General features: G+C 49.1%; 2 protein-coding genes across 3 annotated transcripts; both read right to left on the reverse strand.

The window, feature by feature from the left end:
- Window positions 1-245: 245 nt before the first annotated feature.
- Window positions 246-24,881, reverse strand: CDA (cytidine deaminase). 2 transcript variants are annotated; one of them, XM_046000706.1, is made up of 5 exons: window positions 24,671-24,881; window positions 19,751-19,801; window positions 12,645-12,756; window positions 3,985-4,042; window positions 246-746 (listed from the first exon to the last, which is right to left on the reverse strand). In XM_046000706.1, exons 1-5 carry the CDS (start codon window positions 24,822-24,824, stop codon window positions 630-632), a joined length of 492 nt encoding a protein of 163 aa, XP_045856662.1. In that variant the 5' UTR covers window positions 24,825-24,881; the 3' UTR covers window positions 246-629. The 2 variants fall into 2 exon arrangements, with proteins under 2 accessions (XP_045856662.1, XP_045856733.1); XM_046000777.1 differs by lacking the exon at window positions 19,751-19,801.
- A 36,436-nt stretch (window positions 24,882-61,317) lies between these two features.
- Window positions 61,318-64,210, reverse strand: FAM43B (family with sequence similarity 43 member B). Its single transcript, XM_046013727.1, has one exon. The coding sequence runs from the start codon at window positions 63,381-63,383 to the stop codon at window positions 62,409-62,411; it is 975 nt and encodes a 324-aa protein (XP_045869683.1). The 5' UTR covers window positions 63,384-64,210; the 3' UTR covers window positions 61,318-62,408.
- Window positions 64,211-70,771: the final 6,561 nt, after the last annotated feature.

Raw genomic sequence — 70,771 nt, forward strand, 5'->3', positions numbered from 1 at the left:
GCATCCAGAGGTGCTCAGGTCTACCCTGAGTCCAAAACAGACTCTAGAAATGGCCATTGGCAGTTTGGCCCAGGCCAGTGGGGCCTCCCATCCGGAGGAGCAAGTTGCCTAAAAACCCAGCTCTCCACAGCGAAGGGTACACGATCCCACTTTCCCCTAGCAGAAAGTGTCCAGGTCTTTTTAGAAAAACAAATCACTCTGTCACCCTTACAGTTGTGAACAATGATAGAGACGGAGCAAAACACTCACTCTGTGAGGTCTATAATTAGAAAAGTCGCTCAGAATAGTATAGAACCTTAGGAAGGCTGATGGGGAAGCAGTCCAGACTTGGCTGGAATTTTAAAGATGGCCCTTGGGAAGGAAAGGAAGGGATGGGTGCTCCTGTCCCAGGAAGGACTAGGTGGGTTGCCAGGAGGGATGCTGGCCCAGGATGGAACGAAACCCTTTACTGCTTCAGTGAAGAACTCCGCACTCAAGTGTCATTTGGAAAAGCCATCTCTGCCCAGCCCTGTCCACTTGGCAGATGTCTCCAGGTCTGTACGAACATCTTCGTGAAGTTCTCTGGGCAGCTGTCCCCTTAAGCACACGTGGAAACCCAGGCTCTTCCGGGCAGTGGGCATTTTCCGAACTCACTGGATCTTTTGCCAGCCTGTGGACCCGAAGGGGGAAGGCAGCAGCTCCAGGACCGTCCTGACAACATAGGTGCCATCTGGCTTGGTCATGTAGACAGCCCAGTTGGTGCCAAACTGGAAAAGAAGCAAAGCCATCATGAGGGAGGTAGTGTGCCCGAGGGGTTAGGACTGACCTGGATTTGAGTCTGACTCTAGCTGCAGAATGGTCCTCTCTGTGCCTCCGTTTTCTCATCTGTAAAGTGGGGATGCCAGTAATCATACCTGGCCCAGAGAGCCTGAGGACAGAGCCAATGCAAGAATGCCCACTGAGCAATTAAAACAGTGCTCAGCACTTTGTTAAGGGGCAGTAAGCGCTCTGTTCTGTGATGAGACTTGCCCGGGGCTTTACAGGAACAGCAACCCCCAGGGCCAGACCTCCTCCTGCCAGGATATTCGACATCTAAAACCCCGCTTCCCTCCAGCACGTCCTCCATTCCTCCCAAGCACGAGCAGGTGCATGCCCGGCTCACTACACACCAGATACTGCCCATGCATGATTTTACTCTCTGCTCTTGTGGTACGTGCTATCATACCCCCACTTTATGCTTAAGAGGGTAAAGCCAGCAAAGAAGAAATTTTAGCTCAGATCTGTCTCCCCATCTTTCTCTTCCACTCGCAGGAGCTAAAACTTGCTTGATGTTTGATCTTGGGGAAATGATCCGATTCTCTGGGGCTCAGCATCTTGATGTGTGAAATGACTTTAAGAACAGGAGAAAGTGGGGCGCCTGGGTGGCTCAGTTGGTTGGGCAGCTGCCTTTGGCGTGGGTCATGATCCCAGGGTCCTGGGATCGAGTCCTGCATCAGGTTCCCTGCTGAGCGGAGCCTGCTTCTCCCTCTCCCTCTGCCTGCCTCTCTGCCTACTTGTGCTCTCTCTCTCTCTAGCTCTCTGTCAAATAAATAAATAAAAATCTTAAAAAAAGAATAAAAAAGAACAGAAGAAAGTACTGGGCAGGAATACAGCTGTGCACGATGCATGGCCCCAGAGCTGGAGTCAGCAAAGTGGCGCTCCGCCCGGCCGTGCGTTGTGAGACATATGACGGACAGAAGGCACTGGACATAGTAGGTGCTCAGTTAATGGAAGTCGTTCTTACTGACTGGTGTTGAGTAGCCTAATGGCCTTCCACGCTTCTGTCTGAATCACATTATTATGCTTCTGTCTGAATCACATTATTACGGGGCATGATCAGTCTCTGGATTTTTTTTTTTTTTAAGATTTTATTTATTTATTTGACAGACGGAGATCACAAGTAGGCAGAGAGGCAGGCAGAGAGAGAGCAGGAAGCAGGCTCCCCGCCGAGCAGAGAGCCCGATGTGGGACTCCATCCCAGGACCCTGGGATCATGACCTGAGCCGAAGGCAGAGGCATTAACCCACTGAGCCACCCAGGTACCTGGAATTTTTTTTTTTTTTTTTAATTAATGCTTTAAGGAAGGAGATTTTTCTGCTTGGCAGGCTCTGCCTGAGGGTATGGATGAAACCTGAGTGGTGGTGAGTCCCCGGCCCCCAAGCTTCATCTCTTGTTATTTACATTTTTGGTTTCAGTTCTGCCTCTCCCTCCTTCAGCTTTTTCATTCACCTTCTCTCATTTGCCAACATCTAATCTGTTTGGGGAAAACAGCAATGAGCAGTTGGCCTAAGCCCAGGCCTGGGGAGCCAGGGAGCTGGCACCCTGATGTGGTTTCCTCACATGGTCTTGGACACGACAAGGTGCTGGGCAGCCATTTCTGCCCCTCAAACGTGAGATGAGTCCATATTGTGGATTCAATGCCTTTATGGCGGCATTTGCATCTGAATTGGGGAGCCAGGAGCTGCTAACTGTGTCTGGTTTGCAGGCCTGGCAAGAAGCAGAAAAACAATGGAGCTGTCTGCAGGATGGGCAATGCTTTGAAACCCCAGGGCACAAAAGCAAATGGAAGGAAACAACCCCCTCTCTCCCAAGATGTAAACAACTCTAAAAGCAGAAATCTCCAAGGCACCAGGAGCTCCTGTTCTCCTAGTCTGCAAAGCACCGTTATATATCTCCTCCAGGGCCCATGGGAATTGGTCTTGTTGACAGACCCACAAAGGCAAGGGAGACAGCTGTGAGGAGCAGTGAGCCTGAACTTGACCATGAATGCCAGCTCACCACTATCTGGCTGCATGTCCTTCGGCAGGCCATTTTACTTCTCTGGAAGTGGGGGTAACGGTCCCCCCACTTCCCTGATAGGCTGGGGTCAAGATGAAATGAGATGCTGTGTTTAGAAGGGCTGATGACATCACTTGGAAGTTCAAGGGCCTGTGGGATTCCCCAGGCCAGTGGCTTTAACCTTTTGGGGACTCTGGAGGACACAGACCTCTTGGGGAACCTGGGAAAGCTACTCACATTCCCCAAATGTACATATACGCACAAAAAAAACTTACCACTGAGTCCAGATTAAGAAGTCATCGAATCTGTTTTTCACCATTTCTAAGGGCACAATTCAGTTCCCTTTCTTTTTGGAAGCCAGTGTACCCTCTGTCCCATGGCCTGTAAGGCCCTCAGTCCCACATTTCTCCTTTTTATTCACTGTGTTCTAGCCTCTTTGGCCCTCTCACGACTTAATCAAACTCACCAAGTGTATGGGCACTAAACATGCTGCTTCCTTTGCCTGGAAATCTTCTCTAGACCTTTGTCTGCCTCCTTTTTTTATTATTTATATCTGCACCGATGTCATCCTCCAAGACAGGCCCTTCCTGGCTATCTAAAGAAGCAGCGGGCAAACTATTGTTCTGTAATGGGCCAGACAGGAACTATTTTAGACTCTGCAGGCCACAGGGCTTCGTTGTAACTGTCCAGCTGTGCTGTCGTAAGGCCAAAGCGGCTACAGACGAAACATACAGGAGTGGGCAGGGCTGTGTGCCAATAAAACTTTATTTACAAAAGTAAGGGGACGGGGCTGGATTTGCCCTGGACCAATGTTTGTTGACCTTGGATTCCTTTTTCTGCACTCTTTTCTCCATAACCCTTGTCATTCTTAGAAACTGTTTATTTTGCTCCTTGTTTGCTATCTGTCTCTTGCACTAGACTGTGAACTATGAGGATAAGGCCTGGCTTATCTGGTCACTGCTGTCTCCCCAGCCCTAGCTCAGTGCTCAGCACACAGCAGACACTCCAGTGGTTGTCATATGAACGAATAATTTCCAGTGATTCATGCACGCTTGGGCAAGCTTGTTGGCCAACAGGGCACACAGGATGGTAGCTATGTGTCCTGGCTGGCAGCCTGGCTTTGCTTCCATAGCCTGGGATGCCAGGGACGTACCTGGTGTATCTTTTCCAGAAAGACAAGGTGCTTACCTCTCTCATGACTTGCCTGCAGGCTCCGCAGGGTGAGATAAAGTCATCTTGTAGGTCACTGTGGGGACAGAGAATCAAACCTAGATCAGTCTCTCCTGAGGCATGAGGACAGCTGCCGAGATCGGGCCCCGAGGCTCTGCCCAGCTCTGGATGAAGTCACACCTCACCCCACCAGGCAGTTTCTGACCAGAAGGCGTATTGTTTTCACCAGTGCCTTCAGGAAACGTTGAGTGAGCACTTACCATCACCCACACTCTAGGGACACAAAACACTTCCTATCACCCACACTCCAGGGACACAAAGGTTAAGAGGAATATGTCTCTGGCCTTCAGGAGTCTGCTCATCCCAGTGAACAAGCAGACACGTCGATGAATTATCATTTTAAACAAAATGCGATAAGAACATACTCTAAGAGGAGACAATCCCTGACAGAAGAACAATAGAGAATATTTTGTGGAGGAGGTGGGATTTATTCCAGGGCTGCAAGGTTGGTTCGACATCCGCAAATCAATCAATGTGATACAACACATTAATAAAAGAAAGAACAAGAACCATATGATACTCTCAATAGATGCTGAAAAAGCATTTGACAAAGTACAGCATCCCTTCCTGATCCAAACTCTTCCAAGTGTAGGGATAGAGGGCGCATACCTCAGTATTATCAAAGCCATCTATGGAAAACCCACCGCAAATATCATTCTCAATGGAGAAAAACTGAAAGCTTTTCCGTTAAGGTCAGGAACATGGCAGGGATGTCCATTATCACCACTGTTATTCAACATAGTACTAGAAGTCCTAGCCTCAGCAATCCGACAACAAAAGGAAATTAAAGGCATCCAAATTGGCAAAGAAGAAGTCAAACTATCACTCTTTGCAGATGATATGATACTATATGTGGAAAACCCAAAAGACTCCACTCCAAAACTGCTAGAACTTGTACAGGAATTCAGTAAAGTGTCAGGATATAAAATCAATGCATAGAAATCAGTTGCATTTCTCTACACCAACAACAAGACAGAAGAAAGAGAAATTAAGGAGTCATTCCCATTTACAATTGCACCAAAAACTATAAGATACCTAGGAATAAACCTAACCAAAGAGGCTAAGAATCTATATGTGGAAAACTATAAAGTACTCTGAAAGAAATTGAGGAAGACACAAAGAAATGGAAAAATGTTCCATGCTCCTGGATTGGAAGAATAAATATTGTGAAAATGTCTATGCTACCTAAAGCAATCTACACATTTAATGCAATCCTATCAAAATACCATCCATTTTTTTCAAAGAAATGGAACAAATAATCCTAAAATTTATATGGAACCAGAAAAGACCTCGAATAGCCAAAGGAATATTGAAAAAGAAAGCCAAAGTTGGTGGCATCACAATTCCGGACTTCAAGCTCCATTACAAAGCTGTCATCATCAAGACAGCATGGTACTGGCACAAAAACAGACACATAGATCAATGGAACAGAATAGAGAGCCCAGAAATAGACCCTCAACTCTATGGTCAACTCATCTTCGACAAAGCAGGAAAGAATGTCCAATGGAACAAAGACAGCCTCTTCAATAAATGGTGCTGGGAAAATTGTACAGCCACATGCAGAAAAATGAAATTGGACCACTTCCTTACATCACACATGAAAACAAACTCAAAATGGATGAAGGACCTCAATGTGAGAAAGGAATCCATCAAAATCCTTGAGGAGAATGCAGGCAGCAACCTCTTCGATCTCAGCCTCAGTCGCCAAAGGCAAGGGAAGCAAGGGCAAAAATGAACTATTGGGATTTCATCAAGATCAAAAGCTTTTGCACAGCAAAGGAAACAGTTAACAAAACCAAAAGTCAACTGACAGAATGGGACAAGATATTTGCAAACGACATATCAGATAAAGGGCTAGTATCCAAAATCTATAAGGAACTTAGCAAACTCAATACCCAAAGAACAAACAATCCAATCAAGAAATGGGCAGAGGACATGAACAGACATTTCTGCAAAGAAGACATCCAGATGGCCAACAGACGCATGAAAAAGTGCTCCACATCACTCGGCATCAGGGAAATACAAATCAAAACCACAATGAGATATCACCTCACACCAGTCAGAAAGGCTAAAATTAACAAGTCAGGAAATGACAGATGTTGGTGAGGATGCAGAGAAAGGGGAACCCTCCTACACTGTTGGTGGGAATGCAAGCTGGTGCAACCACTCTGGAAAACAGCATGGAGGTTCCTCAAAATGTTGAAAATAGAACTACCCTATGACCCAGCAATTGCACTACTGGGTATTTACCCTAAAGATACAAACATAGTGATCTGAAGGGGCACGTGCACCTGAATGTTTATAGCAGGAATGTCTACAATAGCCAAACTATGGAAAGAACCTAGATGTCCATCAGCAGATGAATGGATAAAGATGTGGTACATATATACAATGGAGTACTATCGAGATATCAAAAGAAATGAAATCTTGCCATTTGCGACGACGTGGATGGAACTAGAGGGTATCATGCTTAGTGAAATAAGTCAATCGGAGAAAGACAACTATCATATGCTCTCCCTGATATGAGGACGTGGAGATGCAGCATGGGGGGTTAGGGGGATAGGAGAAGAATAAATGAAACAAGATGGGATCGGGAGGGAGACAAACCATAAGTGACTCTTAATCTCACAGAACAAACTGAGGGTTGCTGGGGGGAGGGGAGGTTGGGAGAGGGGGAGTGGGGTTATGGACATTGGGGAGGGTATGTGCTATGGTGAGTGCTGTGAAGTGTGTAAACCTGGCGATTCACAGACCTGTACCCCTGGGGATAAAAATACATTACATGTTTATAAAAAAAAATAAGAACTAAACAGTAGGGACCGCCAAGCCTGCCAGAGCACCAGCGGTTGTGTCCGCTACCACCATCGTCCTTGCTCTTCTAGACCCACAGCTCTGAGAGACCTCTGCAAGAACTCAGGACTTCAGTTTTGGCTTTTGGTCGGCTCCTCCTTTCGCTAACCATGTGTGACTTTAACCAAGTCATTTTAACCCATTCGATGTGCATTTCTTTGCCTGTAACATGTAGGGAATCACGGCACCTACTTTGCAGGAATGCTGGAAGACAAAATGAGATAAAGTGTGCCAAGGGCTTTGTAAACCTTAGAGTGCCTACACGTATCACTACTGCCTATACTACTAGGCACTCATTCCTTTGCACGTATTAGCTCTGTCTTCATTTTAGTACCTTCTCATACAGATTTATTATATATAACTTACATATAATTTAAAATTAACTTATCATATATATATTGGCAATGATTACCATATTATTTAATATGTGCCTAGAGGGTTCCAGGCAGCCTGCAAAGCACTTAAATGAATTATCTCATTTTAACTGACAAATGTTTATTAGTGCATTGTGCCAGGCACTGTTGGTGCTGGGGATACAGCAATGAGCAAAACAGACAAAACTCATTGCACTCAGGAGTCAGGACTAGTGAGCGAAGCCAGATAATCGACTAACGAACCAACCAACGATGTGTGAGGTGGAGATAGACACAGATGGTAGGGATTGCATAAAGCAGCTAAGGGAAGAGGCAGTGATAATGTGTTATTTCATCAAATCCTTGTAAGTCCCTTTCATATGTGGGTTTCCAAAGAAAGGTTCTGCTGCACGGAAAGGTTAGTCCTTCCTGAGCAGGCTCCCAGCTTCAGAACAAAAGCCCACGGGGATGTGAGAGGGTGGGGACCGGTGACCCAGGATGCACACTGAGCCAAATGAACCCTTATGATTACCAGGTGATGCGTGTTGCTGCCAGAGCCTTCCAGAAGCTCTTTGGAGGCTGGATACTGTGTTATTTTTTACTTTTTCCCATACATGTTGACCATACCAGGCAGGCACGGGAAAGGAGCAACAAAGACCAATTGGAGAATCTCTATCTTCAGGGATCTTACTGTCTGGAAGGGGAGATAAAGTCTGCATGTTAATACTTCCAAACAGGCAGGGTGTGGTTAAGACCATGGGAGAGGACAGGGCCCCTGGGGGGCTTGGTTGGTTGAGCCTCTGACTCTTGATTTCGGCACGGGTCATGATCTGGGAGTTGTGGGATCGAGCCCCACGTCAGGTTCCACACTCAGCGGGTAGTCTGCTCCAGATTCTCTCCCTCTCCATCTCCCTCTCTCTCTGTCATCGCCCCTAAAATAAATGAAACTTAAAAAAAAAAAAAAAGACCATGGTAGAGGAGTTCTGATTGAAATTCAGCTTCCCTTCCATGCCTTGTAAGGCCCTGTATAGTCTGGCCTCTGCCAAGCTCACCATTCCCTTTCTCAGTCTTGTGATATGCATGGCCAGCTGTCCAAAGGACAGTTCCCTGGACAAGGTGACTGGCATTAGGGTCTTCAAGGGGGTGGCGTGAACATGCATTCAAACAGGAAGTTGGACTTGGCTTTTGCTTCAAAGGTCAGAAGAAATCACTTCCAGGCAATATAGCTCTTAGGCTGAGAGAGAGCCTGGTAAGAGTACTGGCTTCCCCTTACGTTGCACTTCTCTGTGCCAGGCTCCCGTGCTAAGGACTTCAGGGACACGAACTCATTTAATCTCCTAACAACCCCATAAGGTAGGGGCTATGTAGGTAGTCTTATCACCCTCATGTTATAGGTCGCGGAAGATGACATGACCCGCCCAAGGTCACAGAGCTAGCAGGACCAAGATCTGAATCCAGGATTTGTGGGCTCTGGCTTTGGGAGTTTTGCAGCTTGCAAAAGTCATAGGGATAAAGTTAAAACAATAGTTGTAATTTGTTGCATACTCTGTGCCGGAACCTGTACAGAAATCACTTCCTGCCGCGTGGTGACAACCCAGGGGGTGTGTGTTAATCTCCTCCATGCTAGGGACGAAAAGCAGTGGAACAGGGTTATCCAGGTCTCACTAACCCCGGAGGCAGGGTTTTTAACCATAACTCAATCTTCTTCTTTTTTTTTTTTTTAAAGATTTTATTTTTATTTATTTGACAGAGAGAGAGATCACAGGTAGGCAAAGAGGCAGGCAGAGAGAGAGAGGAGGAAGCAGGCTCCCTGCGGAGCAGAGCCCGATGCGGGGCTCGATCTCAGGACCCTGGGATCATGACCTGAGCCGAAGGCAGTGGCTTAATCCACTGAGCCACCCAGGCACCCCATATAACTCAATCTTCTTGTCAAGAGTAAGAATCCAAAGCTTGGGAGAAGACACGCCCCGAAATACGGTTGGTGCAGTGGGACATCTATCTCTCCCGTCTTGTGCTGGGATCGACAGTTTCTGTATTTGTGCTGATTCTGCTCACATGCTGGGACCATCCTCATCAGACGCGACGGGCTGGAAACTGATTGCCTTTGATGCCTACACTGGGGCCCCCCGTCCGGGACAAGTTTAGCTTCCAGTTAGCTCCACACTCTGGAGCTCCACACATCCTGGAGCTCTCAAAGGGGCTCTCTGAAACCGTTCACACCCATCAGTGTTAACAAGGGAGCTGGCACTTTCCACCCATTCTGCAAACCCACGCTCCCAATTTACCAAGTCATTAGTGCAATAATGGTTGCATTGCTGGCTCAGGGACGCTGGTGCAGGCTGGATCCCTGGAACAGAGTAGTTGGGTGCTAGAAAAATGCAGGTTTTATGTAAATAAGGACATTTGCTAATCATCGCTAGCAATACCCACTCCTTTTAAAAAATTTTTAAATTTAAATTTTAATTATTTTTTAAAGATTTTATTTATTTGTCACAAAGAGAGAGAGCGAGGGCGCGCACAAGCAAGGGGAGAGGCAGGCAGAGCAGGAAGAGAGAGAAGCAGGCTCCCTTCTGAGCAAGGAGCCCAATGTGGGACTCAATTCCAGAACCCTGGGATCATGAGCCAAGCCGAAGACAGACGCCCAACTGACTGAGCCACCCAGGCGTCCCTACCCAGTCCTTTTTAAAAGTAGATAATGACCAGGAGAAAAAGCCTTTCATTTAGAACATTCTAAACAGGCAAACTCCCGTGCCATTATCCTCTTTTGTTGACTTTGGCCTCTTTTTCACCTAGAATATCATTATTTCCTTGGATCAGCTTTGTATGAGCTATTTCCCCACACTCTGCTTTTAAATTAAGTGTAATCCACATCCTGAGCTCTGCTCATCTGCACAAAATATTCCCAGCACAGCCCCATTTATTCCTCCTTAAGCTGAAGGGGAGCCAGGACAGACCTTGGTGACAGGAGAAGGCTCTGGGAAGTTGGGCCCTTCTCTGTCAGCGCCCCTTGGCTCCAGTCGCTCAGGAAAGTAGACTTCAATAGCCTGGTCCACTCTGGGGCCAGACTGAGTCAAAGTTTAGGATCCTATAAAGAAACAGGGGTTTGGGGGCGCCTGGGTGGCTCAGTGGGTTAAAGCCTCTGCCTTCGGCTCAGGTTATGATCCCAGCGTCCTGGGATCAAGCCCTGCATCGGGCTCTCTGCTCAGCGGGGAGCTTGCTTCCTCCTCCTCTCTCTCTCTCTCTCTGCCTGCCTCTCTGCCTATTTGTGATCTCTGTCTGTCGAATAAATAGGTAAAACCTTTAAAAAAAAAAAGAAAGAAACGGGGGCTTGTTTCTACCATGTGGCCCCTGCAGGGCATTGTGCTAAGTCCCTGCATTTCTGCCCACAAGGCCCTGCAGGGCCACCACGAGGGAGGGGTAGTACACTCCTCGTCTGTGACCCAGACACCCGGAGGTCCTGAAAGACCAACGTCTGGTCAGCCTCGCAGTCACTCTCCGGGTAGATTAAACATTTCCCATGGCATCTCCCCTGCACCATGACTCTGCTGAGAAAACTATCTTGGGGGCACCTGGGTGGCTCTGTGGATTAAGCCTCCTGGCCTCTTGATTGGGGCTCAGGTCATGATCTCAGGGTCATGGCATTGAGCCCTGCGTGGGGTTTCACGCTCGACAGGGAGTCTGCTGGAGATTCTCCCTCCCCCAACTCGCACTCCTCCCAAATACATAAATAAATAAATAAATAAAATCTTGAAGAAAAAAAAAGAGTAATAAAAGAGAACTCGTCCTCAGACAATGCAAAGGTGCACACAAGAGCAATTCACCATCAAACCGGAAGGGGAACAGGGTCCGAGGGAGTGAAAGAGCCCATTCGTGCTCAAATCCTGACACCACCTTGTCTAGGTCGGGGGCCAACAGAGCTACCCTATGACCTATGACAAGAACTCAGTGAACATCCTGTGAGGGTCCACATGTGGGAACCTTGATATTTATTTATTTATTATTAAATTAACATACAATGTGTTATTTGTTTCAGGGGTAGGTCTGTGATTCATCAGTCTTACACAATTTGCAGCGCTCACCATGGCACAGACCCTCCCCAATGTCCATCACCCAGCACCCCCCTTCCCTCCCATCCCCCTCCACTCCAGCAACCCTCAGTTTGTTTCCTGAGACCAAGAGTCTCTTAAGATTTGTTTCCCTCTCTGGCTTCACCTTGCTTCATTTCTCCCTCCCTTCCTCTATGATCCTCTGTCTTGTTTCTCAAATTCTTCAAATTGGTGAGATCATATGATAAATGTCTTTCTCTGATTGATTTATTTTACTTAGCATTAATACCCTCTAGTTCTAGCCATGTCATTGGAAATGGCAAGATTTCATTCTGAGTTTTTTTGATGGCTGCATAGTATTCCACTATGTGTATGTATGTATGTATGTATGTATGTATGTATGTATGTATGTATATATACCAGATCTTCTTTATCCATTCATCTGTTGATGGACATCTAGGTTCTTTCCGTAGTTTGGCTATTGTGGACATTGCTGCTATAAACATTGGGGTGCATGTGCCCCTTCGGATCACTACATTTGCGTCTTTGGGGTAAGTACCCAGTAGTGCGACTGCTGGGTCATAGGGTAGCTCTATTTTCAACTTTTGGAGGAACCTCCATGCTGTTTTCTGGAGTGGCTGCAGGAACCTTGTTATTATGTTGGAGCATGTACAGAGAGTTGATTAATGCTTTCATTCAGTCAGGACCAGAATGGAATCTGATTAGTGTGAACTGTAACCTGGGTTGACCTGTAAAGTGGGGTCGTGGCCAGAGAGTTTATATTAGGTGATTCTTAGGTCCCTCCAGCTTTAGGTCTCTATGCTGCCTTTCTGTTGTGGCTTGTAGGCATCGTGCTGTAGTCTGCATTGTTACTAGAACAAAAACCACACCTACCCTTCAGCTAAAGATGCCTTGGTTGTTTATCTGCTCTGGGCTCACTGAGGGCAGAGTCCATTTCTTTCTTTCTTTCTTTTTTTTTTTTAAAGGTTTTATTTATTTATTTGTGGGAGGGAGGGAGAGAGAGAGAGAGAGAGAGAATGCACAAGCAGGGGAAGTGGAAGGCAGAGGGAGAAGTAGGCTCCCCACTGAGCAAGGAGCCCGATGCAGGACTTGATTCCAAGACCCTGAGATCATGACCTGAGCTGAAGGCAGTAGCCTAACTGACTGAACCACCCCAGGCATCCCAGGCAGAGTCCATTTCTGATTTTTCGCTTTAGTCTCAGCACTCAGCCAATCCTGACAGTGCCTGGCACATAGAAGTACAGAATAAATGTGTTAGATGAATGAACGTATGGATAACACGTGTGTGGTGAGCGTTGGCCAAACAGATGGATGCATACGGCTGCAACCTGCCTTTCCCACCCCTTACCTGGAGATAGCGATGGCCCTGAACTCTCTGTGTCCTTCTGAGATGGCCTTCTGGATTGCCGTCCGCTCCGCACAGACGCCCAGCGGGTAGCAGATGTTTTCTACGTTGCATCCTGAGAAGAGAGGAAAACCCAGTAGCATTTCCAGTAGAACCCTTCCCGTGGCAGGTGTTGCGGAAGAGGCTTGCCCCATTCCAGCGCAGGCAGAGAACACTATTCCTCAGAGAGGACAGCTTGACAGGAAGCACTGGGAGACTCGGTGACCCCCCCACTACTGCTATGGCCCTTCCCAGCCTTGTCACTCACCCAGTACCTCCATCCTGAAGCATAGCCTGCGAGCAGGGGCAGCACAGCCCCACCTCCCCAGCAAAGGTCAAGGTCAAGGTCAAGGGAGATGCTGTGGCTTAAGAGGCTGAGCAGAGCACCCCCACCCCTGGATCTAAGAGACAGAAGGTTCAACGATTGGGCCTGGACAAAATTTTGGTGGTTTTACCAGCTCTCAGAGTTCAAGTGAACTCTATTTGAGTTGTGTTGCAAAACAAACTGTCAAAAGCAACACACTAACAAACAAGGAACTCCCAAGCTTTGCAAAAGGTGTCTGGGATTGCACAAGCAATCCCAGCCCTCCAATGGGTGGCCGGCTGCTTGGTGGCAGAGCCCACTGTCAGGGAGTCCTCCCCAGTGTCCCTCCCAGGAGCATCCCTGGGGGACCATGGGCAAAGCCTGTTCCCAGGACACAAAACACTGGCATAGCCAGACTGACTGACTAACAAACTCCCCGTTTTCATGGAGATAATTGCCGCGGAAAGTGGGCTTCCCCCGACTGTGGGGATGTGGTCTGTGTCACTCATCAGGGCTTGCCTTTCTCTCCGAGGCAGAGATTATCAATTGCTCCCCAGGATTTATTTTCTTCTTCTTCCTTTTCTTTAAAAAAATATTTTATTTATTTATTAGCGAGACAGAGCACGGATAGGTGTGAGTCACCCACGTACAAGTGGAAGGAGATGGGGGAGGGGGAGAGGGAGAAGCACTGAGTAGGGGGCCTGATGTGGGGCTCGATCTCAGAACCCTGAAATCACGATGTGACCATGCCAGACCCAAAGATCATGACCCAAAGCAGAGCCTTAACCGTCACCCAGGTGCCCTTCTCCTTCTTGCTTTAAGTAATACAAGTGACCTCTATTCCAATATGGCTGCTCACATGGCCGCTCAGCTAGAGACTGTATTTGCTGGATTCCTCGGCAGCATAGTACAACCATGCAGCAAAGTTTTGGTCAGTGGGATGTGGCCCAAAATGAGATGGAAAACTTCAGGATCACATTTTTGGTAAAGAGATGGATAGCTTTTTACTCCTTTCTTTTATGTTCGCCAGGCTGGGGGAAGGTGGGACAGTGTTGGCCGTGTCCTTTATGGTCATAGGGATGGAGAAGCAACAGGATAGAAGGCACTCGGGACCCTGGTCCAACTCATACAGCAGAGTCGAATCACCTGTTTGCCTTGGCACAACTCTCTACTCTGAGCTGTTATGTGGGAATAAAAGAGAATCCTGTCATGTTGGAGTCATTGTGTTTGGGAATTTTTGTTACAGCAGCTTTAACCTACACCTAACTAATAGAGAAATTGGTAATGAGAGTGAAATGCAGCTTTGAAAAAACAAACATCTAAAATACATAGTCTTGGGACATCTGGGTGGCTCAGTCAGTTGTGCCTGCCTTCTGCGCAGGTCATGATCCCAGGGTTCTAGGATCAAGTCCCACATCAGGTGCCTGACTTTTTAGGAGCCTGTTTCTCCCTCTCCCTACTTCTCCCTTGACCTGCTGCTCCCCTGGCTTGTGCTCTCTAACAAAAGAAATAAAACCTTAAGAAAAAAAAAATACATGGCCTTGGCTTAGCAGTTGGGTGACGTGAATGGGAAAACAGACATGGCCCTGTGGAAAGCTGATGGCCCTTGTTACTCTGTGACAGGTTATTTGGTAAAGCCCCATCCTTTAATAACCTGGGAAGCAGACAGTTCTACATACCATTAGGATTTACTACTTGACAATGGGAATCAGCCCCATGGCAAAGATCTGATGAAGGGTGACACCTTCTTACCCAATCTATTGTTTTGGGGCCTCAAGGGGGCCATCATCAAAATGACGCAGCAGGGATGGGCCAAACAGGGAAGCCAGTTCCTAAAAAAGGGGAGTTGGTAGGCTTAAGAACTATGCCCAGAAAGGATCTTTGAGTATGGTACTCCTGTATGGGAGACTGGAAGCAAATAAACCAGGAGGTTTCTAAGATTTTCACAAAACTGGTTAGCCCAGAGAAGCCAAAAGTCTGCTCTGTAAAATCCTGTGATTGTTTAATCCCAAAAGAAACCCTTGGGTCCCCAAAACCCCACCGTCAGAAGTGAGCTGAGAGAGTTGTATGCCCCCAAGGTTGGGGAGGATTCTCCCCAAAACCCTGATGTGTGGTGTAAGCCTCTCCTTCAGATGTGTGGCTGAGTTTAGGATAGTCAAGGAAGCAGCTCCCAGAGGGCAAAGCCTGGGGCCACTGTAGAGAGTGGACAGTTACCCTCAGGGCAGAAAGGTAAGAGAGTGTGTACCAGGGCAGGGAGCCTTCACTCTTCTTGCCCAGTAGGACCAATAACTGCATGGACTGGTGGCCACTGTGTGCTTCCTGTTCTTCCCTTTTCCGATCAGAAGATTTGATAGTGGTTATTCTTTCCTACTCTTTCCTGCTCCTTCTCTGCACTGAATATTGTGGGAGTGAGTGGGAACTGGGGTGTGATTACTTTTAGATTTCAGGCCACTAGGCCAACAGGACGACATCCACATCTCAGGAAGGAGACTGAACAGCTTTGGGATTCCACTCTCGGAGCTGGATGCCGTGACTGGGTGGGGACTTTGTGTTGCCTCTCTCTCTCTCTCTTTTTTTAAAAGATTTTATTTACTTATTTGACAGAGAGAGAGAGAGATCACAAGTAGGCAAAGAGGCAGGCAGAGAGAGGGGGAAGCAGGCTCCCCACTGAGCAGAGAGCCCGATGTGGGGCTCGATCCTAGGACCCTGAGATTGTGACCTGAGCCGAAGGCAGAGGCTTAACCCACTGAGCCACCCAGGCGCCCCTTGGTCGCCTCTCTTAAGAAGGTGGTAAGTGGGTCCTACACGTGGAAAGAAGGATGTATACAGATACTTACAGGCCACAGGTAGTCCTGTGGCAAAGACTAATTGTTCCCAGGGTTCACTGTCCCAACAGAAGCCACCGGAGTTGAGTGGGACATGTGACTATCCAGCCAAGAGACCACATTTCCCAGCCGCACTGGAAGGTTTCCTATAGTCTTGTCGTTTTAATCAATTAAGATACAAGCAAAAGTGGTGGGTGCAACTTCCAGGTGACATCTTTATGGGGCCATTGTTTGCTCCCCCACCTCATCTTTCCCTTTCCCGGGGGCTGGAACATGGACGTGATGACGTGTACTGGTTTGGAACACGTGGCTGTGGACGCCACTCTAGGGACGGCAGGACATCAAGAAAAAAGGAATCTGAATTGAACAGCCTCGTAGAACACAGCAGAGCAGAACAGTCCATATGCCCAAGACTCCAGCCCATTCCTGGTCTGTTAGATGAGAGAAGCAAGCAGCCATCTTGTGCGAATCACTATGTTTCTATTTGTCTCATCACCTGAGACTGTTCCTTACCTAAGTCACTCTTTTTTTTTTTTTTTTTTAACGTGATTATGCAGGATTTGGTTCCTACTGTAGTCAACTTTGGAAATTGGTCATAATTTCCTCATGTATTTTCCCCACAGAATTTTCTGTCAGTGCATTATTTACATGGACGCTTTAGGAGGGGTTCAGTTAATCATTTGATCCACTAATCATCATCATGGTTCTCAAGATCACAGGCATTCATGTCCAACAGATGGAGAGGAATGAATGTCACCAGACATCCTGCAACAACCCCCCAACAAGCAGTTCAAATGGGAGCCTCCATCTTGTCTCACATGACCCTTTTATAGATCGAAGCACTATTGCCAGGAGGACCCACACTGGGCCAATCAGAGTTGAGCACCTAACTCCCTGGGCCAATCAGAGCCAGGCACCTTACCCAGACCTAGCCAATCACAGTTCTCTACACAGGAACTTCAGTTCCTCTAGGAGACTGAGCGTTTGGGCTTCATTATGGAGGAGACCGCTGGGGAAATGGACACTCAGAACGGATGGGAGCTGAGATGAGAAATGGCCAGAGAAGAGTCTGGGCTGGTGCAGTTACCCCTGAGGCCCGGCTACACGCCATCTCTTCCCACAGTTTTAGGAGCCAACACGCCCTCCTTTTGTCTAATAGTGCGGACGGGCGTCTGTCGTTTACGGCCACCCAGAAGCCAGCCGGTGCAGTTGGGTTCCGGGACAAGGAGTGACCAGGGACTTCCAACCCTGAAAGCAATGGTTGACATTTACTGAACGCCAAGTGTTTCTGACTTTGGCCAAGCATTTGTCTGCATTGTCATGTGAGTCACTACAGCCGGGTAACTGGCCCTCTCTTGAGGGCAATAAAAGTTAAATGAATGAATGAATGCAGCTCGCTCCCCACCTAGTCTCCCCAGCCAAGTTCCTGGTGCCTGCCTGAAATGACTTCCTCTAAACAAGCCCTGGCCTGCCTGCATTTGACTTCTGCCTCTCCCAGTGTAAGATCTTTGCTCGCCTTATTCCCCCCACATTCTTCCCTGTCAGGCGACCGCCCCAGCCCTGCCTCCTCCCTGACTCAGGGGCACTCTCCCTGTTAAACGTGATTCACAGAAATCTTGGGTCTGGCGGAAGGTTCCTTCCTCAGGACGATTGCCTGTGTCTGCACTTGAAGGTCAGAATGGCCTCCTATGGAGAAATCTTCCTTACTGTGCCTAAAAATTTAAAAGGGCCAGTGAAGGAAGAGAGACTGTTTTATTTTCATTCATTCATTCATTCTTTATTTATTTATGAGATTGTTTTCGAAGAGAGCCCACGGCTGAATCAGGGCTTTGCAGAAAGAGTCCCGAGGTTCCGTTCTGCCCTGGGACCCTTGGCCCTACTGGCTCTGAGAGTTTGGGAAAGACACTAAAACTTTCTTGAGGGTCAGTTTCATCATGTATGAAGTGAAAGCCATAGCACCTCCCTCGGAGGACTCTGGTGAGAACGAGTCGAGATCACACACGTAGAGCCACGAGCACAGCACTGTGGGTCCGCAGTGGCCAGCTGCTGTTACCAACTGCACTAAAGTCAATTTTGGAATTGGTGGAAATGAAGTAAGATGAAACTAGAGAGGGAGACAAGAGAGTTTCCTAACTCTAGGGGAAAAAACAGAGGGTTGCTGGAGGGGTGGTGGGTGGGGGATGGGCATGACGGAGGGCACGTGGTGGCATGAGCTCTGGGTGTTCTATGCAACTGATGAATCACTAAACTCTACTTCTGAAATTCACACTACATGCTAATTAATTGAAATAAAATTTAACGATTATAAAGGCAAGGGTTTGGTGGTGGTAGGCCTGTGTGACAGAGCACCAGCTCCCTCTAGACAAGGTGCGACGGTGGCTCTGATTCTGCCCTTCAGACACTTTGAAATCCTTTCTGGGGACTACAAGGCCTTAGGACACCTGGTCCCAACCTGCCTACCTGTTGGACTTCATCTCCTCTGGCTCTTCGGGCTCGCTGGCTTTCCAGCTCTTCTCCAAGGATGCCAAGCACTCTCTTGCCATACCATCTTTGCACTGGCTGTTCCCACTGCCTGCAACTCTTTTCCCCTGGGTGCAGATGGTTCACTCTACCCCTGTCTCTGCCCAGATGTTCCCTCCTCAGAGAAGCCTGCCATGGTCACCCTAGCTCAAGTTGTTGCCTCCCCCCACCTCCACGGCCTCCAACCCTCTCCATCCATTTATCCTGTTTTAATTTTTATCACCTTGCTTAACACTTTCCTGAAGAAATGTCTCTACTGTCACATTCGCTCATCACAGATTAACTTCCTGAGGGCAGGGACCCCCATGCTGCAGGATGCCCGGGGGGCCTGGAACAATGAGGCCAGCCAGACCCTCAGTTACTTTTTATCCAATGAGTGGAATTTCCCACTTGGGTGCTAGATCTCTGAGATGCAAAGGAACAACTTCAAGCAGAATCTTCTAGTCTTATTAAAAAAGAGGGGGGGAAAAAAAAGAGGAAGAAAGCCCTTAGGTTCTTCCCAATTTTCTTTTGCTTCCCTCAGCTCAGAAAACAGGCCGTCATCCATCCAGGCAAACCAGTGCCATTCCCCGTGTTGCCTTTGCTCTTGCTCTAAAACACACACACACACACACACACACACACACACACACACGCAGGATGACATGGTAGCAAGTTAGGGATCCAGAATGATAAGATATTACTAATGGCTTTCTTTTATTCTTTTCTTTCATTGTTTTTCTTTTACCTGCCTGGCACTCCTTCCGTATTATGTCGTTAACCCTTTTAATAACTCTTTCGGGCAGAGACTATTATGAGCCCATTTTAGAGAAGATAAAAGCTCAGCCTGCTGTCAGGGAGCCTGGACTCACATCCTGACCTGTCAGGTACAAAGGACTGTCCTTTTTCTCTATGGCATTTCTGTGAGGACGTGTTGCAGAGCTGGTTTGGGCTGAAAGCAGGGCGAGGGTTAGAGGTTATCAAGCTATCACCAAGGAAGGAAGTTTACCAGGAGGGGATGTGGGCCTGACCCCCCGACAGGGAAAAGAGCCATGTTCGAAAGCACGGAGCTTACTCCATCCCGAGGGATCTTGGTATGGTTAGAGCGCTCCTTCTCATGCCAGTCCCCAGCCTCCGTATTTTCTGGGCAGCTTCTTAAAGGGGATTTCTCAGGCCTGCTCCTGGAGTTTCTTCCTCAGTAGACCTGGGTCAGATGCCAAGAATTCGCATTTCTTGCAAGTTCCCAGGAGGTGCCCAGGCCACAGGTCTGCAACCATATTTGAGAATCACTGAACCAAAGAAATGTCCCGGCCACGTGCTTGAAGAAATACCATGCCCTTTCCCCTTTCCCGTCTCCCTACCCACTGCACATGCAACACACTGTGACACAGGAATCGTATTCTAACTCAGCTACAGAGGCCAGGGGTTTTAGTGACGCTCACCTTTGTAAGGAGCTGCTCTTGAGGGACACTGGAGAGGGCTACTGGATGAGCCTGCGGGTGGGAGGACAGGGTGCGGCGGGTAAGGACAGGAAGCCCATTAGAGATGCCTGCTTTGACTCACCTGGAGGTGCTTTGGGGAGGGGGGCATGGCTTGGAGAGCAGTCCTGGAGAATAGAAGCCCAGGGAGGGAATCAGGAGGCCAGGGGCTGGTCTGGGGGAAGACCGTGAAGGATCAGACTTAAAGGTTAAAGCCAAGACAAGCTGGATTCAGCGATTAACGAGGACATCTTTACGTGTCCTTTTAGAAATGCGGTTTGTTCCTCCCAGAATTCATTACAGCTGATCCAGTAAAGTGGCTTTCCCCCAAACAGCAAAGGAGGATATAGAGTGCTGCTGAAGTCCCTCTAGGGAGAGGGGGTGAAGGAGACAGACGACCATCTCAAGGACAAATTTGCCCATCCCTTGGATGGTGCCAGTGAAGAGTGGTCTCCATGACTTTCCTCCACCACGTCCCATCTGGCATTGCACAAATCCTGGCTGCCCCGGGGTACCCCACCGCCCCTGCCAACTCCCCCTGCTGCTCCATCTCTTCTGTGCCCCCACCTCCCTCTCCCTCTGCAGCTCCTCCTTCCCTGGTGGGCTCCTCCCCTCCTCGTCAACTCTCCAGCAGCGATCACAGAAGGTAATTGTCGTGATGAGTCACCATCCTGTGGCCCATCCTTTTTTAAATTTTATTTTATTTTATTTATTTATTTGACAGAGAGATCACAAGTAGGCAGAGAGGCAGGCAGAAAGAGAGGGGGAAGCAGGCTCCCCGCTGAGCAGAGAGCCTGACATGGGGCTCGATCCCAGGACCCTGAGATCATGACCCGAGCCGAAGGCAGAGGCTTAACCCACTGAGCCACCCAGGTGGCCCCCTGTGGCCCATCCTTAAGAGGCACAAGACCCTGGCCAGAGTCAAGGGGAAACGATCATTATTACAAGACCATGACAGCAAGGCTGTCAGACTTGCTTTTGAACCGAATGGGGCACCAGCTGTCCCAAGGAGGGAAACTCCACAGAGGCTGGTCTTCAGTACAGCTGGAAGAAGTCACAGAACTAGGCAGGCCTGGCTTGTACCAAACAATAAACTCTGTGTCTAAATTCAGCCGCACCCTCTCTGTCTCCCAAGCATCTCTAGTTCACCCCATGACGCATGTCAGGTTTCTTCTGACTGTTCCAGGTCCCCACTTCTCCGAGCCCTGCCTTACTACCCTCTGCCCTCTCTTCCCATCTACAGGTGAGTCAGGGATTCTGGTAAACACCCTCCATTTCGTCCCCCTCTCCCATGCCCCCTCCGCACATGCACCCGGCATCAGAGGGCGGCAGAAAGAGCTGACCTGAGTTTGTAGGGCGTGTTTGGGTTTTGCTCTGCCATACTCCTTCTTGCGGTAACACACCCCCCACCCCACCCTGGGAACAATGTGCGTGTGAGTCAGCTGGACCAATAGCGCTACTCTATCATGACAGCAGTGACTGGCTTGGGGGTGTGCACGTGACTGGAGATGGACCAATCAGAGCCCTTCCCTGGAAGTTTTCCATCTCCACTAGTGGAGAAAGAGTCCTTGCCTCTCTGCTTTTGAGGCTCTAAGGATGTGAACCACAGGCTGCCTGCACTCACGTTCCCTGATGCCTGGAGAAAGCCCACCTACAGGATAAGAGAAAGAAACAAGCACCAGAAGGATAAAGGACATGGTGACATCTGAGTTCCTGGGCCCAGCCGTCCCTGAGTTAAGATCTACCCTTACCCATTACGGTTCTGACTGGTTTCTGTCACTTACAACTGAAACTGCTCTAGTGCATGTGACACTCATTGTCTCCCTTCATGTGGGGGCTCTGAGATACCATACGAGGTCTCATAACAGATCTTCCATGCCAAGTGCTGAGCGAATGACCAGTCACTAAGTGGGCGATCAATCCACTGTAGCTGTTGGTCCCTGCCGGTGATGTCCTCAGCACCATCCAACCCAGCTCTGCCTTCTGCTCCCTGCTTTGGCCAGTGCCTCATCATTCCGCTGGTCTTCCTGGCTGAAGATCTAGAACCTTATTTCTTTCGTTCATTCCAGTAATGCTCACCGCAAGCCCAGTCCACTTGTCCCGTACGGTTTCTCTCAGGCCTTTCCTTCCTTATTGTTCCACTTACCACTGTCCTAGTCCGAGTCACTCGTTTAGGCATTCAACAAACTTTTAACTGAGGACATATTAAGGCTGGTCAATGTGCCGGCCCTGTGGATGGGTCAGCAAACAAGACAGACATCATCCTCCTGACACTCTTTCCTCTGTCGGCGCTCCCTGAGTACTTGTCAGACTAACTGCTCTTGAATTCCATTTTCATGTTACTCTTCCTCTTAATAATGTTCCTGGTTCCCTTCGTTCCTACCTCATCAAATCTCAGTGTCAATGCTCGACCTTCACAAGTCCTCCACGATCTGCCTCCAAATAGTAATAATATAATAATATATATTATTATATATTTATAGTAATAAATTATATTATTAATAATAATAATATAATAATATTAAAAGAGAAGAAGCTGGGGTGCCTGGGTGGCTCAGTGGGTTAAAGCCTCTGCCTTTGGCTCGGGTCATGGTCCCAGGGTTCCGGGATTGAGCCCTGGCATCATTGGGCTCTCTGCTCGGCGGGGAGCCTGCTTCCCTTCCTCTCTCTCTGCCTGCCCCTCTGCCTACTTGTGATTTCTGTCTGTCGAATAAATAAATAAACAAATCTTTAAAAAAAGAGAGAGAAGAAGCTGCCACCACTTGTGGTATCCTTCCTGTGGGCAGAAACTGTGCTAATCATTTTATAGGCATGAGCTCATGACCTGAGGATTTCATGGCTGATCAGCACAGGCACCAACTATCAGGGCAGAAACCGGCTCTCTTCACAGCCATCCAGAAAGGTGGGTGCACGATCCTCAGTGTACAAATGTGTAAGACACATTAGGGTGAAGGGTCATGTCCAGGGTCACACAGCTGGTAAAACCGCAGCCCCAGGATTCAAGCCCAGGAGCCTTAAGTCCAGAGCCTTCGCCCCATCCCAGAAAGCTTCCCTCAATCTCCACAGCATGACCAGGTTCTTCCCTGCAATTTCAACAGGCCGCACTTGGGCTCGCCTCTTTCATTCACTCCTACTCATTGGTTGAGGCTTCCTCTTTCGAACCATGATGTGTATAAGACACGGAACCTCCAGGGTGGGGTAGGGCGGGGTGGGGGTGGCAGAGATTACATTATTTGTGCTCATTGCAATATCCCTGGTACTTGGCACTTTACCTCGGTCATCACGGTGCTCAGCAAATATTTGTTAAATGAATGAATCCCTGCAAGGAGGCATTGGAAAGAGCCAATGGCGGATTCAGCGTTCAAGCCCCTGGAGCCCAAGGACAGTGTGGGCTGCAATGTTGTTTGTGGTGGTGGTTAATGTTTAATAGTCATTTGAGCCACCAGGCCAGGTCTGAATTCCCACCAGACACACAGAGTCTTGATTCCCTACGGAGTAGCCGACTTGGAGTCAGAGGAACTCTGGGTTCAAATCCCAGCTTTATGACTTGGGCATTTAGCTCCTGCGAGCCTCCATTTCCTTCTCTGTGATTTCAAACTGCCTTGAGGGGTTATAAGGTTTAATGGATAACATTCTTCACTATCCTTTCACATACTAGTACTCCCTCAAGTTCCTTCTCCTGCTCAAAGGGGTTTAAGACCCAGGTGACTCCTGAAACTGGACAGAACTTCCAAGACAAGAGGTAACATGAGCAGCAAGGAGAGCCTGGGGTGATGGGTGGGGGAGGGCACCAGACAAGGGGAGGCAGGGATTCCCCAGCTGGACTCACAGCTGAGCAGTGGCTCACAACTGGCCTTAGGCTATTGGAGGCCATGGATTAGATGTCCACCTGTGAACCTCTTTCCCTTTAAATAGCTGCCATTGCCAAGCAGAGGCGGATTTTGGGCAGCAGTGCTGGGTGTCCCCCATCTGTCCCACTGTGCCAATTCTCGTCTACCCTCCCAAGTGGCAGTGGCGGGGAGGGGCATAGCTTCCCTACTACTTCCTCACCAAGTCCCCCGCTGTTTTGAATGAGAATGCCTCTTAGCTTAGCAAAAACAAGTCTGAACTTTTGTTCAAGTGAGCTCTTCTAGAAAACCAACAGACCAAAGAAAGGGAGCTTAGAAACAGATTAGTGCTGACTCCAGTTCTCATCGTCCAGTTCCCACCTTCCCCAGGCCAGCCATCATTGCTAGTCACCCAACCTTCTCTCTGCTTCTTTCCTCCAGGATCTCTCCGCAAGGCCTGAACTCCGCTAACAAGTTACTGCCTGTTGGCGGTGGGTTCCTCAATCTCCTTCCTTGCCCAGTAGCTGATGGAAGAAAGCAGGGTTTGGGGGACCCCAGCCCTGAGTTCCACCACCAGCGCCCCGTGTGACCTTGAGCAAGCTGTGTCCCCTCTCTAGGCCTCAGTTTCTCTATTGAAAAATGGGCCTAACACGGATATGGGTGGGTGAGAGGTGAGGACTTGGTAATGAGACCTGGAAGCCTTCGCAGAGGGCCACGCGTGGAGTGGGGGGCTCACAAAGTATCAGCCGTGTCCCTCCCAGCTTTGAGTTATGGCCTCCCCTTCCCATGTCCCTCCCCGTCCCACCTCTGGCTTCCCAGTCCTCTAAGAATTGAAAAGGTCGCTGCATCTGAGCAGCACCTGCATTCAGCCCCACGGTCCCCGACAGCAGGCAGGGCGGGGGGGAGGGGGCAGGTAGTGGCGGGGGGCGCGGTGCCAGCGTTACAGGGGTGGCCCAGCCACGAGCGGCCAGAGCTGCCCTCTGCTCTGCCGCCTCCCTCCAGTCCTCCAGCGACCTCTCGCCCGGGCTGCGGCCGAGGGGGACCGGGGCGCCCTTACCGGAGAAGATCCTTCCGTCCCGAGTGAGGATCGCGGCCCCCACGGGGAAGTGACTGTAGGGGCAGTAGGCAGACTTCTTGGCTTCCCGGCAGGAGAGCAGCAGCCGCTGGACGAGCTCGGGCTCCAGGGAGCCGGCGGGACACTCGTGGGCCATGTCTCCCCCCCGGGGCGGCAGAGGCGCAGAAGTCTGCTCCCAGCCCCGCCGGGCCCGGGAAACGTTAGCTCCTCCCCCGGGGCGTGTCCCTGCGGGGCGCTGGGCGGGGCCAGGATCTCCAGCCACCGCCCCCCCCCCGCCCCCCGCCCCGCTCCGCAGACTGGGCTGAGAGGGTGCTGTGTGGGGCCCAGTGTGTAAGGATGCGACTGTGCCCACGTGTGCTCACCCTCTTCCTGGGGACCACTCTCTCTCCCAACACACCGAGGGGCGAATGGTCAGGGTTTGGATGCGCCTGTGTAAGGGGCGACTGCGGACAAAGGCTCCTCGGGAAAGAGGCTGCTGTGGGGGGGGGGTCAGTGTAAGGTCTGGGGAGTCCAAACTCCAAGGGTTGAAATGCACCTCAATATGTTGACTGTCTCCTTCCCTGGGTGATGCGATGAGGCTGAAAGGGCAGAGCTGGGGCAACCACTCTGGCTTCCTGAGGCAGGGAGTGTGAGACAAAGCAGTAAGACCAAGTTGCTTCTTTATTTTCACCCATTCTCCTTCTGACTGCTGGCTTAACCCAGAATTTAAATGTATCTCGGCTGGAGGGAATCTCTGAGGTGGTCTGTGCAGGTTTCCTCACTTTTTTGTTGGCAAAATAAACATTGGGTTGGTGGCCAAAGAAATGGGTTTGCATATTGGCAGCACCACTTTCCACATGTACAACCACTAGCCAGTTCTCTGACCTCTCTGAGCTAGTTTCCTCATCCCTACAGTGAGGATAATGACCATCTCTGTTCTACCTCCTTATAGAAGAGCTTGAACTTTGGAGTTTAGTAGATCCTAGTTGGAATTCCAGTTCTTATTAGCCATGGGACCTTAGGAAATTAATAACCATCTGTCTCTGCAGCCTCAGGTTCCTCATCTGTAAAGTGGGTGCACTAACAGTATCTTGCAGAGTTGTCTTGAGGCTCGAATGAGATACTGTGTGTCCAGTGAGCATGGTTAGAAGCTCCTGTGGCATCACGACAAAGCACTCTGTCACTTCATGCAGACGAAGCTATTGTCGTTAAGTGACCAAGATCACATAAGAAAGGCAGAACGCCAGATAGCGTGTCCAGAGGTGTCCAAACGTCCGCAGACCTCCAGCAAGTGGAAGTGAACCAGTAGCTTCTCTGAGGGCTTGGACGGAGGGTAGGGCAGGGGAAGGGGGAAAGGTAGAAGAGGGGGAGAAAATGAGGCAACATGTCCGTATCCTGCATGCGGACATCTTGGGCAAAACAGATGCAGCCCAGTATCTTTGTGTCCTTTAGCCTGGAGCTCTCCCACATGGAGGTATAGACAAACACCCAACTGGGCAAAGTCTGCCTCATTTTCCTCTCCCCTCCCCTGCCCTCCTCCCTTCAGATTCCTCCCACCCCTTTTCTATACATCCAGCCTTCAGAGAAGCAGCTGGTTCCTTCCTGCCGGCTGGTGCAATTTTCTTCTGGTTCTACACACTTGGCATTGGGAACATTTTCTTGGATCTGAAGCAGGACTGGGGGAGAAACCAGTCCTCATGTTCCCCTGGCTTTTGTACTGCTGTACTACCCAGCTACCTGATGACCCCTCTCCTAAAGTTCCCAAAGAAAACAAAGGTGTCTGGGGACCAAGTGCACCCACTCCACATGGAAATAATTCTAAAGCTTTTGGGAGCCGAGTATAATTGCAAAGGGAAGAGGAATATAGGCTCTGCTGTCCCATCAGGCCTGTGGGAGACCTCTATAGGCAGTGCTCTTTCTGTCTCCTGCCCTGTCTTGACTCACAGCAGCCGAGGCCAGCCCTGCCAGGGACTGGGGCTGGGCTTCTTGGCTCCATAGCATCAGGAAAATGTGGATGACCTCCAGGCAAATTATGGCATTGGCCCCTTCAAAGCTCTTTACCCAGGTCACAAGTGGGGACAGTGCCCCTTGCACACCCAGCTGAGTGGGGCTTGGGACCAGCAGTCGTTCTAGAATTCCTGACAGAACGGAACACGTACAGAGCTAAGTTCTAGATTAATAATATTAAATAAATAATAATAATAAATAAAATTTAATAAATTTAATATTATTTAAATTTAATTTATTTAATTTTAATATTACATTTATTTTAAGCATTTTCTAAACATGCTTTAATCTCTGCTCTACCTAAAATTAAGAAAAGTTCATTGCCCAGCTCAAAGATGAGGAGTAGCTAAGAGAGGTGTTTTGAGTGGCGGTGGAGATGGTCAGGCCCCAAAGCCCTTCCCCCCTACACCCAGGCCTTTCCTCTCTGAAGGAGGACCACCCAGGATCCCCGAGTTAGAGCTCAGATATCATTAACTGACTTCTTCATTCAAAGAACAGTTACTCATGATCACAGCTAACTCTTATTAAGCTCTTCCCATGCGCCAAGCCCTGGGCTAAACACATGATTTGAATTATTTCGTGTTCTCCTCACCAAGAGGTAGACGCAGGCCCATGTTTTACTGATGAAGATGAGTAAGGGACAGGTGGGGTTAGGTACAGAGGGCTACGTGTTTGGGCTCAGCAAAAACCCCAGAAATGCTGAGACCAGGGAAATCAGAAATAAGGGGAACAAACCAGATGACCCCACCCTGGAGATGTAATCACCAGTCCTTACTCAAACCAAGATGTCACAAGACTGTTAAGGCCACAAGGTCTCCATGTTGGCGACAGGGTCGGGACCCCCTCACTCCTGAGGTCTTTTTCCATACCCTTGCTTCATAAAATTCTAAGGCTCTCCTCACTCTCCTTTGTCTGCAAAATTCATTCTTCAACCGTGAGACAAGAATCTCACTTTCTTGCTTCGTTTTGGTGCTGAAACCCAGAAACACTCCCACCAAGGGGTAAGGAAAGTGAACTCTTTTCTTTCCTGGGAGGTGTCTTTCCCTTGGATGACCTCTTCTTTTAATAAACAATAAAACCAGACACCTGTCAGCCAGTTAAAAGCGAATAGTGTCGCCATTGGTCTCAAGTCTCAGGGGACAGGCTTCTGGACAAAGATTTGGTGAATCCCCCTTCGATAAAAGAAGGGAATGTTGGCCTAACCCTATGCAGCTCTGCTTTCTGTTCACTGACTTTTTAAAAATGGTTTTCTCCCACCCCTGGGACTTTGCCCATAGTAAGGCCCTTCCAACCTCCGATGATCAGTACCCCCTTCTTCTTCTTCTTTTTTTTTTTTTTTTTTAAGATTTTATTTATTTATTTGACAGAGAGAGAGAGATCACAAGTAGGCAGAGAGGCAGGCAGAGGGCAGGGGAAGCAGGCTCCCCACTGAGCAGGGATTCCCAATGCGGGGCTCAATCCCAGGACCCTGGGATCATGACCCGAGCTGAAGGCAGAGGCCTAACCCACTGAGCCACCCAGGTGCCTCATGTACCCCCTTCTAATCAGGGATTCATTTCAGGATTTAAAATCACTTTCTATCCTCTGCAATTTCTTCTCTAAGCACCTGGTAATGTCATGGGTTCAGCAGTTCTGAAAGTGGTCTTCCCGCCGACTGTCATCTGGGGGATGGGTGTTGCCTATGTAGATATAAGCCCTTTACATTTAAAAGTATCTTTTAGGGTGCCTGGGTGGCTCAGTGGGCTAAGCCTCTGCCTTCAGCTCAGGTCATGATCTCAGTGTCCTGGGATTGAGCCCTGAATCAGGCTCTCTGCTTGGCAGGGAGCCTGCTTCCTCCTCTCTCTCTCTGCCTGCCTCTCTGCTACTTGTGATCTCTCTCTGTCAAATAAATAAATAAAATTCTTAAAAAAAAAAAAAGTATCTTTCATGAGAACTTAGCTTAGGAGGAATCACCTTTCCCTCATTTTTTGCTGCCTGCTGAGACAAAGGTTTTTCTGTTAGGTACAATTTAAGTGTAACCACAGAAATTAAAACCCAAATTATCAGCAAGCAGGATTAGAGCTATCTAATGTGGCAAATATCCTGGGCCTTTACTCTCCATGGAATCCTTCAGGCATTAAGGAGGGAATTTAAAACCCCCAGCCAACTCCTTGATTAGTTGTATTAGTGGCTGGGCTTTATGGAGTCATATAGTTGAGACTTTCTTGCCCCAACAACCAAGAATATGGAATAACAATGATGCTAAATGTCAGGGCCCGCCCCCATCATCAGGCCATACTTGCAAATGGGACATCAGGTATATGGATGGAAAAAGTGCCCAAGGCGAAAGGCAAGGAAACATAATTGAATTTGGCTTATAATTAGCCTGATTGACCAGGCACCACAGGGCTAGGGTGGCAAGCGAATTTATATGACTAAACAATGAGAGTTCAATCGAGAGAGTTCCAAAGAATGAGGCCCTTGAAAAGGATTTCCCCTACTCCGTCCAAGGTTCAGCCAGGGAGCACACATAAGGATTGGCAATCTGGCATTCTGCACCTGGTGTTTGTTCTCCATGGGTGACCGGGGGTCTCTGAGACACATAAAAGGATGGCAATAGCCCTGGGAGGTCACACCCCAGAGCAGGCAAGGATGGCTACTCCTGCTGGCCTGGTCCTTCCGCACCCCAAGATGTTAGGCCGTCCTCTCACATTGGGTAGGCACGCTAAGGGATGCCTTGGCTTATGAGAGAGAGATGATAGACACCTTTGTAGTCACTTCTCTGTAACAGGTACTAGGCAACTGACTCCCACCGGGATCGCGAGATGGGAAGCACCCCATCCGACACAGGAACTCCTTTGGAATGCATCCTGAAAAACGGGGAGAAGTTTGGGGTGCCTGGGTGGCTCAGTGAGTTGGGTGTCTGCCTTTGGCTTGGATCCTGGTCCCAGGGTCCTGGTATCGGGCCCCACATCAGGCTCCCTGCTCATCAGGGGGCCTGCTTCTCCCTCTCCCACTCCCCCTGCTTGTGGTCCCTCTCTCGCTGTGTCTCTCTGTGTCAAATAAATAAAATCTTGAAAACAAAAACAAAAACGGGGAGAAGTATGATCCACAGATGCTTAAAAGGTATGAAATGTATGAAGTTTTCTGTTCTTAGGCCTGGCCTCAGTGTCACCTGAGGATGGTGAAATTTGGCCCCCAGAGGGGCAAGTATTAAATATAATATTACCTTACAATTAGATCTCTATTGGAGCACCTGGGTGGCTCAGTGGGTTAAGCCTCTGCCTTCGGCTCAGGTCATGATCTCAGGGTCCTGGGATCGAGCCCCGCATCAGAATCTCTGCTCAGTGGGGAGCCTGCTTCCCCCCCACCACCACTGCCTGCCTCTTTGCCTACTTGTGATCTCTCTTTCTGTCAAATAAATAAATAAATAAAATCTTTTAAAAAAAACCAATTAGATCTCTGTTGTAGAAGAGAGGGTAAATGGGAGGAAGTTCCTTACGTGCAGGGTTATTTTTCCCCCCTGTGAAAGCAGCCAGATTTTTGTAAAACCTATAAATTGGGCCCCAGTCTCCTGGCCTCCATAACTGATCAAGAAAAGCAAATACCTAGTAAGTCACTCCCTGAGGTTCCTTTCCTGGTGGTACTGCTGCCCTCTAAGCCTTCTCCCCGTCCTTATCCGGGGTTGTTTGAGACCAGAAGTCTTCCTGATGACAAAAAGATATGCTCGTTATGTCCATGAACTAAGATGCCAGTGAATTTGGCCCAATTAAGGTACACGGACCTTTCTCTCTCCAAGATTTTAAACAGATTAAAAGGGATGTGGACAAATTCTCAGATACCCTGACCGATACACTGAAGTCTTTCAAAATTTAACTCAAATGTTGGAATTAGACTGGGAAGCTGTAATGTTGATTCTTACAGAAAAGCCAGCTGCCCTATGGGCTGCTCAGTACTTTGGGGATGAATCATGGCCCATGGAGAAAGGAATACCAGTGATGACAGAGCATTGGAAAACCGGCAGGCAGGGACAGGAGCCCCTGCCCTAAGAGTAAACCACCCTTAAAAGGATTTTACAACATCCTGGAAGAAGCCCGCCACCCTTTCCCACGTGACAAAAACCTGATTGGATGACCGGTGCAGGGAGGGTTAATCAGATTAAAACAGCCTGCCAACAAGCCCATAAAAACTCCCAGACATAGAAATTTGGGTAGTAACCCTCTCGGGTCCCCTCCCTTTTGGGAGGCTTGTAGGATCGCTTTGCTGTTGCTCAGCAAGCCTCGCTTTGCTGCCCACCACTCTCTGGTCTACCTCTTTGTTCTCTGAAGACACGTGACCAAGAACCACAGGCACCGACGGAGAAAGAAATCCTGTAACACGAATAGGTCAGGAGACTTGCCCAGCTGGTAAACAGGAGTTCTCTCTAGAAGACCCCAGATGGGACTATGGTCGTTCTTGGGATTCTGGAGACAAAAACACTCTCAGGCATGTGTTTTAGAAGGATTAAGAGAACTAGGGCTAAGTCTTTAAACTAGTCCAAGCTGGCCCATGTAGTGCGGGGGCACTTCGAGCCCCCGTCTACCTTAGACTAAGAGAGGCTTTAACACGACACACCTCTCTTGTCCCGGATACTCCAGAGGGAGAATAACATCACAAGATAAGTTTGTAACTCAGTCGGCTTCCAGTATTTGGAGAAAATTGCACAAGCTGGCTGTAAATCCAGCCAGCTCCCTAAACACACTGCTGAAGATGGCTAATTCCATCTTTTTAAATAGAGATCCACGGGAGGCCCAGGAGAAGGAAAGGGGCAACCAAAAGGAAGCCATTTTTCTAGTGGCAGCCTTAAAGGACAAGACCTCTCTGTTAGGTCGGGCAGCCCTGGGAATGTAGGAGGAACAATAAAATGGCCTCCAGACCGCCATCTTCCTCTGCCCATGACTTTCCCACCAGAAGGACATCTGTCAAGGACATGTCACCTTGAGTAAACTGAAATCTATGTGAGAAACAGAAACCAGCCACTTTGGGACTTTCCAGCCCCCAACCTCTAACCTTACCAAATATTGTTATGAGCCCTGCCCTGCCTTGGCCCAATAAAAGCTCACTCAGCCCCTTCCCAGGCACATCTTCCCCTGACTCTCCTCTCCGGAGTCCTGGAACCTCGCCCGAGGGCGCCTTTAATAAACCTTGCCTTGCCCCTATCTCGCCTGGTGTCATGTGCATCTTGCCTGTAAAACCTTACGCTCTTGTCGATCCAAGGAACTGCGGTTGCCTGTTATAAATGCAGGCAAATCAGGCACTTCAAACGAGAATGCCCACCACCCCCATCCCAAAGCTGCCACAGCTCTGTCCTATAGGCAGAGGAGACCACTGGAAGCAACAGTCCTCATGGACAAAGGTCTGGGGGCCTGTCCCCTTCTCAAGGGATCCAGCAAGACTGACAGGGGCTCAGAGCTCCATCCCTCTACCCAGTGGCGCAGAAGATCATCACCACGCAGGCGTCCTGGGTCCCACTGGAGACTGAAGGAAACAAAATCAGTTTCCTTCCAGATACATGGTCCACCTACTCTGCCCCTCTTTCCAATCCTGGTGGCCTCACTACTCAGACGGTTACAGTAAGGGGTGTCTCGGGAGAAGGCCTCTGCTGTGTCTGGGAAGAGATAATATTTACTCTTTGATTTCTAATCATGCCTGAAAGTCCGACACCCTTGCTGGGAAGAGCTATTTTGGCTCAGACAATGATTACTGTATTGGTGGCCCCTGGATAGCTTTTATGTCTCCCTCTAACAGGCTGAAGTCAACCCCCAGGTATGAACTTCTGAAGGAAAAATAGGACATGCAAAGACCACCTCCCCTGTTGTCTTCTTTCACTTAAAGGATCCCTCGTGATCTATTGGATGATAATTATCCAAATAGGTCTCCTAACAGAACCCAGGTTGCTGGAAGAAATAGGCCATCCCAGATGAAGGGGGTGCTGACTTTCTCTCTCTCGGTATCTCTCTCTTTCTCTGTCCTAACAGATGTGGGGGCTTCTCCCTCATTCATGATCTGGTTAATGGCTATCACTGGAGCCAACTGTAGTGAGTTAACCTCAGGACGGGGACTTTAAGGAATATTCCCAAGCAGCTGCTGAAACTCCCTTTATTTCAAGGAAATTCCCTGTCTTCTCCAACCTGTCATGGACTGCTTTGTTCCACTTGTTGGTGGGAAAAAAAAACATGGCAGGGGTGCCTGGGTGACTCAGTGGGTTAAAGCTTCTGCCCTCGGCTCAGGTCATGGTCTTGGGGTTCTGGGATTGAGTCCCACATCGGACTCTCTGCTCAGCAGGAAGCCTGCTTCTCTTCCTCTCTCTCTCTCTGCCTACTTGTGATCTCTGTCTGTCAAATAAATAAAATCTTTAAACAAAAACATAAACAAAAAACCATGGCATTTGTTCATCTGTCCAAGCGGATGAGCTTTAGAATGGGGAACCCTTTCTCTCTGCCTTTGGGTGGCACTTCGCCTCTTCTGTCTCCCCCTCCCCACCCTTCCTCCTCCAGTTTCCACACCACCTTGGGTGCGGCCTCCAAAGCCACCCACTTCAGATTTCCCCACCAGGGCCCCAGGTAAAAATAAACAATGGGGAACAAATTGATTGACTTTTAAGTGGACCCAGATGGGACATCATTTTGGCATTTGAACTAATTGAAACTTGTGTTCTACCAAGATCTACTGAGGGTCAGAGAAGCTCATGTTATCTCTGTTGCAATGTGGTTATTTAAAATGATGATTTGTGGGGTGCCTGGGTGGCTCAGTGGGTTAAAGCCTCTGCCTTCAGCTCAGGTCATGATCCCAGGGTCCTGGGATCGAGCCCCGCATGGGAGTCTTCTCCCGGCGCCCCGCCACCTGCCTCTCTGCCTACGAATGATCTGTCCAATAAATAAATAAAAATCTTTAATAAAAAAAAATAAAATGATGACTTGTCTCAAAGTTTTCATAGGTAATTATTAAGATAGCTTTCAAAATCTTTGATAACCTGAAACTGTGAAGTTTTGCTTGGATGGTAAGTTGGATTGAATTCATTGGACATCTAGGTGTTTTCCAAACAGGACAGAGTGCTAAAGCATTGATGGTCAAATGCAGGTGTGCCCATTTGACCTCTTAATGCAAAGAAACGAAAGATACTTTATCTGTTGGAAAAAGCCATGCTTAATAGATTCGTGGATTTGCCATCCAAAGAATTCTAGTGTGACAATTTGCATTGGTTACTACTTTGTCTTCACTAAGTAGTTTGACTAAGGTTTCTAAGAGTTAAAATTCAGCAAAGTGGAATTAAGATTGATGGAAATAGGCGAGCAGCTTGGCAGGTGTAAGAAAGCTATAAGGAATGGAGCCACATTTTTGTTGAAGGTAAATGAAGGTAATTGTGTCCTAAGTAAGACAGGTTTTTTGGAAAGAAATGGCTTGGGACAAAATCTGAATGCAAAGCAAAGTTGTGGAAGGTTTGTGCGGGGAAATCTTTGAAAAGGAATTTTAGGTGTCAGGATGGACTAAGATGGAAGTAAATGGATTTTAAGGTCTATTGATGTGAGATTGAATGTCTGCTTTCTCTCTGTTAAAAAGAAAGTTTTCTTGAATTGTTGGTTTGCTTTTTATAAGAAAATAAAGCAAAGGCTTTTTTTCTTTTCCCAGAAAAACCAGTTTCTGTTATTTACTTTAATCAGGTCTTTATTGATTCCTAATCCTATTTAGGCCTGTGCTTTAGAACTTTTTAAGGGTTTAACAACAACCCCCCCCCCCCCCCCGCCTCCCCGCTTCCTGGGCACCTGGGTGGCTCAGTTGGTTAAACTTCTGCCTGTGAATCAGGTCATGATCCCAAGAGTCCTGCATAAATCAGGCTCCCTGCTTAGTGGGGAGTCTGCTTTTCCCGCTCCCTCTGCTGCTCCCCCTGTTCATGCTCTCTATCAAATAAATAAAGTAAAAAAAAAGTATATATATATATATGTACATGTATATGTATATATAGATTTTATTGTCAGAGAGAGAGAGCACAAGCAGGGGGAATGGCAGGCAGAGGGAGAAACAGGCTCCCTGCTGAGCAAGGAGCCTGATGCCAGACTCCATCCCAGGACCCCAGGATCATGACCTGAGCCAAAGGCAGACACTTAACCAACTGAGTCACCTAGGCAACCCTCAAATAAATAAAATCTTAGAAAACCCCCAAACAAACAATCTTCCCCAAGATTTGAGTCATAAATGAAATCTCGAAGTTTCGTTGACTAACTAGGCTTGTTTGTTTGGTATGTTGCCTTCTGGTTATAAGGCCATCATCCCCTGATATTCTGATTATTGGAGTGTTAGGTGTAGAGATAACGGAATTTCCTTGTCAGTTGCATCATAATGAACTCTCAGGTCATTAACAAGATCTGTTTTTGATTTTTTTTGGTCACTTATAATTGTCCTCTTGTGAAATGAGTTTCATCTTCAAGGAGATTCACAGAAAGGACTTTTAGGATGAATACAGATATCTCTTACCTTTAAGATCATGAAACTGATATGAGTAAGAATTTCCAAAACTAACTAAAAGGCTGTATTCAGACCGAACAAGAATCAGTAACATGGGACTAAAGGAACTAAAAAGATGATAGTTTTATGACCCTTGTTTGAGATATTGCTGGTTCTCTAATGTCTACTCTTCCAGATTAAGGAAACTTTCACTTAAGATATCTATGACTTATACAATCGGAGAAGGACAACTATCATATGATCTCTCTGATATGAGGAAGTGGAGATGCAACGTGGGGGGCCTTGGGGGGTAGGAAAAGAATAAATGAAACAAGATGGGATCGGGAGGGAGACAAACCATAAGAGACTCTTAATCTCACAAAACAAACTGAGGGTTGCCAGGGGAGAGGGTAGGGAGAGGGTGGTGGGGTTATGGACATTGGGGAGGGTATGTGCTATGGTGAGTGCTGTGAAGTGTGTAAACGTGGCGATTCACAGACCTGTACCCCTGGGGCTAATAATACATTATATGTTCATAAAAAAATAAAAGAAATAAAACGGTATCTATGACTTATAGAAACATGACAAAGTATTCATTTATAAACAAATTGTAGCATTTGACTTTTCTCTCTACTTGAACCCTCTGAAATTCAAAAGGCCTCAGTAAGTATTCTTTGTCCCATAGCTATCCTCGTCCGTATACTTGCTTAGCTGGACTCTGAACGGCATCTCCCAGGCAGTAGATGCATTCATCCAAGAATTAAATGAAGCCAGAGAGTCAAAAACTGGGCCACTGTTGGCTTTCCGCTATTGCTATACCATTAGGGGTGTGAGGAGTTTCCTCACATGTATTGTCGTAACATTACCGATAATCCCCGCAAGGTGTTAATTAATTAATAATTATAATAAATGTATATTATGTTTATATAATATATAAACAAATTTATATATTCTTATTAATTAATGGGGGCATTCACGATCAGTTAAATGAGATCACGATATCCACTGGTCTATTTGATGGGATTGGTAATTGGGGATCTTATCTAAAGGATGTGATTGTAATTTTGGACCTCATACTTGTTTTATGCTTTTCCTTTTGTGTGATGCATGTATCATTTGCTGTCCATCTTGACTCACACCCCCTTCCCCCTCTGGGAGCCATACCATCAGCCAGACTGACCCCTGGTTAGACTCTAACACCCGTACAGCCTGTCACCCCGTTTCAGCAGGAAACAGCCAGAGCAGTCCCCGTCCCATTCCCTGACAGCAGTTTGGTTTACTATTCCAGGAGGAGGAATGAGAAAGGGACAGACAGGGTTAGGTAGGGAGGGATAGGTAGGGGTCTACAGGATCAGGCTCCTCAAAAATCTCAGAAAGGCTGAGGTCAAAGAAATCAGAGATAAGAAAACAAACCAGACCACCCCACCCTGGGCATCAGAGGTGGGGTCTTCTTATGACATCACATTGTGACTACAAAGAATGACCAGACCCCAAAGAGGAAGTAAGCCGTTAGAGATGTTATCACCAGTCCTTCCTCGAACCGAGATGTCACAAGACTGTTAAGGCCACAAGGTCCCCATGTTGGCGACGGGTCAGGACCCCTCTCACTCCTGAGAGCTTTCCCTGTACCCTTACTTCATGAAATTATATCGCTCTGCTCACTCTCCTTTGTTGGAGAGACTCATTCTACGTCTCCGTGAGACAAGAACCTCGCTCTCCTGCTTCAAGGACACTCGAGCTCATGGAGATCAGAGGGGGATCTCAAACCCGAGTCTCTTTGCCTCCATCTGAATGACTCATGGGCTACGGTCTGTCCCAGAACTGAAGGAGAACTGCCATGACGGACCAACTGGGGGCTGAGTCCTTGGCATCAGACCCACCAGTCTGAAGCCTCCTCTGACTCTCATTACTAGCTGGGCACCCAGGCAGGTTAGCTCATCCCTCGGTGTCCTCTTTCCTTGTTTGTACAAGAGACGGCTCTAGTAGCCACCGTGATGGGTCATGGTGACTGGAGTCCTATTGCGCACAGGAAGATTTCACATTTCTTTCATTGCGGTTCCTTTGGGGGAGACCTCCCGGTGGGCTCCCGGACACGGTGCTTCCACTCCCTGGTAAAAAGAGACGGTGGACACAGGATGGCCACATGTATTGTCATAACATTACTGATACAGGACACAGAACGGCCAGCCAGAGACCTCACTTTCCACCGGAGTCAGTGGGAGCCTTGGTTTTTCCCACTGTGGTTGCTGAGCTAGGAGGATCTGATTATTGCTGACAGCTCACTTGCCTTCTGGGAAGAGAAAGCCTGCTTATAAAGTGAAGCCAGGTGGAAAAGCAGAGCTGAGAGATGGGAGCGGGGCGAGGAAAAAAACCCTGATTTTTTTTCTGAGCATCTGGATTTGGCCATGAAGACGTACTTCTACACTTTTTTTTAATTGAACCAATAAATTCACTTTTTTTTTTTTTAAAGATTTTGTTTGTCAGAGAGAGAGAGAGCACAAGGAGGGGGAGCAGCAGGCAGAGGAGGAAGCAGGCTCCCCACTGAGCAGGGAGCCCAATGCAGGACTCAATCCCAGGACCCTGAGATCATGACCTGAGCCAAAGGCAGATGCTTAACAACTGAGCCACCCAGGAAATCTGACTTCTTGCTTAAACTTGTTTGAGTTTTGTTTCTGGCAACCCCGTGGCATCTAGACTAATGTACTATTTCCTGGGATTGTGAAAAATCAAGCAAGGTAATTAATACATGTAAAGCTCTTAGTGCAGGGACCGGCCGAGGATAAGTGCTTAGTGGTCATTTCTGTTGTAAGCAGTGCTTTGGGGGTGCCTGGTGGCTCAGTCGTTAAGTATCTGACTTCAGCTTAGGTCATGATCCCAGGGTCCTGCGATCGAGCCCCGAGTCGGGATCCCTGCTGGGCGCAGGGGAGCCTGCTTTTCCTTCTTCCATTTGCCCTGCTTGTGTCCCCTCTCTTGCTGTGTCTCTGTCAAATAAATAAATAAAAATCTTAAAAAAAAAAAAAAAAAAGGAGTACTATGTGCCAGGCCCCGTGCGGGGTGCCAGGGAATCAGAGGTGAATGAGACCTGAACAGGGCGCTGGAGGACCTCACGCCCTCGTGAAGGGACAGACACGTCACTGGATGGGTACAAAACACCCCAACCTAAGAGCAGCTCCCGGGCCCACGGCAATAGTGATTCATTGTCAGGAGGAAGTGGTGGGCGGGGGGGGGGGGGGGGGTTGGAGAAAGCTTCCCAAATGACAGGAGTATTACATGATGGGTGGATGACCACAGTGGACAAAGTGGGTGTGATGGGTTGAATGGAGTCACCCTCCACACTCCCATGGACACGCAGAAGTCCTGACCTCCAGAACCTCAGCGTGTGACTGTACTTGGAAACAGAGTCACTGGAGATGCAGTTAAGATAAGTTCTTGGTAGAGTAGGGTTGGCCCCCAATCCGATAGGACCGGCCTCCTTCTAAGAAGACAGTCACGTGAAGATGCAGAGACACCGGAGAAGACCCCGTGTAGATGGAGGCAGAGGTGGACGGAGCATCGACCAGCCAAGACTGCTGGTTATCACCAGAAGGGAGGGGAGGGGCGTGGAACTCTCTCCTTCGCAGTCCTGCAAAGGAACCCAACCTGCTGACCACTTGATTTGGTAGCCTCAGCCTCTAGCACTGGGAGAGAAGTATGGCTTGTGGTACTTTGTCACGGTGGCTCTAGGAAACCACTCCAGTGAGCACAGCGAGTCTGAGGGTCTCACCTCTGCGCCCTCCACCCCTTCAGGTGTCTCCTCCAGCTTTGGCGGGTGGTTCCTGGACAGACCTATGGCTTCCTACCTTAAGCATACCTTGGGCGTAGGAGTGCTGAGGGCAGGTCAGAAATGTAGGGGAGCTAATACCTCCTAGAGGATTAGGATCCAGAATACACCAAGAATTCCTAAAATCAGGGTGCTTGGGTGACTCAGTCCATTAAGCATCTGCCTTTGGCCCAGGTCATGATCCCAGGGTCCTGGGGTCAAGCCCCACATGGGGCTCCCTGCTCAGTGGGGAATCTTCTTCTCCTTCTAACTCTGTGGCTTCTCCTGCTCGTGTTCTCTCCCTCTCAAATAAATAAGATCTTAAAAAAACTTCCTAAAATCAGTAGGAAAATGGCAGTTATCCCGTAATATTTTCATTTATATTAAGAAATATGTATTTGGGGGCACCTGAGTGACTCAGTTTGTTAAGCGTCTGCCTTCAGCTCAGGTCATGATCCTGGAGTCCAGGGATCAAGCCCCATATGGGGCTCCCTGCTCATCGGGGAGTCTGCTTCTCTCTCTGCCTGCTGCTCCCACTACTTGTGCTCTCTCTCTCTTTTGCTCTATCTCCAATAAATAAATAAAATCTTTAAAAAAATATGTATCTGGTCTTTGGCTCTGTTCCTGGCACAGAGCTCCGAAAACCCTTGGAATTTCCTAAGTTAATAAGAGGTACCTTGATTACATTAATGAGGTGAGTTTTGGACCTTACCTAAGGATGAGGAGGGCTGCTTGCCAGGGGACTAGCCTCATGATTAGAGGGTTGGAACTTTCAGTCCTAACCACTACCCCCCCAACCCTGACTTCCAGGAGTGGGGGAGGGGCTTGGGGCTGAATCAGTCACTAATGTCCAATTATTTAATCCATCTCTATAATGAAGTGTCCATAAACACCCAAAAGGAAGGAGCTTGGAAAGCTTCTGAGGTTGTGGACACGTGGAGGTTCAGGGAGAGTGACTCACCGGAGGGCGCACGGAAGCTCTACATCTCTTTCCTCATACTTCGTTTGCCCGGTGCATCTCTTCCATCTGGCTGTTCTGAGTTCTAGCCTTTCGCCATAAACTGGTGACTGAGTGAGTTAAATGTTTCTCTGAGTTCTGTGAGTCGCTCTAGCAAATTAATTGAACCTAAGGAGAGGTCGTTGAACCTTCTGTAGCTGGTTGGTCAGAAGCCCAGGTGACAATCTGGGCTTGCGACTGGAACCTGAAGGGGTGGGGGATGGGGGTGTGCCCTCTTGTAGAACAGAACCCGTAACCTGTGGAATCTGATGCTATCTTCCAGTGGATAGTGCTCGAATTGAGTTGAATTGTAGGACACACAACTGGAGTTCGAGAATTGCTTGCTGTTGGATGTATGGGCAACACCCCAGCCCCTGTGTTGGAGATGGGTTCACACACCCATGTATATCCCAATAGGATAATAGGCAAAAGACTTGAACAGGTATTTTACAGAGGAAATGGGGATGGAAAGAACTTCTGTCAAATTTTTGTCTTCAAAGTTAGCTACATACAGATTAAAGAGTTTTGTTCAATTAAACACTCGATAGACAAAGCTGGAAGAAGGTTGAAAAACGGGGGCGGGGGGGGGTCTTTTCAAAGGCTAGAACTATAGCAAACAAATACAGTGACTATGAAAGGAGCTCAGGGCAAATCAACAAGAAAAAGACCAGAGACTTACAGAGAGCTGACAAAGGATATGAATAGGCAGTTTGCAGAAGAGGAAATGCAAATGGTGAAGGAAGTATTTGCTTGACCTCTTTACAGTCACAGAAATGAAATTAAGACAAGGAGATGTCAATTTACACCCATTAGAATGACTGAAATAAACAGAAGGGCCAGATGGTGATAAGTGTTAGTAAAGATGCGGGGAGGCTGGAACCCTCATGTGCAGTTGCTGGGGTTGCAAACTGGAACAGCCTTCCAGAGTGTAATGTAGCAGGACTTAGTGAAATCAGATGCGTGTTTACCTTGGGATGCAGTGCTCCCAGCTCTAGGTAAGCAAAATGCTTACCTAGAAAGCAAATACTTTCATGTGGATCCATAAAAGATTTTTAAAAATTATTAATTTGAGAGAGAGAGAGAGAGAGAGCAAGCATGAATGGAAAGAGGGGCCGAGGGAGAGGGAGAAGCAGACTCCTCACTGAGCAGGGAGCCTGATGTGGGAATTGATCCTGTTCGCTGGGATCATGATCTGAGCTGAAGGCAGATGCTTAACCTACTGAGCCACCCAGGTGTCCCAAGATTTTATTTTTTTAAGTAATCTCTATACTCATTGTGAGACTCAAACTCATAACCTTGAAATTGAGAGTTATAGGCTCCACTGAATGAGCCAGCCAGGTAGCCCTCTTTATCATATTTTGAGTTTATTTTTATGTATGGTGAAAGAAAGTGGGCAGTTTCATTCTTTTGCATGTAGCCATTCCAACTGAGCCACCCAGGTGCCCCCCCAAATAATGTTGTTGTTTTTTTAAAAGATTTTATTTATTTATTTGAGAGAGAGAGAATGAGAGAGAGAACATAGTGGGGAGGAGGAGGGATAAGCAGACTCCCTGCTGAGCAGAGAGCCCCATGGGGGACCCGATCTTGGGACTCCAGGATCATGACCTGAGCCGAAGGCAGTCGCTCAACCAACTGAGTCACCTAGGTATCCCCTAAAATAATGTTTTTAAATGCATGGAATTCGGGCATCTGGGTGACTCAGTTAAGCATCCGACTCTTGATTTTGGCTCAAGTCATGATCTCAGGGTCCTGGGGTTGAGCCCCTCTTGGGGCTCCCTGCTCAATGGGGAGTCTACTTGTCTCCCTCTCCCTCTGCCCTTCCCCTTGCTCACACACACACTCTCTCTCTCTTGAGTAAATATATAAATACATAAATAAGTAAATCTTAAAAAAATAAATGCATGGAATTAGAAAACAAACCAATTATATTGAAATCATTATCAGAATAGTCAAAATATTTGTCATATTACATGTAGTTTTTTATTGATGTATCAAATAACAAGATTGAACAGTAGCCCTAACAACTATTGTGACTTTTTTTTCGTTTTTTATTTTAAAATTTTAATTATTTATTTATTTGACAGACAGAGATCACAAGTAGGCAGAGAGGCAGGCAGAGAGAGAGAAGGGAAAGCAGGCTGCCCGCTGAGCAGAGAACCCAATGCGGGGCTTGATCCCAGGACCCTGACATCATGGCCTGAGCTGAAGGCAGAGGCTTTAACCCACTGAGCCACCCAGGTGTCCCACTACTGTGATTTTGAAGTAGTGATATGAGTAAAAGATATTTTAGGATACTACAATAAAGTGATATGAAAATATGTATGATTTACTTTGGCAACAAAGTCACAGATGTGCTAATATTTCTGTGATTTGTTGTCTACATTTATAAATAATAGGAAATGCTAAGTTTTAGTTAGAGGTTAGTGAAAATAAAGGCCTATTTTTTCCTTCCAAGTTCACAGACTCTTTGAATTTTATCCAATGACTTACCGGGAGTCTGCGGGTCTTAAAACAAGAACACTTGCCTTTTTTACTTCTTTCCTTCTCTCCTTCATTCCTTCCTTCCTTCAGTGTGAGGAGGGACAGAGGGAGAGGGAGAGAGAATCTTAAGCAGGCTCCATACTCAGTACAGAGCCCAATGCCAGGCTTGATCTCAAAACCCTCACAATGACTTGAGCTGAAATTGAGTCAGATGCCCAACCAACTGAGCCACCCAGGTGCTCCATCCCCTGCCTTATTCTTAATCTTTTGGTCCTTCATTGTAAGTGATTGAGGCATAAATGACATATTACTGGTGATTTAAAAAAACTCTTCTGGAAGTCTCTGTCTTTTGATAAGTTACTCAATCCATTTACACTTATTGTAATAATTGCTATGTTTTAGATTTTCCTCTGACATTTTACTCATGATATCTATATATATCAGTTTGAAATAGGTTTGACTTATATTAGAGAAAACACCATATAATAGTAGTTTAAATAACATACAGTTTTCTCTGTCTTGGTCTAGGATCCCATAGCCATCAGGGACCCAGCTTCTACTCACTTAGCTTGTGGTTTCCATCTTCAAGTTCCTCTTATGGGCCAAGATGGCTACTGGAGCTTAAGCCTTCACAAACTCATTCTGAGCAGCAGAAAGAAGGGTTGAAGAGTAGTAAGGGTGCTCTTCTGCTTACATTTCATTAGCCAGAGCTTAGTTATATGGTCTCACCTTGTAGCAAGGGAAGCTGAGAAATGGCTTTCTCTTGGACAGGTACATGGATGGCCTGAACAAAATCAGTGCATACTGGGTGACCATTAGCAGTCTCTGCTCAAGTCTCTTCACCATGGCTGAAGATCAACCATCCGCAGTGGCTCTGAGCCTTCAATATGGTACCTGATCTGGAGAGGACCAGCCTGCCATCTGGTGGCAGGTTGGTTACATTGGATTCCTTTCATTATGGAGGCTGGGTTGATCAGCCCTCCCAGGACTAGGTGTTTATTCTTGCTATGGGTTTGCATGCTCTGCTTGCCATCCATCTGCCTGAAACATCATTGGTGGATTTCCTGAACATCTTATTCACAATCTTGGTAGTGCAAATGGCATTACTTCTGACCAGACGCCTTGTTTTTCAGCAAAAGCAATAAAGAACTTGGTAAGTGAGCATGAGATTCACCAGTCTTGCCACATGCTTTAATCACTAGAATCACTCTGCTTTATGGGTCAGTGACTTGATTAGGATCAGTGAACAAGATGACCTCGTATGACTCTGAAGTACTTGCCCAGTGTTGGCGTACGTTCTGAATGGGCAGCCAGTACAAAGGGCTACCTCTCTCTCTTCCAGAATTCATGGATTGGGGAATCTTGGGCTGGGTAACTCCTAAAGTTTTTGCTCCCCAAGACCTTGGGTTCTGCTAGTTTAGAGGTTTTATTATGCTAGGAAGAATGTTTCCACCAGGGCAAACTACAGAGGTCCCCCTTATTTGGAAATTGAGACCAACATCTGGCCATTTCAGAATTCAGGTGCTCTGGATGAATGGGGGGAATAAAGCAGGCATAAAGGTGGGGAATGGTTCTGTGTTGGCTGGAGTGATCGATTCTGGTCGTTAAGGTGGAATTCTGATTGCTGCTGTACAGTAGGAACAGGGACACAGGCATCTCTGGATCCCAAGAAATCCTCTGGAGTGTTTTCTAATTCTGGTAGGTGGTAAAAGTTAATGGAAGAGGACAGCAGCCCAGAATGAGCAGGACAACTGTGGGCTCAGTTTCCTCCTGAATGAAGCTCAGATCATCCCAGGAGGTCAAAACCTCTGACCCCAAGACATACTTGCTGAAGGGTTAGGGAACATGGAATAGACAGCAGAGAAAGGATGTTCTAAATGCCTCATGGCTTGTGACAGAAATGAGAATTATAGTACTTAATGATGTGTTCTACTAAGTCATGTCAATGTTTATTGATGGTGCCAAGTGTCCCTCCTTCCTCTGCCATTTTGTACAGTGTAGTTTGTTGGTGGTAAACTTTACCATTAAGTGTACAGATTATAGGATATCAAGATAGGACTATGGTTAGAGAAGAGGAGAACATTACCTAGGATCCTTGGGGTGGGAGCTGGATGCGGTTACTGCCGGCCTTATGATTTGGTTTTCCGAGGAAAGGCTAAAGATGTTCTTGTTTGAGACATGCTTGCATTAGGTTGGGTGGTGACACGTGGTGGCTGTTTTGTGGGATTAAGAATGGAAAGTAGGGTGGGGATGGATGTTGAGGAACTAAGAGGTGGACTGTGGCCAATACTGAAGACCGACCCTCCTCAGCATCCCTGCAAAGCTCCTTCCATCACAGCTTCTGCCGGGGAGGCTGGAATGCTAGAGAGGACATCTCCAGACTCTCTTGCCGCTAGGATTTCCACAGATCGCTTGGCTTCTTCCAGGGAGATGCCAGCTGGCCAGAAATGGAAGGTAGAGCTCTGGAAGCAGGTGGCCACGTAGCTTTTCTGGATGCACTGTTGGGAGGTGTTTCAGTTCCTTTGCAGAAGCTGCAGTGGAAGCCTTGGGCCAGGATGGTCCTTGCCTTTTTGGTGCAGAGCGGGAGTGTCAGCCGCTGCCTGCATGGAGGTTTTCCTGGCTGTAACCGGCCACGAAGTCCTTAAATCAGCCATGGTAGCTGTAGTGGCGGGAGCCCCCGCCAGTCTAGTTTTTCAGTGAGATTCGGGGTTACTCCTGAAATAGAGTCTGTGTCTCCATCCTTCTAACGAGTCTGAAGCCAAACTAATCCCCGTAGTCAATCCCCTCTTTCTTTTAATTGAGATGTAATTGACATGCCACTGATATGAGTTCCAGGTGCACAGCGTAATGACTTTGATATTTGTATATATCGTGAAACAATCACCACGAGTCTACTTATCATCCATCACTATGCATAGTGACACACTTTTTTTTTTCTGGTGGGAACTTTTAAATCTACAGTCTTAGCAACTTCCAAATATGCAATACAGTATTAACTATAGTCTCCATGCTGTATAAGACATCCCCAGGACTTATTATTTTTTAAAAAGATTTTATTTATTTATTTGATAGACGGAGATCACAGAGAAGCAGGCAGAGAGAGAGGAGGAAGAAGGCTCCCTGTTGAGCAGAAAGCCCGATGTGGGGCTCGATCCCAGGACCCTGGGATCATGACCTGAGCCGAAGGCAGAGGCTTTAAGCCACTGAGCCACCCAGACGCCCCCAGGACTTACTTATTTTATAACTGGAAATCTGTACCTTTGACCCCCTAGCCCATTTTACCCACCCGCATCCCTCGCCTCTGGCAACCACCAATCTGTTCCCCATCTAGGAGCTCATTTTTGCCCCTTATTTTTAGATTTCACATATGAGTGAGATCACACAGAATTGTTTCTTCGATTTATTTCACTTAGCATAATGCGCTCAAGATACCGCTACACTGTGGCAGATGGCAAGATCCTTCTTTTTTATGGCATGTTTATGCCTCATTTTCTTTATCCACTCATCCACTGATGGACACAGAGGTTGCTCCATATCTTGGCTTTTCCAAGTAAAGCTGCAATGAACCTGGGGTGCAGATATCTTTTTGATTTGGTGTTTTTGTTTTCTCCTGTCCTCACCTTTTCTGACTTTTACTAAACCTGCATTTTTTTTCTATTCATTTTCTTTTTTTCTTTAGTGGTTATTCATATTAGTATGACTCCTGCTTATGCTAATTTCCCATCAATTTCTGAAGCTTATCAATATTTATATTTTTCTTCTGAACAAGACACCTTAGCATATTCTCACTTCCTTCTATCCATCACCACTCCACAGCCGTGTTGGTTTTCTAGGGCACTCACAGGGCAGGGTTTGAGGGAGGGAGACTGGGAACTTTGCTGGTTTGTGATTTTCATCAGGAACTAGAAGTCTATCATTCCTAACATGTATTTTTAACTCTTTAAAAAAATCATACTGAAGAAAATTACATCCCCCAAATTTTCATATAAGAATGTTAGTGCATAGGAGAGTGCCAATGATTTTTTTTTTTTTTCCAGAGAGACAGCACACAAGCAGGGGAGTGGGTCATAGTTGTGGGACAGTTGGGCAGCCGCAGCAGTGGATGGTAGCAGTGATCTTGGAAGCTATTGTAGTATGACCTTGAACCCCCTGACTTCCACTACTCTGTTTCCCCCCACCCCTCCGTGATTCATAAGCATCAGTTCCCTGTATTAAATTCCTTTCTGCCTGGAGTACCTAGATAGATTTCTACTCACTAACCCTTGAGTGAGATGGTTTTACAACAGCTGGTGACCTTTCGTCTAATGTGCATTTTAGTACTTTTGGTACTTTTTAAAAAAAGATTTTAGTTATTTATTTATTTGACAGAGAGAGAGACACACACACACAGAAAGAGAGGGAACACAAGCAGGGGCAGTGGGAGAGGGAGACGCAGGCTTCCCGCTGAGCAGGGAGCTGGATCCCAAGACTCTGTGATGAGGACTTGAGCCCCGAAGGCAGACGCTCAACGTCTGAGCCACTGAGGCGCCCCCTTGTGGTACACTTTGAATATTCCTGACCCTCTCCTTTGCTAGGGGCTTGAGTAACTTTTAGATAAAGAATTTGTTTTTAAAACAAAATGTGCTTATTTATCATGCCTCTTTTAAGTTTCTGAATCAGAACAGTTAGAGAGCATTCAGATACTGCAGGTAAGCTCTTCATGAATGGTTACCTTTGTAGCTATTATCCATGTGAGTGAGCATTTTCTAGAGGCATTCATACAAAACGTCAGCGTCTACAGCCTCTGTAAGATTGAAAGATCAGGCAAGAGCTCCAGCTCGAGATTTTCAAAATATTACAATGGCTCACGGTTCTCAGTGACTGACTTAAGATTAGATAAATGTATACGTTTGAACCAAAAAGACACATGCATAATAAAGCTGATTTTTTCTGTTCAAATAAACGTATTAACTGTATTTGAAAAAAGGGGCCACTGCTAAATCACACAGGGACTAGTGGATTAGCTGTATGACCTTGATCATGACTTAGCTTCTCTCTGAGGCTCATTTTCCTTTTTTTTTCTTCCAAAGGTTTTATTTATTTATTCAGCGAGAGAGAGAGAGCACAAGCATGAGCAGGGTTGGGGGAAGGGCAGAGAGAGATGGGGAAGCAGGCTCCCCACTGAGCAGGGAGCCTGATGTGGGGCTCAGTCCCAGGACCTGGGATCATGACCTGAGCCGGAGGCAGCCTTCCAACCACTGAGCCATCCAGATGACCTGAGGCTCATTTTCTTTATCTAGAAAGTGGGGGTAACAACGGCGCCTCTCTGGTGGGTTATTCTGAGGACCACACAAGAGAACACGCACGGGGCCCTTGCACAAGACCTGACACATAGAGAAGGTTTACTAACTGTAAGCTATTGTTGCTATAGTCAGTATAAGCCTTGGGACTTGGGGGACATTTTTGGCTGAGCCCAGTGAAGGGAAGCGGAAGTCTAGCGGGAAGATGGACTGTACCTCTGAGCCTTTGCACAAGCTTTTCCCTCTTCTTGGAATGTCCTTCCCTGCTTAACCACTGGCTGAGCCAGTCCTTCCCAGGGTAACTATCCTTCCTAGCCTAAGGCCTGTGGACAATAACCCCCATGCTCCAAACATTCCAGGGGAACTCACAGGCTAATCCTTCCCCTTCTCCAAGCCCCAGCAACAGAGTAGGGGGAGGACAATTTCTAGAACTCTCTGCAGAGTGGCCTGCTCAGGATAGCATGAAGTACTTGTAGATTAATTTTTAACATGGCCCAGGGTCCAAAGGGCTGAGTTCCCACCTCTGAGACCAAGAATCCCTTTCCAGTGTTCCAGGGATCCCTGGGTAGGGTAGAGGCTGGCTTGGGGGGAGGCAGCAGGGGACCTTGCAAAGATGCTCCCTCAGTGCTTACCCTCCGTGCACCTCTGACCAGGGTGTGTCTCTGCAGTGCTCCCTCCTCTCATGGGTCAGGGCTGCACAGAGGGCTAGGAGTCTCTACCTGGGAAGGGGACAGCAAGAAACCCCTGCACCAGAAGAAGTGCTATGACAGCTGAATCTTGAAGGATGAGTAGCTCACCAGTGAGTTAAGCAGGGAAGGGCATTCCAAGAAGGGGGAACAGCATGCACAATAGCTCAGAGGTGCTGTCCTCTGTTCTGCCACTTCCATTTCCCATTTACTTCAAAGTAAAAATCTTTGAGGTATCAAGGGTATGTGGGCTTGTTCTGGAGCCTGTAAACAGGATGCTGGGAGAATATTCTAGGTCATGGCTAGTCCCAGAGAAAAGAGAGCCCAGGGGATTGACTGGATGGGGCAGCCGTGAAAGGGGAGATACAAGTCTGATGAATACCACCACATGCCAGGACTTGAGCTGGGTGCCATCACACCCACCGTTCTCACAGCCATCGTGCAAGGGAGGTGTGCTGCCCATTGCATGGATGAGGAGATCGAGGCTCTGAGAGGTGAAATCCCTTGCACAGAATCCCTCAGCAAGCGAGAGAGGGACCCATGATTTTTATGACCCTAGACGCCATTGAGCAAGAGAACACGTGACCAAAATAGGCAGCGGCATTTTCTTCCCATGCATGAGCGGATCTGTTAAGACTACTGTCCCAGCGGGGAACCCTGATTCTTGAGAGGGAGGAGCCTCCTGCCTGGGGTGGGGCTCGGCAGGGTGCACTGGGGAGAACGGAAGGCCCTCTCAGGATGCCGGCTATGGGGTCAGGTGTATGGGCCACACCTTTGTAGGGCTCAGGACACCTTGTGGCCACCACAGCCTTGAAGCTGATGGGACCCCCAGGGAAGCCAGTAAATGGGAGAGGGATGATGAGAAGATCCCCGTGTGGGGACCCATGGTGGGGCAGGGATAGGGAGCCGGGATGGCCCCATCCTGCCAGCAAAGATTCAAGTGGGGGAGTTTATATGGTCCAAGTTTCACCCACAGTGAGGCCCACCCACAGATGGCAATCTCCCCTGGAGTGGGGTTTGAAGAGGGAGAAGAAGAAGGTTCGGTGACTGCTAATTAAAGGACAAAGATGAGTACACAGTAGGGCCCAACCTTCCCCCTCCTGACCTTGTCGAAAGTGAAAGGTCTCTTCCCATTCTTCTACCCACTCCCACCCACCACAGCTGTCCCTTGTCACTTGTCTCCCTGTTGGTCTTTTTAAACCACATTCCACCTGTAGAGGGTGGGCGTGCTGCCCCCTGGACCCTGGAACTGCGCAGGGAGGGAGGAGGTAAGCTGCTTCTTTTCCCAGGTGTTAGCTTTGAGGGTAGGGCAGACTGGGAGGGACAGGGATCCTGCCTCCTACCCCCTGTCCCCTGCCCCCTTCCAGGCTTCTTTCCTCCCTGCTCCACGTCCTGCTTCTTTAATGTCCCTCATAAACTGTTGCTCCCAAACCCTCACTGTCCTGGTCACGATTCTCCAGAGCCTACTGTCTATCCTTCAGGTGCCAAACTCCTTGCCGCCTCAGGGCCTTTGCATCTGCTGTTCCCCCGAGTCTGAGCTGCTCTTCCTTGAGATGCACTGTCCTTTGGGACTTGACTCAAAAGTCAGATCCTCAGGAGGCCTCTGACCACTGAGGCCAGGTCGGGGCCCCTCGTGAGCTGCTTCCCAAAGCACCTGAGTATTTCTCCTTTAAGGCCAAATCACTACTCCAGTTCTCTAGTTAGCGAGGAAGGGGGTAACAAGTCATCAGGGTCAGGCTCCCTAAAGGGACCTCGAATTTTGTAAATATGAGCTGGATCTGGCACAGAGATGAGCCCAGGGGCCCCACTTTGGGTAGAGGGGTTGGCAAGACCTCTTCACGAGGTGGCTTGTAAGCTGAGGCAGAAGGAGGGGACTGCCCTGTTCCCCACTGTCCCCCAGGGCTCAGGGCCTGCCCTTTCTGGTGCTCCATAAGCCATGTGCTGGGGGAGCGAGAGGCTGACAGAGAGAAGGCTCCGCTACCTCCGTGCCCGCCGGTCACCCCGTTTTAGGTGCTCTCAACAAAACTCTCTCCCCATCCGTTTCTCCCTTCTCTCTTTAAGGCTGGAGTCGCCCTGGCTGAGATCACCAGGGACCTCTATCTTGCCAAAACCATGAGTCGGTTTTCTGAGGTCATCGCCCTCGACCTTGCAGTGTTGTTAGATGCGTGGACGCCCTCTTTCTTGTTCACTTTCTTTCCTCGGCTTCCAGGAAGCCTTGATCTCCCTGTTTCCTCCTGCTCCTCTGTGACGGCACCCTGGGCTCCTTCCTTCTCCGCTCAGCCACCAAGCATGGGGGGCCCTCTTTGCCTCTCTCTGCGGCCACTCCTCAGCCGGGAGACTCCATCCAGAAGTATGGCTTGGAATGCCATTTAGAATCGTGGCCCCCAGCGTTCACGTGCCTCCATCCTGGAGCTAGTCCTGCCTACCTAGTTGTCTCTTTGGCCTCTGGGCCCCTTGACTAAGGCCTGTTAACATCTGAATCCAAGGTGGTCTGAACCAAAACTGCTTCTCCCCTCTCCTGGCCCCCGACTTGCCCTGTCCTGCCCCATCCGTGCCTCCGTTCAAGGTATAGCTGGTCACCCAGTTACTCAGGCCACGGACTTGGCGGTGACTCCCAGCTCCTCACTTCCTCTCATGCCCGCACTCACTCCAGCAGCACGCCCAGGCTCTTCCTTCAAACTAGGTTTGAGTCCAGCTGCTTCTCCCCATCTTCACGGCTCCAGTCCCGGTCCAAGATACCACTGGTTCCCACCTGCATCTCTGGCTGGTTCTCCTGTTTCTTCTGTGTCTTCCTCTCCCAATTCCATCCTGTAAAAAGTGGCCTGAGTGAGTTTTCGAAGACACAAGGCTTCTAGAAGTTTCCACTGCTCAGAAGAGAACCCAGAGTCTTCACCATGGCCTAAGTGGCTCTGCCCGTCCCTCTGGCCGCAGACCCCAGCCGTCTTCTATCAGCTGCCAGGCTCATCAAACATACTGAGGTTCTCATCATCGGATCTGGGCACAGGCCCTTCTCTCTTCCTGGATGTCCCTTCCCTGGGGTCCTCACGTGGCCCCCACTCCATGAGCCTTTTCCTGACCGCATTTCCCCATCACTCTCTATTGTTACCCTACCCATGTCCCTTCAGATGCTGATTGCTGTCTGATGGCATTACTTATAGGTCCTTCTGCCTATAGACAGATGGTTGTCTGTCTTGTTCCCTGCTGTGTCCTGGGCACCTAGACCAGTCCCTGGCACACAGTAGAGGTTCAAAACACAGACAGGGAAGGGAGGGAAGAAGCCTGCAAAGTATAGTTCAGGGCAAACTCTGGGGCCCCAGAAAACACCCAGGAGTCCGTAATGGATTTGCCAATCTTGGTTACATAACCTTAAATAACTCCCTGTTGGGGCCATCGGGTCTCTACCTGAAGTTCCTTTTTCTTTCCTCATTCAGGAGTAGTTAGGCTAAAGTCCACCCAAATAGCCCTTAACCTCCCAGTGTGTAGCCACTGCAGGCCAATTCAAGTGATCTCACAGAATTCTCCAGAATCTGCTCACTTTACACTTGGGTAACTAAAGAGGCCAACATGGAGGGTTCCTGAAACTAAGAAACTTAGCTCCAGGTGACATGGTATTAATAATAACTACATCCTATTGAGTTATTATTTTGGTTTTTTAAATTTAAAAAAAATTTTTAAAAAAGATTTTATTTATTTATTTGACACAGAGAGAGGGATCACAAGCAGGCAGAGAGGCAGGCAGAGAGAGAGGGGGAAGCAGGCTCCCCGCTGGGCAGAGAGCCCGATGCGGGGCTTGATCCCAGGACCCTGAGACCACGAGCTGAGCCGAAGGCAGAGGCTTAACCCACTGAGCCACCCAGGTGCCCTGGAGTTATTATTTTGTGCCAAACCACATTTTAAGTGCTTTCCATGCATTTTCTCATTGATTCCTTAGAACCCTGCCTCGAGGTTTCCACAAAACAATCCACCTCGACCCTCCTTGTTCTAACAGAATAGCCATTTTACTTGCTCCCCATTCTGTAGGCCAGCAAATGTGGACTGGTCTCAACGGGCAGTTCTTCTGATGGTCTTGCCTGGGGTCCTGCGTGTGCAATCACATCAGGGCACAATCGGGGCTACATGGTTGAAGATGGGCTCCCGTGCATGTCTGGGGGAGGGCACCGACTGCGGACGGGGCCATGTGTCTCCTGTAGGCCAGCCTGGGCTTCTTCCATGGAGCAACAGAGTCCCAAGACAGCCAAACCCCATCCTTCAGTTTTCACCCTTTCTTGCGAGTCGTTGAGTCTGTGGAAGTCCCATTACTGAAGGAAGTCACGTGGCCAAGTTCAGAGTCAACGTGAGAAGGGGCCACACGAAGGAGTGGGTACGGGGAGGGAGAATTCATGAGGTCGTTATGGAGCAATCTGCCACAGAGGTTAGGATCTTATTACCTGTGCTTTATGGGTGGGGAAACTGAGGGTCAGGAAGGTAAGAAACATGCCATAGGCCACTCACTTGCTGAGAGGCAGTGTGAACCTAAGCTCTTGGCTTTGGTGGCTCAGGAGCTCCACTACCTTGTAAAGGAATTAAGTCCCCACCTTGTGAAATGACAAGATGGCAGGTTTGTCTTTCCCAGGCTCCCAGCTGTGCTTTTATTACAAGCAGCCAAAATCATAGGCGCTTAAGTCACTTAGCCTCTGCTCCTCAGGCTGCTCGTCTGTAAAATGGGTCCGGTAATAGCGTTCTCTTTTCTTCTTATTTGGTTTATGGTCTGATGATTGGTAGAGTGGAGAGAATGGAAACTCCTTGGGGGCTGGTATTTTCATCTGCTTTGTTCTCTGCCCTATCCCCAGTGCCTCAAACAGTGCCTGGAATAGAGTAGGAGCTCAGTAAGTATTCGTTGAATGAAGAAGAGTATGGATGGATGAGTGAGGGTTGTGGAGTGGGACAGGAGGGGGACAGTGAGATAGGAAGGTAGCTGTGGCTTTGAGAAGTCTTTCAAACAGATCTAAAAGCCCCTGGCATCTCTTTTCTGCCTGAAATGGTTTGCAAACCACCTCCATCGTCTTCAAACCCCCTGGTGAACCCTCTTATCCTTTATGCAAAGTCTGATGAGGGAGCTGAGTCTCTTCAGGCACTCTGCCCTTTCCCTGTTTTCAGGGAGCCAGACCCCTTCCACCTGGGGCCGTCCTCCCTACTCCCACCCGCCTCCCCCGGTGTCCTCTCCATGCACCTGGCAGACCGGGAGTGGAAAAACAAGGCTGTGCTCAGGGCAGGTTTTTGTGGGCCACGCCTGAGAGAGCTCACACGCTATTGGCTAGAAGTCGGTCACATGGCCACACCTGGCAGCATGCCAGGCTGGGAAATGTGTAGCTATGGTTCTGGAAGAAGAGGGTTTGGTGACCATCTAACCAGTCTCTGCCACCATGGCCATTGCTAGCCCAGAAATTTGATAACCTTAGACTCTTCCATCTCAAGGCACCAGGGGAGGGAAGAGGTACACACTCTCCTTATGCCACTCTACTTTTTCTTTTCTTTCCCATATATACATCACCTCTTTCAGAACTTATTCATTTATTATGATTCTTATTGATTGTTGGCCGCTCCTCACTAGGATGTGGGCAGGAAGATCTTTGTGTATTTTGTTCACTGTCTCCTCAGCACCTAGGACAGTGCCTGGCATGCAGTAGGCACTCGGCATTTATCTAAAGAACGTTGAATGAAGGCCGGTTATGGATTCCTGGTCTGCAGCCCAATCCCTGGAGCACAGGAAACCCTAGATAGATGGTCAGTATCTCCTCTGCCTGCTGGGAAACCCACAGGGAGGCCAGGATTCCAGCTGGGGGTCCAGGAGGGACCTTGGGCAAATCCCCCTTCTCCTCTGGAAATCAGAGAATTGGACCACAAGTTCTAGGGGCCCATCCAGCTGAGATATCCTGGCACCAGGAGTTCTTGTCAATTCTTCTTGATCCTATTTATTTTCAGCCCAAATGTGGATATGCTCAGCACACCTCTGCTCCTTCTTCCCAGACCTCATAGTTGGGAAGAGCTTCCTTCCTCCTGCTCCATGGTGCTGGGATGTCTCAGCTGAAAGGGCTCTTAGAACTCATGGTCCAGTTCCTGGAGACGTGGTCTGGAGATCTGCATTTGGCAGATGCTTTTAGGTGCTTTTAAAAACAGGAGACCACCTGAACACACACTAACAGAAGATGTGGACTGCACTGTGCTTCTGTTGAAAGAGAAGGAGTCAGACTCGGTCCAGGGAATTGGGCGGGGTTGGGGGGGGTTGCATGAAGTAAGTGAGAATAAAACTCCTTGCAGAGTAGGTTTGAGAATGACTCCATTTTTGTGCAACCAAATGGCAAAATCGCTATATGTGTGTATGTGGGTTTATTTACGTTCACAAGTAAGGAAAACAGTGGGAGAGAGGAACCCCCGGTTTGTACCACTAATTATCTAGCAGTGTGTGCACGCTGAGGGCACGGGAATCAAGGAATAGAGAGGGGTTGGAGGAGAATATTAATTTTTTCTTATATCTTTGTCATTTTGCTAGCTTCAAAAAAAAGTGTTCCTTTTTATAATCTTAGAAAAATAATTTAATTCATCTCTAAGGAGTCAGACCGCTGGGGGACACATCCTTGCAGACATCTCCTGCCACTGACAAGATGCACAGCTCCGCGGGCAATACTTAGACCTTGGAAGTCATCTGCCAGTGTGCTTCCCCTAAGGCTAGCGGGAGACTTCCCAGAGTCCATCTTGCCATCTGCACCTGTGTCTCAGTGACATTTGGCAGAAGGCTTAATATGATGCAAATCTTCTGTCCCTTGGAGACGGAGGAAGCGGTAAGTGTCCACTTTGATCTTACTGGAATGTCCCTCTCCCCTCCCTGTCTCCACACCCGATGGATGAGGTCTGAGGCTGGCTTTAGTGGCTGGAGTGCACTGGAACTGTCCAGGGCCGGTGAGTAGGAGAGCACAGGTGGGCTTACGCTCTTCCCCATTCCTGCTTTAGAACTTCAGGGGCAGCTCTGGCTGCGAGGGTCTTTGGGGGTCCCCTCTGTGTGCAGACAGGGGTGCACCACCCATCCCCAAAGTCCACCCTGGGGGGTGGTGTCTGTGCACACACGGAGGTGGGGAGCTTATCTTGGGAGCTCCACAAGCTGTTTCCTGGCCATGTGGCTCTCCCCTGCGGGAAATCCTTGCAGATGTCTATTTTAAACCTCCCTCCCTGGGCTCTGTGCTCGTTTCCTTTGCTGTGGGCTCCTTCCTCCAAATGGGAGCCTTCAGCCTGCATGTTGCCGAGCTGCCTCACGCCAGCTTTCTTGGCTTGGAGCCAATAAGGATGCACCCAGGCCCTAGGCTCTTTTATGGAAGCTGATGCTTTTCACAGCTCTTGGGCCTTCCATCCCATTTGGATGGTCGCTTAGAATAACCCTCCGAGGCAGGAGCCGCTGGGAGCATCGCCTCCACATGACAGAGAAAGTGGACATTCGGAGCAGTTAGAAGGCAGTTCTAGGCTTTTGCTTTCCAGATCAGCCTGCTCAGCCTCGGCTCCACTGTCGGAAGCGAGCCCCCCCCAGGGAAGGTCCCCTAAGAGATTTCCATCTGGTGGAGCTAAGTGGGGGAGGGTCGATTCGCGAGCTGGGGGACCATCCAGAGGCTGAGTTGCACCCATCCGCTTCATGCTGTGGCACTTGAAAGAAGGCCCGAGACTTTGATTATACTAAAGTATAACCAGACGTGGAGTTGGGGTCAGAGCCGTATCCTAGTCAAAGGCACGGAGGCACGTGAACAGGGAAGGAAGCCGCACCAGAGAGAGGAGAGGGGGAAGGGGTATAAAGGGTAGCCGGGATGGAAGACCTGGTGGTCCCCAGAGAGGGGAGGGGCCTGGGGACTTAGGGATCTCGTGAACTAGCTGGATGTCCCGTAACCAGACAGACCCTGAAAGCTTTCAAGGATCCCCCTTTTCCAGCATGGGGGACCCAATGAGAACAGTGATGGCAGGGTCAGGGTTCTCTCTGACTCAAGAGACCAGAGCCCAACTCACACTGGCCTAAGCAAAAAGTACAACTTATTGGCTTTAGGAACTGAAAACACCGAAAGCAGAACTGGGGAGGTGTGGTGGGATCTAGGGGCTCAAGCAATGCCATGGGACTTGGTCTTGCTCTCTCTGGGTCCCCCTCTGCTTTTCACAGTGTTGGGCTCTCAAGTTCTCTTTCCTCATGGTGGCAAGATGGTTGCCAGCAACACCAGATATATCCCCACCTCTGAGCAACCCTGGCAGAAAGAGAGTCTCTCTTTCCCCGGGTTTCACTTACAGCCCCAGAACGAAGTTCTCCTGTCTCTGCTCCTGCCCAGCCCAGAACCAATCTCTGGGAGCTGAGGAGATGGGCTCTTCTGATTGGTCAGGCCCTGATCACATGACCTCCGCTGGAGCCCAAGCGAGCGAAGTCAGCTCCCCTGGAAAGAACGCCAGGAACTGAGAGTGGGGGGTGGTGGTGCACCCCCAGGAGCACCAGGGCAGTGGGTCACCTTGGTGACCCTTGGTGGCTCCTCTTGGTGGCAGGGGTGGGGGTCCACTTCCTGCGGTCATTCAGGGGCCAGGCTGATGGAGGCGCTGTCATCTTCAACACATGGCTGCCAAGGACACCCTGGGTGAGGACAGCCAGCAGGCAGGCAGGAGAACAAAGCAAAGCTTGTGTTGTGGTCCAGCCCCCTCCCAGATGACAGTCATGAATTGTGTTGGCTAGAGCCCAGTCGCGTGACCACACCTCAGCACGGGAGAATGGGAGAATTTAGTTGTGTTCCCAGGAGGAAGAGGAAGCAGACTCCACTATAAAGGGGGGCAATGCTGGGCAGGCAAAACCAAGATCTGCCTGTTTTCCAGTACCACCCAGCTCCTTTCTCTCTTTGCCAAGATGTCCCAGCACGCAGCAGTACTAACCCGCTCTTCTGGGCTGAGGTCTCCCTTGTGGTGGTTTGACTGCCAGCTTCCTCTTTAGTGTCTTGCCTGCCCAGCTTCCTGTCCCCTTAGAAGTTGAGGGTGATGAAAGTCAGTCATTCTGGGTCAGTCAGCAAACCCATATGGGCTCCTGGACAGGCAGGCGGTGGAGCAGGAGAGAGAGGACCGTTCTGGCTCCGAGACTCATGACATCTGCATGTCAGCCCCCTTGATCCTTTCCAGCTGTGCTCTCCTGGGGACCTCCTGGTCCCTAAGCCAGCAGCATCCTCCTCGTCTCCATAGCCTGGAGCCAAGGACAAACAGGGATGGGCGGAGGGGGGCGGCAGGGAGAAGCTGAGCCATCACTCACAAAGGAATGACCTCCCAGCTTTCTGAAGACCTTGGCTGGGAAGGATACGAGTCAGCGCTGCTGCCTGCCGCTGCTAATCTTAACTCACTATTCACCCATTCATTCATTCATTCATTCATTCATTCATTCACCTAGATGCGCTTTGCTCGGCATGCTTTTGCAAAAAGAAAAGGATATACAAAAAATGGCACAAGATCCTAGGTCTACTCTAGAGTTAAGATGATTGGGCTTATATCGGTTGAACAACTAGAGACAAAATGAGACAATCTGTAGTTGAATCTCCTCCCCTGATTTAGAGATGATGGGACTTTAGGCGGAGAGCCACCCTGGGTTGGGGAGCAGGCATCATGTGACCAGGTACCTGATGTCATCCCAGTGCTGTCAGTGAGCAGTGTCAGCTAGAATGGTAATAATAAACAGAAAGCAGCAGCTACAGCTTACTGAGTTTGGCGGCCACGGGGCTAAATAAATTGCCCAAAGGCAGTGCCCTCTTTCATCCTCCCAACACCCATATAAGACCTAGACTCATCTATCGCTGTTTTTTGCAGATGGAAAACCAAGGCTCCAAAAACCTTTGGAAATCTGCCCAATGTGATACAGCCGTCCAAAGCACAGCTCTGGGGCTGGCATTCGGATGTGTCTGACGCCCAAATCCAGGTCGACTACCTGTGTGTTAAAGAGTGCAGCTGTCTGCATGGTCCTCCAGCTGCCCAGACAGCAAGCCTGGAGGGTCACCACGAGGAGCTGCTCTGTACTGCGTCAGCCTTGTGCTGGGCGCTGGTCTAGTCTGCAGAGCAAGAAAGGCTAGTCCTGAGGCTTTGGAGCACAGAGCGGATCCCAGGGACGGCGGCTTGTTTCCCCCAGTGACCTCATGTCAGGCTGCTGATTTTCTCCCCAAGAATAGCCATCCATCTGAACAGGGCGTCTGAGGATATAGTTCTCCTTCAGCATCTCCAGGCAGAAGCTTGGCAGAAGGAACGCTTCTCCACCCACTTGGTTTCCTACCCTGTGATGGCTCTTCCATCTGGCTCGTTCACTCACTCATTCAACAAATTAGTATCAAGCACCGGCCCTTGCCCCACTGTGGTCAAGGTACCGAAGGGGGCGGGGAAGTGAAATAGATCTCTATGAGGGACACACAGAAAGAGGGCAATCCTAGGGGTCACGTGATGAGGACCATGTCTAGCGCGAGCTTGAAAGGAGAGCTCACCCCTGGATCTGGCAGGAGGGGAAGAGGGATGTGCATTAGGGAAAGCTTGGAGGAGGTGGGATTTGAGCTGGGCCTTGAAGAGAGGGTAGGATTTGAAAATGTGTAACCAAAGAGGACATGCCCGGTAGTGAGAACAGGCACAAGCCTCAAGGTGGGAGCCCATGGTCCTGTCTGGGGAACTGGGAACAGGACCCCGTCTGGAAGATGAGCCACAGAGTCACGATGGCGTTAAGGGTGGCTCAGCGACTTGACCCTGGGATCTGTGGGCTGTGGCACAAGCCACATTTGTCACAGCTCAGCTGCTATGGAGGGGCATCAGGAGAGCGGGAAATGAGGCCCAAGAGGTCCTGGGAAGACACATGCCGGTGCTATTTCTCGGACCCCGTCAGCCCAACGGACCTCAGAGCGTGCCGCATTGGGGCCAGAAGGGAAGCTAACAGAGCAGGTCACCCAGTGATTTCAACTTAAAAAAGGAAAATCAGGAGGACCCCCTTATTCAAAGGGAATCACAGAAAACCCAAAGAGAAAACAACAGATAAGCGGCTTCAGTTAAAGCAGGTTGGGGGGGGGGGGCTTCCCATCCCATCTGCCTATCACTCCCGACAGCAGCATCCTGGGCACCCCTGGGGAATCAGAGGAACATGATTTGAAAACCACTGGTCCAGCCCACCCGATTTTCGTTTTACAGACGGGGAACCTGTGGGGCACCAGACAGCTTGACCAGTGGCTCAGGGCTCCTCTCCATTTTGTACCTAAGATCAGGGAGAAAGCCAAGGTCAGTGCAGAGATGGAGGCGGGAGAGGACCCCTTCTCTTGGTGGGAATGATGCTCCCAGAGATCCCCTTCTAAAACCTGGTGGCAGTTTGTGCTATGCTGTGGCTTATGTCATTGAAGGTGGAGATGTGGCCAGAAAGACAACTTGTAACCACTGCTGTGGGGGTGCAGTGGGTGCTGGGCAAGCACCCCGAAGTCCTAATCTTAAGAGAAGGGCCCTCTGGGTAAAGCAGCTGTTCTCCGTATGTGCTGGGTGTTTTATTGTTTACCAAAGTGTTTTGGGGTAGGATTCTATTCATTCTTACAATTAGCCTGTGAGGTCGATATTATCTTTTTTTTTTTTTTTTTTTACTGTTAATCAAGGGGAGGCTCAGAGAGGCTGAGTGAGTGGCCCCATGTCACACAGCTGGTAAGGAGGCAGAGTCCCCTCGCCCCTGTCTTTTAACCCCAGGCATGGAGAGTAGACTGGGAAGGAGGGAGGAGGGGTGTGTGTGTGTGTGTATGTGTGTGTGTGTATGCATGCGCACATGTGTGTGTGTTTTAGGAGGCTCCCAGAGAAAAGCAGAGTAGGAATGAGGCTGAGAACGTGCCTGTGCATTATTATGCAGCAATTCTGCTCTTTTAATCATGTGCATCTCACCCAAGACTATAAGAGCCCCAGGGGAGGGACTCCTGGGCCCCCCACTGTCCAGCTCAGTGCCTGTCCCAAGACAGGCATCGGGTCAGCGTCACCCGCATGAGTCTGATTAAAGATGGTGCACTTGAGACCTTGTTTCCTCAAACACCAGCAGCTGCCTTGCTCGCAGCGCATCCTGGTCTCTCTGGTCTGACATCTTCCCAGGTCCTCTTCTCCTTTTGCAAATGGGGAGGGACACCTACAGAACTGCTGACGATGCATAAGGGGGAGCCATGAACATGCATCCTGGCTGGTGGGTCCCTGTTGTCCCTCTTCCCCGACACGTGGAGTCATCTCCAGCCTCCCCCTTCGAGGAGCACTGCCCCTGCCTGGGCTCTGCCCGGTGAAGTGGCAACATTACCCTCTGTTCCCGCAGCTCCAGGAAACAGAACTGTCCTGACAGCCGGCCACTGCAGAGGCTACTCGTCTGGGCACTGGAGAAGTCTGGGATCGGTGCCCAGTTCAGTACAGGAATAAAGAAGATATCCAAGCTCAACACTCACTCTGTCACAAAGGTCTGGGCAGATTTCTCTAGCTCCTCGGAAGGAAAAATGTGCTACCCACCCCATCTCCTTTATGACCCGCCCCCTTCCTCATCCCTAGGGAGACACCGAGTTCAGACCACAGGCTTTGACATACACCGGAATCTTCTCAAAGAGGTGGAGCTGATGAGAAGTCCCCAGCCCCGTGCCCCCTCCCTGCCAAACATCCCAGAGACACTTGCCTCTGAGTGCCCAGGCAGACAGACATTCTGGGAGGCCGAGACAGACAGCAGACACTCCTCCAAGGCTTGGCACAGGTGATGTACTGTCTCCTTCCCTGACATTAAGGGAACAGCTTCCTGGCGGCAGCCCCTCCCCGCCCATCCTGCCGCTTGGCTCCAGATGCTAAAGGGGGCCCCTTCCTAGGGGCTTGTCCTGTCCCTTAGAGTTCTGATAGTATTTTTGTCCCCAGCAAGCCTGGCATCAAACAAAACACCAGAGTAGAGACAAGGATGAAAAAGCAGGTCCACTTTATTTACAATGATCATTTGGTGACACACAGATCTTTGGGCTTTTTGTGGCCTTCTTGAGACACACCTGAGCAGCGCCCTCTCCCTCTGCTGGGTGAACACATTCCCCTTCTTCAGCTGGCTATGAGAACCCACCTGCTGTCAGGACCCTTCTGCTCTGACCAGCCTCCACTGGGGGTGGGGGGAAGGGGATATCCCTTCTGTGTCCACTTTCTGGGTAGTCAGTGTCGTCAAGCACCTGCCAGAGGTTCTCCTTACCTCCTTTGAAGACCCCATCTTGGTCCTACTTGGAGGCACCTAGTGGGGAACCCCACACATCTGTCTGTGGAGATGGGGGGTGGAGTCTTCTGGGGGTGCCAGGTACCAGGGCACAATCTTGGGCAGCTGTTACCTGGTCTAACCTGTTGTTCGGGTTGGTAGGACCAGCCCAGTCTTCTCCAGAGGCAGAGCAGCAAAGTCCAGAAGTCCTCCAGGGGGCAGAGAGGCCAGGAATAGGGCCTGTGTGTATGGCAGCGGACTCCCTTCCCACTTTGGACCTGGTCTCATGTCTCTGGGGCCACTATTCGTCCTCTATGAGAATGCCTGCCCAGAACTGGTCCCATCCCAGCAAGGAAGGCTTGACTGGCCGAGGGCAGGACCACCGCTTCCACCTGGCCAACATCCAAGGCCACCCGCCTGGATTTCTGGAAGCTTCTTTCCCCTTCTTTGGAGAGGTTGTTTTGGGAGGGAGGGGGTGGTCTATGGACAAAGACCTGTTGTAAAGCTTATGGACAATTCCACGATGGAAGGCAGTCAGAAACTCCGGACGTGGGGGAAAGGTGAACATCGAATACTTCTGTTGCTCTCCTCCCCTCAGTCCCCCAATAATCAAGGGCATATCAGGCGTCACCCTGAGCCAGGATGAGACAAGGGGTAGACAACAACAGAGACCACGAGGGAGGCAAGGGCGGGGGGCGGGGGCGGCAGGGCACCAGAGGGGAGCCGAAGCGGGCATGGTCAGGACTGGAGGCTGGAAGTCAGGCCGGCCGGGGCTGGGGCCGAAAGTCCTGCCCCCCCCCCGCCCCCCGCGCGCTCTCAGCGCGCCTGGCCCGCCCGCTCCCTGGGCCCGGCCTTCCAGCGGCGGGGCTGCGCGGGCGGCGGCTGCGCCGGGGTGCCCAGCAGGCTGCACGTCCTCAGCTCCCGGGCCAGGCTGAGCACCTCGGGCCGCTCGCGCTCCTCCGCCTCTGCGTCCTCCTCCTCGTCCTCCTCCTGGATGCTGCTGAGGCGCGGCGCCCCACGGCCGCGCTCGGCGGGCGGCGGCCGGTAGGCGCACTTGGCGTTGAGCAGCCAGCGCAGCGGGGCGCGGGGCACAGAGGCTGCGGCGGCCCCCGCGCGGAGGTGCTGCTGGCGCACGTGGCGCGCGTCGCTCTGGCGCTGCAGGCGCTTGAAGTCGCTGAAGGCCGCCAGCGCGGTCTGGCGGAGCAGGCGGGCCAGGGCGCGCGCCTTGTGCGCCCGCGCCAGCAGCACGGCGTGGCAGCGCAGTACCACGGCCTTGTGGCGCGCCTGGTGGCGGTAGACCCAGGCGAAGACGCGCGGGTGGCGCCCGTCCGCTGTGCAGTAGGTGATGCGCGGCAGCAGGTAGGCGTGCGCCGGCCGGCGGCCCCCCGAGCCCCCAGAGCTTCCCGAGGCGCCGCGCTCGCACGGCTGCATGCGGATGCCGTGCGGCCCCAGCGTCAGCTTCATCTTGGTGCCCCCGCCCGGCCCGCAGCGCGCCCAGATCTTGCCCACGGCGTCGTCGGTGCAGCCGTCGCCCTTGGCGTGCAGGGTGACGGCGTTGCCCAGGTACCACACGGTGTAGGTCGGGTCTTCCTTGTTGAGCTCCACTTTCTGGCGCCGGCTGCGGAACACGCGGCCCAGGCGCTCCAGCGGCCAGTCCGGCAGCAGGTCCGGGCAGGAGCGCAGGAAGCTGGAAAGGAGCGACGTGTAGGCGAGTCTCGGACTCAGGCTCTTCGCCTTGCACTTGGCCTCGTCCTCCACCAGCACGAATTTGTTGCGTCTCCAGGGCAGCATCGCGGCGGCCAAAGGGGCTGGGGGCACTGGGAGCTCACGGGCGTCCTGCCCGGCGGCCGGGAGAGGGGAGGGCGAGCAGAAGCCCGCGGCCCCGGGGTCGCCGGCAGCTGGGTGGCGCCGGGGCCAGTCGGTGTCCGGAGATGCCCGGTGCCCAGCCGGGCTGGCAACCGAGATGCCCGGGCGGCGGCCGAGCGTCCGGGAACAGCCTCCCCCGGGAGTAGCTCCAGCCGTCCGGGAAGCGAAGAGGGGAGGGGGCTGGGCGTGGTGGAGGCGCCCCCCAAGCCCGAACAGGGCAATCCGCTGTCCCTGGCGCTCAAACTGCGGCGGCAGGGAGGTCGCGGGAGCTGGGGCTGGCGGCTGGCCGCTCGGAGGGGTAAACCAAGAGCGCGATTGCGGTGGGGACTCCTTCAGGCGTCGCGGCTCCACCTCCCCGGGCTGCCTACATCACCGGGCGGGACCGCTAGCTCTCTTGTCCCCTCCCCTCGCCCTCCTCTCTCTCCTCCCCCGCGCCGGCTCGCGCTGCTCTTCGCCCCAGACCCAGCACAGGCGCGGTGGAACGGGTTTAATCATTCTTACTGGAGGAGTGGGGAAGGAGGGGCCGTTAAGGAGTAGGAATCTTTTGAAATGTACGGGAGGGCTTTGCTAAATGCACATTTCTCTGACCTCCCTGGTGGTCTCCACGCTCCCCTTGGCGCATTCGGGATCCACCTCCTCTCTCCAGGTTTCCTGCTGCCTGTCAGTCACCGCGTATCCCTACCCCCATCTCTGAGTGCTTTTGGGTGGGGTCCTGATGGGGCTGGCCTGGCGCACTTTGCCTCCAGTCTGCACAGCAGAAAGCCAGCTGAGGTGGCCGAGCCCTGTAGTGGAAAAGTACTGTCGCTTGGTGAAGCTTTCTCCTCGGTTCTTCCAAGGTCATGGGCCGGGCTGCTGCGCCTGAGCCGGGAGAGCAGTCAGTGCTCCAGCGCCTGGTAGAGCCCCTTGCTTGGCGGAAGCACAGGGGTACTTTTTGAGGGTGGGGGAATGTTCCGGAGCAGTCCTGGGTCTGTGGGAATTGCAGCTGAAAAGCTCCTTCTGGCCAAAGGGCTGCTTCTGGGCCCTCTGAGGATTAAATAAATAAAACTCCTATTTGCGAACAAGGATCCTGCTCCCGGAAGCCCTGGGGTTTGGCATTTATTATCTCATTTAATCCTCGAGCAGTTAAGTGACTTGCCCAAGGTCAAAGGGCCAGTAGGAGGTGGGACTAGTGCTCTACTCAGGTTTGGGGGACCCAGAAGCAGGCCCTCATCCTCCTAGGAGTCCACAAGTGCTGCTGACAGATGGGTGTCTTCTGTCCTCCCCTGCGACCCATCAGTGGGGGCTTTAACTGGGGAGGGGACTGGAGTACTAGGAGACAGTTGTCCCTGGGTGGGGGGACGCATCTCCCCCTTTCAGGATTTGTGAAGCCATAGGTTCTGTAGGATCCCAGGTCTGCTCCGATGGGGCCTCGGAGTCTCACGACCTTGGGGCTCTTACACAGCCAACATCCAGGCTCCTTCCTTGGTTTCAGAACAGGTCATCTGGGGAGTCTTCTAGGTCAAGAACCAGCTCAAAGGCTTCGGCCCCACCAGGCAAGCCAAGCGACCGCTGGGAGTGGGGGCAGGGGGAAGATTGTTCAAAGTTCAGGGTCAGCAGGCACCGGTAGTGAGTGGCTGAGTTCAGAGTCCTTGGGGGAATCAGAGCCCTCCCCAAAAATCTCCCAAACACCCCCCCCCAAGACAAACAAACAAAAACCCACAACTAGAATGTATCACCAAATGTTTCTAAAATTACATGCAAACAACCAACAGACAATTACTTAGAATTGCAGACTCTTAGCCCTGGAGGGGCCTTCACAGATGATCTGGTTTACTGTGGCCTCATTTTATTTTCAATATGGAAACGTCTATTGCTTTTTAGTGATTATAAAAGTAATGCATGCTTGTGATCAACAATCATTCAAGAAGGACATGGAAGCCTCCCGCTGTTCCCGCCCTGAAGATGTGGCCTCATTTCCCCATAAGGGAACAGGCTCTGAGAAGCACAATGAGTGTTTTGAGTGCTTTTCATGGGGCTAGATTTGCCTCTTGGGCCAGAGGAGACATTAATTCAACCAACTCCCTTTACAGAAAAAGCTTGAGGTGGTTTCGACCAGAGGGGTAGCTCATGGAGAAATCCTGCTGTTTCTTGCTTTGGGGTCTCCTGCATCCAAGCTCCAGACCTCTCCGACTTGGGTGAGGGTGCCTTGTGTCCCCCCCCTTGGTTGGGTGGGTTCTGGTGGGAGTGGCCCCAGCAGGGAAGTATCGACGTGCGAAACGGAGATTCGTCCAGGCCTCTGAGGTTACTAGGTTCACATACAAGACGCGAGACTCACGGACTTAAATCTGCATTTCAGATAAAGCACCATTTTTTCGTGTAAGTAGGTCCCCAGGATTGCATGCCTTTTATCTGCTCACTGAGCCTCCTGCCTCCCAGAGGAGAGATCAAGGAGCTACAGGTAGGTGTGCAGCCTGGAGGGCCTTCACTGCCTCTCTAAGCTGGCGTGGCTTAGAGCCCCCCTCTGGAGGGCCCCCAGGACTGTGGGAGATCAGTGTGCAGTAGTCCGCTTTTTTGTGAGGTCCCCTGGACCTCAAAGCTGCAATTGACATTGTGAGCTTTTCTTATCTTGTTCACAACTCACTTGGCGTCATTGGCAGGGATACCCACCTCTCCCACCCCCCCCAATCCCCCTCCCGCCCCACACGCCTCACTTCCTGGGCTCCTCCTTACACCCTCAGGCTTGGTCTCAGACCTGCGCTTCTGCCAGGTTTGGTCCCTTAGAGGGCTCAGCTGCACCCAGAGCTCCGCTGTTCTTTCTATTCAGAGTCCCCTCGCTCTGGTCCTTGGTACGAGCTCCTAACTTTGCATCAGCCATCATTGCTTTATGGACCAGTGTGCAGTTGGATTTTTTTTGGGGGGGGGGTCCTTCTTCCACTCATTTTTATTTCTATCATATTGATATTTGTCTTACTTTTATTTTAATTTTTTGATGTTTGCATTATTTTGATTTTGATTTTATTTTTTAAAAAGATTTTATTTATTTATTTGACACAGAGACAGTGAGAGAGGGAACACAAGTAGGGGGAGTGGGAGAGGGAGAAGAAGGCTTCCCGCCAAGCAGGGAGCCCAGTGTGGGACTCGATCCCAGGACCCTGAGATCACGACCCAAGCGGAAGGCGGAGGCTTAACCCATTGAGTCACCCAGGTGCCCCTCTCTCTGAAAGTTTTAATGGTCTCGCAGAGGTGTAGGTTTCATAGTGATGTGCATTGACTCTGGGCACTTGGTGAGTCTTTTAATCTGGAAATCAGTTTGAGGGACATTTCTTTGTGTTAATACCCTCCATTCTGTTTTCTGTTGTTGTTTTTTCTTTGCAGATGTAGTTTAGTCAGATGTTGGACCTCTTGGACTGGTCTTCTCATTTTTCACAATGTGCTTTCCAATTTTCCATTTTTAAAAATGTTTGTTCTGTTTTCTGGGACATTACCTCAACTTTATCTTCCAACCGTTCCATTAGATTTTTTTTTTCATATCTTTCTCATAACTTTTCACTTCAAAGATTTTATTTATTTATTTGACACACAGAGAGAGATCACAAGTAGGCAGAGAGGCAGGCACAGAGAGAGGAAGGGAAGCAAGCTCTCCTCTGAGCAGAGAGCCTGATGTGGGGCTCAATCCCAGGACCCTGAGATCATGACCTGAGCTCAAGGCAGAGGCTCTAACCCTCTGAGCCACCCAGGCGCCCCATAAGTTTTCACTTCTAAAAGAGCAATTTTTTGTTCTTTTTTAGAGCATCCCATTCTTGTTCATGTCTCAAAGAATAGTAATTTTAGTTGCTTTAAATTTTTTTTTTTAGTTTTTAATTGTGGTAAAATACACATAACATAAAATGTACCATCTTAACCATTCTTCTTTTTTTTTCTTTTTAAAGATTTTTATTTATTTAAAAGAGAGCGTGCGGGGGAAAGGGCAGAAGGAATCTCCAAGCAGGCTTCACACTGAGTGTGGGGCCAGACGCGGGGCTTGATCTCACGATCCTGAGATCATGACCTGAGCTGAACTGAGTCCGACACTTAACTGACTAAGCCACCCAGGCACACCCATCCCCATCTCAACCATTCTTTTTTTTTTTTTTCATAAGAGAGTTTTTTTTTTTTTAATCTGGAAAGAAATAAACCTATAGCTTTTTTTTCCCCCTGACAGTCCAAGATAAATTTCTTTCTTTCTTTCTTTTTTTAATTAATATATAATGTATTATTAGCCCCAGGGGTACAGGTCTGTGAATCGCCAGGTTTACACACTTCATAGCACTCACCATAGCACATACCTTCCCCAATGTCCATAACCCAACCACCCTCTCCCTCCCCCTCTTCCCCCAGCAACCCTCAGTTTGTTTTGTGAGATTAAGAGTCTCTTATGGTTTGTCTCCCTCCCCATCCCATCCTGTTTCATTTATTCCTTTCCTACCCCCAAACCCCCCATGTTGCCTCTCACCTTCCTCATATCAGGGAGATCATATGATAATTGTCTTTCTCTGACTTATTTCGCTCAGTGTAATACCCTCTAGTTCCATCCTTGTCGACACAAATGCCAAGATTTCATTTCTTTTTTTAATGACTTTTTAAAAAAAGATTTTATTTATTTATTTGACAGAGAGACAGGCACAGCAAGAGAGGGAACACAAGCAGGGGGAGTGAGAGAGGGAGAGGCAGTCCGATGTGGGGCTCAATCCCAGGATGCTGGGACCATGACCCGAGCTGAAAGCAGACGCTTAATGACTGAGCCACCCAGGTGCCCCAAGATTTCATTTCTTTTGATGGCTACATAGTATTCCGTTGTATCTATATATATCACACCTTCTTTATCCATTCATATGTTGATGGACATCTAGGTTCTTTCCATAGTTTGGCTATTGTGGACATTGCTGCTATAAACATTCAGGTGCACATGCCCCTTCAGATCACTACATTTGTATCTTAGGGTAAATACCCAGTAGTGCGATTGCTGGGTTGTAGGGTAGCTCTATTTTCAACTTTTTGAGGAACCTCCATGCTGCTTCCCAGAGTACATCTTAACCATTCTTAAATATAAGTTCAGCATTGTGAATCGTATTCACATTGTTGTGCAACCAATCTCCAGAACTTTTTCATCTTATAAAACTGAAATGCTATACCCCATTAAACAACAACTCCCCATTTCTCCCTGTCCTAGCCCTTGGCAACACCATTCTGCTGTCTCTGTGGTTCCATATAAGTGAATCATGCAGTATTTGTCTTTTTGTGATGGCTTATTTACTTTGTATAATGTCCTTGAGGTTCATCTGTGTTGTAGCAGGTGACAGAATTTCTCTCCTTTTAAAGGCTGTATAATATTCCATTGTATGGCTATACCACATTCTGTTTACCTGCTTATCTGTTGATGGACATTTGGGTTGCTTCCACCTTTTGGCTGCTGTGCTGCTGTGAATGTGGGTGTACAGATATCTCTTCAAGACCCTGCTTTCAAATTATTTGGACCTAGAACCAGAAGTGGAATTGCTAGATCATATGGTAATTCTATTTTTTAAAATATTTTGAAGAACTACCTTGCTGTCTTGTGTAGCTGCTGCACCATTTTACACCACACAAAGGGTTTTAGTTTCATCTCCTCACCACTTGCTACTTTTCTGTTATTATTACTTTAAAAATAGGTAGTAACCATCCTGATAGCTGTGAGGTGGTATCACATTGTTGTTTTGATTTGCATTTCCCTAACTAGTGCTGTTGAGCATTTTTTTTTTTTTCATATGCCCGTTGGTTATTTGTGTATCTTCTTTGGGGGAAATGTCTATTCAAGTACTTTGCCCATTTTAAAATTGTTTAATTGTAGGAGCTCTTTATATATTCTGTATATTAACCCTTTATGAATGGCAAATATTTTCTCTGTTCCTTAGGTCGCCTTTTTTTTTTTTTTAAAGATTTTATTTATTTGTCAGAGAGAGAGAGAGAGAGTGAGCACACAAGCAGGGGAGCAGCAGAGGGAGAGGGAGAAGCAGGCTCCCTGCTGAGCAGGGAGCCCAATGCGGCACTCGATCCCAGGACCCTGAGATCATGATCTGAGCCGAAGGCAGATGCTTAACTGACTGAGCCACCCAGGTGTCCCACCTTTTTATTTTGTTGATTATGTCCTTTAATGCACGGAAGTTTTATGTTTTGTTGTAGTTCATTTTATCTATTTTTACACTTATTGCCTTCCATTTTGGTGCATTGCCAAATTCAATGTCATGAAGTTTTCTCCCTTTGTTTTCTTCTAAGAGTTCTATAGTTTTAGCCTTACTTTTAGGTCTTTGATCCATTTTGAGTTAATTTTGGCATATGGTGTGAGGTGAGGATCCAACATAATTTTTTTTTGTATAGAGATATCCAGTTTTTCCAGCACCATTTGTTGAAAAGACTGTCCTTTCCTCAGTGAGTGATCTTGGCACCCTTGTCAAAAACCATTTGACCACATATGCAAGCATTTATTTCTGGGCTTTCCATTCTATTCCATTGGTTCATGTTGGTATTTGTGTCAGTACTGCACTGTTTTGATTACTATAGTTTTGTGGTAAGTTTTGAAAACAGAAAGCATGAGACCCCCAACTTTGTTTTTCTTTTTCAAGATGGTTGAAGCTATCTGGATCCCTTGAGAGCCCATGTGAACTTCAGGATGGATATATTTATCTCTGCAAAAAGTGCCATTGGGATTTTTAAAAAAAGATTTTATTTATTTATTTGACAGAGACACAGCAAGAGAGGGAGCACAAGCAGGAGGAGTGGGAGAGGGTGAGGGAGAAGCAGGCTCCCCAAAGAGCAGGAAGCCTGAGGCGGGGCTCAATCTCAGGACCCCGGGATCATGACCTGAGCCGAAGGCAGACGCTTAACGACGGAGCCTGCTTAGGAACAACTGAACCACAGAGGTGCCCCGTGCCATTGGGATTTTGATAGGGATTGCATTGAATCTGTAAATTTCTTCGGGTAGGATAGACATATTGTAACAATATGAAGTCTTCCAGTCCATGAACATTGCCATTTATTTGTGTCTTCTTTGGTTTCTTTCAGAAACATTTCATAGGTTTTAGTGTACCGATCTTTCCCCTTCTTGGTGAAGTTTATTACTAATTATTTTATTCTTCCTGATGCTATTGTAAGTGAAATTGTTTTCTTAATTTCCTTTTCAGATTGTTCATTGTTAGTGTATAGAAATACAACAGATTTTTGTGTGTTGGTTTTGTATCTTGTAACTTTGCTGAACTTGCTTTAAAAGTTTTTTGTGGTATTTTTATGGTTTTCTAATTATAGTTGTCTTTATTTTTTAT

Source organism: Meles meles, chromosome 1 (assembly GCF_922984935.1).
Source record: "Meles meles chromosome 1, mMelMel3.1 paternal haplotype, whole genome shotgun sequence".
Taxonomy (NCBI): domain Eukaryota; kingdom Metazoa; phylum Chordata; class Mammalia; order Carnivora; family Mustelidae; genus Meles; species Meles meles.

Excerpts from the sequence above, each read along its gene's own strand:
- CDA (XM_046000706.1), bottom strand. The coding sequence starts at position 24,824 with ATGGCCCACGAGTGTCCCGCCGGCTCCCTGGAGCCCGAGCTCGTCCAG. Across the intron at positions 19,802-24,670 it reads GGACGGAAGGATCTTCTCCG|GCTCATCCAGTAGCCCTCTC; the intron begins GTAAGGGCGCCC and ends TCCCACCCGCAG. Across the intron at positions 12,757-19,750 it reads AAGAGCAGCTCCTTACAAAG|GATGCAACGTAGAAAACATC; the intron begins GTGAGCGTCACT and ends CTCTCTTCTCAG.
- FAM43B (XM_046013727.1), bottom strand. The coding sequence starts at position 63,383 with ATGCTGCCCTGGAGACGCAACAAATTCGTGCTGGTGGAGGACGAGGCC.